At 48.2% G+C, this 72,089-nt stretch overlaps 2 protein-coding genes across 2 annotated transcripts; both read right to left on the bottom strand.

Annotated features, from left to right (window-relative positions):
- Window positions 1–21,142: 21,142 nt before the first annotated feature.
- On the bottom strand, window positions 21,143–42,689 carry LOC8031619 (protein trapped in endoderm-1). Its single transcript, XM_040504389.2, has 2 exons — window positions 41,968–42,689; window positions 21,143–21,579 (listed from the first exon to the last, which is right to left on the bottom strand). The coding sequence occupies exons 1-2, from the start codon at window positions 42,687–42,689 to the stop codon at window positions 21,201–21,203; spliced, it is 1,101 nt and encodes a 366-aa protein (XP_040360323.1). The 3' UTR covers window positions 21,143–21,200.
- A 27,466-nt stretch (window positions 42,690–70,155) lies between these two features.
- Window positions 70,156–71,109, bottom strand: LOC121835384 (the record flags this gene model as incomplete). Its single annotated transcript, XM_042289557.1, has 1 exon — window positions 70,156–71,109. A coding segment is annotated over one exon (888 nt), but the record flags the coding sequence as incomplete, so codon positions are not given.
- Window positions 71,110–72,089: the final 980 nt, after the last annotated feature.

Raw genomic sequence — 72,089 nt, 5'->3', positions numbered from 1 at the left:
CATTCGTGGAAACAAGTTTGATCTCCTTATTGGCTCGTATGGTGACCTTCAGAAGAATGTCGCCATTATTCTTGTAAATACATTATCTGTTATCCTTGAGCAGGGCATAACCTGCAGAAGGTACCTTACATTTGACAAATGATAATGCTGAATATAGCAACTCTACCAAAAGATATATACGTAAGCTCAAGATATTAGTTGCGGATTTAACATGTTTTCCTTATAGCGTCGCACATAGGCTTGGGATTGTCCATTGCGCTCAACGTAACTCCCAAGAGTTATTGTTTTGCTGTAGACTATTGGGTGTCTACATATTTAGATGAAGTGGATCTCCACTTTCCGCACCACGAGCCACTACTTTTGTCATTGTTTACCGATGAACCTGACCCGGCAAAAAATTTAGAAACACAGATCATTGCGTTTTTTATGCTTGGCTTGTTAGACCACACCAGCACAAGGTCGTCTGCGTAGGCAAGGAGCTTGACTTCACAGCTGTGAAGGCGAAAACCTTGAATCTCGTTGTTTATGAAGCTTCTACATTGGGGCTCCAGATAGAGGTCAAAGAGAAGTGGCGACATGGGGCATCCTTGCCTGACCAAGCGTTGAACTTTTGTGGATCTTGTGAGAGATCCGTTTGTTAGTAGATTCGTTATTTTATCAATATAGCAAAGCTTGATTCCCCATTCGACGCTTTCTTCCACTCCTATGTACTTCAGATTATCAAAAAGAAAGGAGTGTTGAACTGTCAAAGGCCTTGGCAAAACCCTTTCCGGAATTCAGTGCCATCTGGAGAATGAAATGGCAGTTTAACTTTAACCGTACTAATGGCGGCACTGGACATGTGGTCTGTAGTATTTTATGGGGCACCGTCGCTTTCGCGAGTCAGCGATAAACGAGAATGCGCGCTCCATTGTACAGTTCTTTTTCAATCTCTCTGTATCGATAGCGAAAAAGATGCTACCAGTCAGAACGAAGCGCCAACCCACATAGACGCCTTGATAAAGTTCTTTACACCAAGGAGCTTTGAAGCCGAGTGTGTGCTACTAAGAGATTGACTGGACTCGAGTTAGAAATGAACGCTTACGCAGCTCTTGCATCCAATTCCTGATTCACGTCGCGCTAACGTCTAGGGTGCTTCTACAGCAAACTCGGGTCCAGTGCGGTGTACCTCAAGGGAGCACTTTGGGCCCGTTGCTGTTTAACATTTACATAAATGAGTTAAGTATTTTACCGCTGCAGTCAAGAATCTTAAATGCAGACGATACAGTTCTACTATTACCATATAACATATACGAAAACGCAATTCCAATCTTTTTTTTTTTAGAAGGACGTCGAGTTCGTCCTTTTTAGAAGGACGAAGTGTCGAGTTCAGAATCTGCCGGAGAGGTGGTTTTTCGGTCTTTAAATTTGAGCTTCGGCCGCGACTCTGAGTTCCAGTCAAATGTGCGGCTCCGTTGAGTCCACTGGAGTTTCAGCGAATTCCTGTTCCTTGGTCAAGTTCTCGCTGTCGTAAACTTCGACTCACTTGTGGTGCTGTCGTTTCTTGGTGCCTGAATTGCTTTTAATTCCTTTTCCTTCGTTCAAAGAAGTCTTTTCTAATTCTGGTCGTGGTGTTAATGTGATGTTCATGTCAGATCCGTGCTCTTCCATCGAACTTTCGTCTGGGCTGCAAGAAGGCTCTTCGTTCTGGCGTTCTTTGATAGCGGTGCCATTCGTCCTTGAAGGTCTATGACGCATTCCTTGCTTAGCAGTTTTTGTCAGCATGATCAAGCGTGTAAGATTTTTTTTTTAACATGAAATGTTTTTTTTATTATCGCCGCCTCAACGTTTGGCATAAAAAAAGGTGAAAAAAAAGGTAGTAGGTGATGCTACACAGCCGCTAAGTTTTAGGCGTGACAACGTCTATGTGCCGAGTCTAGGAAAATGATACGCATGTATCGACCGTAGCAGATTTATTCCTAAGGGACGGAATTAATGAAATGAAACACAAGTATCAAATGAAAGGTATTTGTGTTTCCTGGATGGCCGCACCGCGGCGGCCGCACTGGATATGCGAGGCGTGTCACAAGATGGTGGTTCGCGTGACGTCACGTTAGCGTCGTACGCGATATGACAATTGCATAACATTGTTGCGTGCGTATTTTTTAAGCGCATGAATATATCTCGATCATTCTTTTTTTACCATTGTGCTTAGATTGGTGAGTTTTATGTATGTTGGATATTTCAGCGATATAGTATATGCAATAAAAACGGAGACAGAGTTTCTTGGCGGTCAATTTTAGGCTCAAGCTTCAACTTTCACGCCGAATCAGTAACGCAGTATTGACACAAGTCATATGTTAGTTACTATTGTGACGTCTATATGTCTATTCAACCTTGAAATGGTATCAGAAACAAACGAATGGAACGACACGTCTACCAGCGTTGTCTACCAGTGTCGTCCTGCCGTTCGCTGCACCCTCCTTGGCTATGTGACCCTTCACTTTGAGTGACACTTGGCCACGATGTAAATCTTTAAAACTTGTTAATGGCCTAGTTAATCCATGATGCAGTCTAGAAGTTTTTTGCGCGACACAAGGGATAATCACAAGCGAGTAGAGAATTTCTATTCGCTTGTGATTGTCCCTTGTGTCGAGCAAAAATCTTCTAGATGTAAATCATGTCTCCGGAACTATAGTCGGTTACAGGTTAAGAAGGTAGCGGCAAATGCGCCTCCTCCACCTCCGTATCCAATAGCGTCCCATCGTTTCCGTGACGTCGCGGCCAACGCGCGAGCAGGGTCTTGCCTTTCTGTACATATTTGCTTTATCTTTCGACTTTGACTTAGCGAGAAGAGTGGTTGTTTGGGAGAGTTGGTTTGACATCGTATACAGTCTTGTGCGCAACAAAGACGACGACAAAAGCAGAGAAGAGGACACAACAAGGCGCATGGCGAGGGAGATTAGAGTTTTCCCCCTCCGATGGACACAAATACGACTTTCGGGGATTAGCTTCCCCCTCCGATGGATACAAAGGCTGCTTTCAGGGGCTCGGTTCCCCCTCCGATGAATACAAAGGTCGCTTTCTTAAAAAGTGGGATCGGAGACAAGTTGGAATCCATTGAAGCGGAACAAGGAGCGTTTTCAGTGAACTCTTCTTTCGACTGCGGAGAGATTTGAAACGGGCGCATCACGCTTGTGGGAGGAGCTTCTCCTACCTTCTTGACTTGTAACCGACCATAGGTCCCCTGACGTCAGTCGACGCGCGACCAGGTAAAGTCGCCGCAGAGGGTGAGACGGGAGGCAGCGGGGAACGCCGGAGAGGATTCTCACAATCGACATACGTGGCTTGCACATGATGTCATTGAAAGAGCGCTCCGATGGCCTCCAGAGAAAAGGGGAAGAAGGATCTCCCCTCTTATCAGGATCCTCCTTTGTCTCCTCCCAGAAGATTATAGAAGATTAACCTGTCACTCAACATTCTTACGAAAGCAGCTTCCCTCTCCTCCTTTTATATGGTGGTCAAAAGTATGTGATGTGACATCAGCGCAAGGAGCCCATACGCGTTTACAAGTACGGCCTTTGAGCGCCACCATCTTGCTGCTGGAGTGAGTAGATCGTCTGATAGCCAAGCATTCCTGAGGCATACCCACGACCTCAGCAACGCTTGAGTGGGAGCTACGCGGCCGCCGGACCAATCAGCCGCCTCCCTCGTATCACCTGACCCGGCTCTCTGCGAGTGGGTATGGGCGGGAAAGTGATGACGTGTGACAGAGAGCCGTATGACTGGTCCGAGGAGGACGTAGCTTCCACCGTAGTCTCACCTTATTCGAGAACGGAGTATAATATCTGAGCCTCATAAATAACAAGAAGATAAGTCTAAAGTAATGGTGTTGTATGTATGCTCAAACAGCCGGATGTTAGTGAGCTTCGATGTGCGTCTTGTGTCTCGGCTGTAAGTGAGCAATTTAGTCAATGCAGTACAACCGATAGCCTGGGTGCCTTTACGTGCACCAAGCAGAAGTAATACGCGAGTGACCGCACGCCGGTACGATGCTCATCCGGACAGAAGCGGCCAAGGTGGGGATCGAGCTCAGGATCCCTGGATCCTGCAGCGCGATCTTTCACTCCACGCGCTCAAGCTGCGGCGCGTTAAAGGGGCTATGCAACGATTTTCGTGCTTTGCGCAAATACCTCTTAGAACGAATCCCTGACGTTAATAGAGAGTTTTAGTAGATCGTATACGCCGCGGAAAGCCGTCTGAGCGGGCCCGTGCTCATTACGTGCTTGGAACTTTGAAGTGACGGCACGAGCTCCCGCTACCAGAGCGAGGCTCTAGCTTACGATATTCTAAAAGTCGCTATTAGCGAGTTTTACAAAAGCGCACGCTAAAGCTTTGCTTACGCAAAGAATAGCGTCGTCGCCACTGGGCATGCGCTGAACGCTAACCAGGTTTTGCACTTTGCGTGCGCTATTTTAGCGCACGCTACTTTTCGGAAATTGCGTCCGTACGCAAGGAGTCTTTGCGCTCCTCCAAGGAGGATTCGTGATGAAAGGTTCGATAAAGTCAAGACGAGCAGGGTTAAAAAATGGCGGCTCCCAGGACCATGTCTGCGGCCACTTTGGTGACGTCGTGAGTGCGATGTCGGCGGTATCCTCGCGACTGCGATTTTCAATAGGGGACGACATTGCGGTCGGTTTGGCAACAATTACCGGCAACTTGATGCTTGCGACGCGCGAGCATTTTCGGCGAAGGTCAGTACACGATACCTCTTGCTCAGGCAACGCAGCCGGACACGACCGGTCGACCGTTCGCGTCGCATTCTCATGTTTAAACAAATATAAAATGTTACTTAAAAAAAAAAAAAAAGTTTTTTTTTCTCAAGTTACAGCATTTTGTGTGTGAAATAAAATTTTTTAGTGTATCTTGATGGCATTGCAAGCGCGAGATGCTTGGACTTTTGCGTCGTGGCGGAAAAACGCTATTCTTAAACTTTCGCGCGTGGTGTGCGCTAAAATTGCGTGCGCTAAAATAAACGAAAACGCGCGGCGTTAATTCGACCCTCTCAACTTGAAGTCAGAACAAGCGGCCACGTGATCTGGGGCCACTTATACGCAGCCAATGTCGACCATAGCCACGCGGGGAAGTTGGCAAGGCACAGGACACGCGCTGAGTTCCAGACATTGTTATGTCTCGGCTAGAGCCACTCTATATGGCAGCGTAGCTGCCAGAGTAGCGACACGACGCAAAATTATCTAGATGCACGACGTCAGATGCGCTGATAGTGATCTCCATTTTGGGCCTGAGAGGTTGCCATGGTAACCGTGCTTCTAGCGACGCCGGGCGGCAACCTTTGTAGTCTAGTTGATATCTCCATTCGTTCATTGAAAAGTGGTATAAGACGCTTGGCATCGCGGTACGGCAAGAACCTCTGGAGGAACGGTGCCTGTTTTTCCTGAAAAGTGAGACGATTTGCAGCCTGGGGACTGTCGGGCGACGAGAGCTGCTATATGGTATTGTACGTGCACGGACAAGGCGAGAGGTTTTCGGCGCCGCCGGGATGGCGGCCGCTTCGTAAGACGAGCGTACCGTCCTAGTACTTTCGGACTTCAATCCGATGGAACAAAATTACGCCGGCCACGACAGGACGATTAGCTCGGGACATGACTGCTGCTCGACTGCCCCATAGTGAGCGAGTATATGTTTAGCACCATACTTCTTCGAGACCGGTTCATCCCTTCAAGATAAGATTTTCTCACCGACTGGTGAGGAGCGACGTCGACGGGGTTCAACCAAGAAGGGCGGCATGGTGGTCTTTAGGGAATTGTTGACGCCATCAAAAGAGACGGACGCCGGATATGAGGTGTTATTGCAGACAGGCCAAATGGTCGTTCGGAAGTTTACCGGCATTCAAAAAGTCAATATTTTTATCTGGTGTAGCACAAATATCCGTGTTAAAGGGGCCACGAAATTATTTTTAAATACTCGTGGAAATGGAGCGTGCTGGTTAAGTTACCTTGTTTGTGGAGAATAACATAGAGAAACGTATCGCCCTGTTTTCGTCCTCTATGTTATTCTCCACAAACACCGTTATTTTTAGACTTCTTCTTCCTTACCTGTAATCCTCAACTCGAAAGAAAACTGTGAAATCACGCAGTCGTGACATGCTAGGGCATCGGTGCGATGACCCCAAGCTTTCACCGTGCTTTTTAAGCGCACCGTAGAACTTGGCATTCGCAAGTGATGATAAGTTTTTCAGGACACTCATTGGCCAGGAACTCGAATTCAAATATCCATGGACGAATTGATTGCTGACGAGCGCATACATCCGAGCGACGCAATTTTCGTGTCCAATGCGTGAGTTGGGGTCGGCTGACGTCATTTCGGCCTTTGTAGGCATTGCAAAGAAAATATTTAGAACCATACACACATGATGATAACATCATAGCACACTGATATTAAGTAGCACAAAACGGGACCAGCTACAGAAAATAAATATTACACTCGTAAGGAATAAATACGTCTGTAACTTGTTAATTACAAAGACGAGCACACCTCCGAGCATCTAAGTTTAATAGTATGTGTTGATGCATTGTTATATAGCAGGACATTTCATATACGTCACTTGAGCAAACGCCAGTTTTTCACTTGAAAAACAAAACCAAAAAACACTGCGATCAAATGCAAGCCATTGCAACGAAAGAAAAGTTATATTAAAATCTTCAGAACTGCCAATTCGTAAAATTAGCGATTAGTAAAAAAGGTTAAAGATCGCAGGAGCTTCCTCGCTAAAAAATGCTGCGATTATTCGGTTACCTAGGGCTGAAACAATTTCCCCAAGGCCCTTCACGCGCAGTATACCTTTCGTTATGATTCTCAAGAATTCAGACTTTCAAAGGAAACTAGAAAAATGCGAAAATTTTATCCTAAAAGCTATGTGGAGCGCAAGTTCGTCTGTTTCTTTTTGCAGGGGTTGTGGTGACGTCAGAACGCCGAGATCTGAGAGGCTCCGATTGAAGGATGGTGGGTAGACCTAAAAGCAAGCTGCCTTGAGGCCTACCCACTATTCTTTATTCAGAACCAATCAGAGCTCGGCGTTCTGACGTTCCACACCCCCTACTAAAAGAAGCAGACAAACTTGCGCTGCGCATATCGTAAAATCATTGATTAGTATACTTGGGAGTTGTGTGAACATTTACACAGCGTGTAGTTGGTCAGCCATTTCAAAGTTGCGACGAGTCACTCGCTGTAGATGAGCAATTTATCCAATGCAGTATAACCGCTAGCCTGCGGTCTATAGGTCTTTAACGTGCACCACGCAGTAGTGATACACAACCCCAAGCCGGTACGATGCGCATCCAGATCGAAACGTGCAGGGGTGGGGATTGAATCCAGGTTCCCTGGTTGATTGGTACAAAACGTAAACATCGCAGAAGCTTCCTCGCTAAAAGTTTGTGATCATGCGGTTACCTGGGGCAAAAACAAACTCCCCAAGGCCCAACATGCGACGCATAGATTTCGCATCGATTCTCAGACACTCCAACGTTCAAATAAAGCTAAGAGAATGCGGAAATTGCATGCTAAATGTCTTATCGATCCTCAAACACATCCGGAAACCCGAGCACCGCTAAGGCGATATTACTGATGCTGTCGCACAGGTGCTAATATCCAGAGCGATCTTGCACAGAAAGGGTATAAAGTATCAGTCTTTCAGATCTTCACGTTATACCTACGTCAGAAAGCACGAAGAAGCCCTAAATCGTCGGCAAGCTGCGGCACATCACGACTCCTGCGCACCGAACGAACTCGCATCCACCAGCTCTGGGCGCTGCCATCTTACCGATGACATCACGGCTGTTGAGAGCTCACGTGACGAGTCGTCACTCGGTTGCTACGGAAACCGAGCCAGCTCAGCTCGTTGCTATCGTAACGCGTGTGACCAATCGCGGTGAGAGGCGGCACAGGGAAAAGCGTGGCGCTACTCTGGCAGCTACGCTGCCATATCGAGTGGCTCTAGTCTCGGCTATTGTCGTCATTGCAGCGATTACAGCTCGGAGCACGTGGAGCGAAAGCGCGCGCTGCAGAACCCAGAATCATGCAGTTCAATCCTCACCCCTGCCCGTTTCTACCTGGAAGAGCATCGCACTGGCTAGGGTGCCTCAATGACCTTCTGTTTAGAGTGATGCCACCCTTTGTAGTACCCGATGCCGACAGCACGCGCTCACGGGGAAAATACAAAGAAATCGACGAAAACAAAATGTCGCCATCGCACAGTCAGCGCCACAGACGCGTGCAGGGACACGCTCTTTCACGCGCTTCTCAACAAAGAATAAACGTAAAAGTGGGAACAAAATGGCCAGATGTCTCCACCCTAAGCAAAGCGCACATTAAGGCATCCTAGCACCGACGTGCGGTCCTGTATCACTACTGCGTGGTGCACGTTAAAGACCCCAGGCTAGCTAGCGGTTGTACTGCACTGGCTAAATTTCTCATCTACAGCTGGGAACTAGCTAACGTCCGCGTTAACACCGTGAGGGCAAAGTCCTGCTCTTACGTACTCATGAAAGCGTCAAAATATCGATAATGCGCCTTATGAAGGTTATTCCTAAATCAGCTTGCTATATCCAGTTGCCGACATGGTAACCCTGGAGCCAGGGAAAAGAAGGGACGTAGGACAGACACGAAACTCCAAACACAGCTAAAATCTTATTTCTCCGTCACGTCCTTAAATAGCCGTACCATTTGATTTAGTTACATTAACCCAATTCCCATTCCTTAAAACTAGAATTGGGAAATAAATCATTAACAGTGATGAACGAAACTCATCAAGACATCGTGGAGTATCAAATTTAAATTGGGTTGTGTGGTATGTTTATACAGCCTAGAACTTGGTCTGCCTCAACGGGCGACGAGTCTCCCAGCTGTAGACGAGCAATTTAGCCAGTGCAGTACAACCGCTAGCCTGGGGTCTTTAACGTGCATCACGCAGTAGTGGTACACGACCGCACGCCGGTACGATGCTCATCCAGATCGAAACGGGCAGGGGTGGGGATTGAACCCAGGATCCCTGGGTTCTGCAGCGCGAGCTTTCGCTCCACGTGCTCCGAGCTGGCGTGCGCTTGCCCACTCGGCCACCGATCCCCCTCGTGGAGTATCAGTTATATTAGACGCAGTTTTCCTTTGCAAATTTACAGCGAGTTAAAGCATCAGTATTCGCCAAGTTATTTTTTATTATTACCCAACGCACGCGCGATATTGCAGTCAAGAGGTGTTTTCCCCCTAGCCCGCCGCTACGCTGCGGCGAAGCGAGATTAAAAAAGTCGCGATGGCAACTTTACGGGTACCGCTTCTCCGCGGTACACCAGTGAACCGGGAGAAGCACACTCAACGGGGCTTGCTGAACCGTGGACAACTTTCTGCGTCTACGATCTCTCTCCCTCTCTCTCTCTTTGTGTGTGTGCACGCACATCCCTCAGCACGGTCCTTTCTGTCACGAGGTGTTGGGAAGATAACCGTAGCACTTCCAGCAAACGCATGACTTGTACCATATTTCGAAAGCGTGGCCCCTGTTGGAAGCCTGGAATCCCGGCAGAATGACGGACACAAGAGCGAGCCTCTTGCGTTCAGTGGCGCCTCGCAGTGCGGTCTGCGAAATAAGTGTTAAAGGATAAGTGATAAGGACCAGTAGTATAAACAAATAAAAAAATGGTACGCACATTGCGGTGTGCCAGGAAAAGCAGATGTGTAAAATCCCTTACGCGCGTGCGCCTGCTAGCCTGCCGCCCTGTATGTTGGGAGTCATGGCAGAGCCCCAGATTTAGGAGCATTGGAGAGATTTCGTAGATCGTACGCTACGGAAAGCAAGCCCAGCGGGAGCGTGCTCGATCCATGCTTCGAAGTACTGGCACGAACTCCCGCTAACAAGGCCTAGCTTTACAATACGATCTACTAAAACTCTCTATTAAAATGACGGTAGCAGTGATGATGTGGTGGTATTTTTACGTTTAATAACCACCGCTTCACAAGTCTGCGTCGTGGTGCAAACTTGTGAGATCTAGCGTACCTCCCTCGGAGGCACCCAAGCAAGACCTAATTTCGCGGGCGAGCTATGATGTGACAAATGTGCGTCGGCTGGCGATCTGCAACGTCGCTCGCATAGAAGGGGTGGTATTATGCGGTAGGGAGTGATATGACTGCCATGAACTCTATAGCTTGTGTATCTTAAAGCTTCTATGGCTCCGCCATTTTTTTTCCCTTTTTTTCTGATCATCTGAGTGCAAATGCAGGATTTACTAATCGGGCCGTTGGTCGCTCGGTTGTTAGCTCGGAACACGTATGCCCTGGAAAAGCACGCAATGTCTTTTACACGCAGAGGTTTACTTCCAAGCTGTGCATTTTCCTAAATGAATCGTGGCAAGCTTTGTAAAGAGAGGCAATTCCAGAGCGTTTGGCCGTTGAATGGGCCTTCTGCTAGATGGCTGGAATACCAGGAAGCTTGCAGGGCGGTGGTAGTGGAAGCGTCTTTACGGTGAAAGTGGCAAGACTTTCCGCTCTATGTACACGCGCTACACGTACTGGTGTCTGCAACAGTAATGAAAGAAAAATATCGAAAAGAAATCGGATTTTTTGCTCGCGCTCGTCATCGCCTTATTATTGCAGTTTCGCATCTTTTATGTAAAACGCTTTTTCGTTCTGGCTGCCACGCTGAATTTTGACGTAGTTTGGTTGGAGGAAAATATCAAATTACTTTATTTGGTGGCTGGAACGCATTAAAATTCAAGGGGTTCGTGCCGCTTTTTTGTTTTTTTTAGCTACACTTTTTGCATTATATAGTCACTTCATTATTTTTCGCCCATCCCAACTACGTTATATTTGAACACACCGTCACACTGAAACGGTCCATAGACAGGGGGAAGCACGAGCGGCGAGTGCACGTACAAACCCAGCATGCTTCTCGGTGCTTCAATCATTCCGCGAAATGTCTACTGGCAAACAATTATACTGACAGCCCGCTAGCCAGCCAGAGCGCAATCGAGAGCTCCCCCCCCCCCCCCCCCCCCTCTTGGCTAACGAGTTCTTCTGGGCGCGGTACATTGTCTACTTCGGTTGCAACTGAGTATGTAGACAGATTAATACGTGACGAGCGCATCGATTGGCGAGGTCTCTCGTATTACTCCGTGTCCCGCTCCATCGCGGAGAACGTTCACTGACAAAAGGAGCAGAGGAAATTGGTTACGGATCGCTGCAGGAATGGTTAGCGACTTCATATTGTTTCTCTTTCAGTTGTGCGTAATTGCGTCTGTCGATGAGAAATGATGGAGATGAACCAATTGCAAGATGAGGCACGGACTGTAGGCTATACACACCACTCTGCTCGGGACGTCGTGGACGAGAAACTAAGACTAGAACGAAAGAGATAGAAACCAGAGAAAGAGAGTGGAGTGAAGGATAGAGAGAGGGAAAGAGCAGATGATGAAGCCCTCGACTAAAAGAAAGAGAAAGAAAAAAGAGCGAAGGAATAAAGAAGGACGTAAGCGAGACAGGAAGACATAGAGCCGTACACAATAATCACGGCCTCCATCTAAAGAACGACCACTGCCTGACACAGCCGGACCACCCACGTTGCCCGGAGTGCTACGCGTGGATTCAGAACGAGCAGAGATGCGAGGGAAGATAGAGAGGAAGAAGGGGAAAGAACGGCGCGCGCGCGACCGACCGGCAACTCGCACCGTGAGTTTATTTTCTGTCTCGCAGGGAGCCAGTGAAAGCAACAACAACAAAGCACAGACAAGAAACGTCCTAAACTAAAAGGACGACTCTGTCGCACAGTTTCTCCGGCTGCCACTGTATTTTTCTTTTCTTTATTTCGACGCGCCATCTTCAAGACGCTTTATCTTCCTTGCACATTTTCTCTCGGTACGTGTTGGGAATACGGTTCCTGGCCTCCTTGGATTGCCCCAAGCTGACAGGGCGGTGGAAGTCACGTGCTCGTTGTACCAATCTCTCGTCTATCTTCCGTCACGTGATCACACACACTCCCGTCTCCGCACGCCCCTGATCTCCACTAGGGAGCTAAATGGCGCATTGAGCAAACAAGTACGAAACCACCGGAAGTAAGCAGCCTGTCCCGGAAATGGGGAGCTTGAGAGGCTTTTCAACTCTTCCGAGCATCGGCACGAACAGCATCTAAGGTTCTGGCGTTTTTTGCGTTATGTCAAAAGAGCCTGCTTGTTACACAATAACTGTGCTTCCAGACCCGAGGAGACTTTTGGGAAGTCATTTACGGTGTGAGAATTTCGAGATTCTGGTTAATTGAGTGCGTATTCCCCGCGTTCAAATGCCTCAATCTACGGGATTCAATGCTAAAGGTGATTCTTAAGACCCAGATAAAAGCGCAAGGCGTGGACTGTAACAGCCGGCACTCGGCATTTGGGACAAGTATCGATCTTCGGCTGGCTGTTAAGCGGCGTCCAGCCCCGTAAAGTAGATATCAGTGGTATTCACGCGCAGAGAGTGGGGTAGGGCGATGAAAGGAAGGCGGCTGATTTGTTCTGCGAGTGCGTGTGCCTCCCAGCGCACTGTCAGCTTTGGTGGGGACGAACGGAGCAGAGCTTCCCAGGCACGCCGCCCGCTACTTTCGGTCTCTCGGGTTCGGACAAGAAAAGGCGATGAGACGATCGGGAGGCTCGAAAATATGGCGACGCGTCTCGGTGAACTGTCTTCGAGAGTTAACGATCGGGGATATCGGCTCGAACGTTTACGATGGGGAAAGTTTATTAGGATGACCCCGCGTACGTAAAAAGCAGTCGCGGCCATGAACTCGCTTCGTGCAGATGGCATCTCGGCGCCGGCGTTTGAAACTTGCAAATGTGTAATGGGACGGGAGAAGGGCTGGCCCAAACCAACACCACCTATAGAGTAATCGGGGCCTGCGAACGTCCTCCTCTTTCTCCGCGGAACCTTCACCACAGTCGGATGGCGTCAACTCAACGATTAGACCCGAGAGCCGATGCCGGGCGTCCTTCTACTCGTTGATTGGACACGAGGGCCAACCGAATGCTGCTGCACCACTCGGGTCCAATCGGAGCCTTCGCTCCATCTCAGTGTGAAGCTGTTAAGATTCGCAGGTTTTGACTATTCTACCTGGTGTCGCCCGAACACGTTTCCCGCCGTCCAGTCCAACTCTAGAAATTGCTGATAGAAAGTGTCGCACCTTAAATTTAGTCAATTCGTGGGTATATGCCCAATGGTCAGATCTGGCTCGTGAAAGTTCCAAGCACAACTCGGAATTCTCGGCTTTCTATTTCGACATACGCGGCATCACAATCACGGAACTTGCTATGCATTAGGAAGTTGATAGACGATTTATTACTTTGTGAACGTTGCGTGGCGTGAAATATTATATATGGATAGAATTTCACGCGTAATTTGAGGTCACGTCATGCCTTGACGTCCCGTGACAACGTGACGCACGTGACGTCACTTAGCATCATGCCTTTACGTGACATTATGACGTCACGGGACGTCTTGTGGAATCAGGGTGTCACGTGACGTCCCGGTATTGCGGGATGTCACGTGAAATTCTCTACACATTCTACAGAGATTCTGTATTTCTTTTTTCCGCGGTGCGGTGGGGTTACTAGACGTTGAGTTCATAATAAAGCGCGTGCTCAAAGCGAGGCCTCATCTATCGTGTCCCAAGATCAACAGCGGAAATCCGGGTTGCAAAAGCACCATGGAAGATGGCCGTCAGCACGTCATCGTGAGCTCAGCAGCAATGTACTCGCCAGGAGTGCATATCCAGAAGGCAAAACTTTGAGCCTTTCCACTCTGGTGAAGGAAAACCAGCGAAGCTGTACTATGGTGGCAATAAAGTAGTGGCCGGCCGCAAGTCGGCAAGTAAAAGTGGAAAGGCCTGGAAATGTTGCCACCATCTATGAGCGACGGCAGCAACCAGACAACCGGCAAGCCGATTGTCTGGTTTCCGCGGTCGCTCATAGATGGTGGTAGCTATCCGGAGTGTTGTGTCATCACTTGTTTGCTGACGGACACGATCCTGCGGAAGCAACTCCGCTGTAAAAAGAAAAAAAGCCTCCCACCCTTTCATGCGCTCGCCGCTTGGACCCACGATACATGACGGCCAGTGAATCTCTGCAGTGGTTTCCTTGTTGTGGGTACGAACATAGCGGCGGTCGATATCCATCGATTGCGCGGGCCTACGGCAGCTGACAAACCGATCATTTTCTAAGGTGGAGTGGCGACCGACAATCCACGTTGTGGCAACACATGTAACTTCCGTGCGCCTGGGACAATGAACGTTGTAAAACTATGGTAAGAACGGTAAATCTAATCGTCGCAGAAGTGACCGTGGGAAAATAGACCTTCTGTAGCGCTGCGTGGCGTAACTGGCCCGTAATAAAAAAAAAAGTCTGACTTTTTAAAAGCAAATTGTCGTTTCGTATGTTTTTTCTGCGTATCTGTGATATGATGCATACGACCAATCGTAGTTTAATGATGGATCCACAGCTTCTCTTCGAGCGCCTCAAACAACCGCCTAAAATTTTCTGAGATATATAAAAAAATAAAAAAAAAAATAAAAAAAAACTTTCTTGTACAGGTAAAAAACAAGAAAAAATAACTAAAAACAGACCCGCATGGTTATGTCAGGAGTCAGGACACACGAGCACACCAGACCCGCGTCTGAATTTCCGCTCCGCTGTAAACGTCAAAGCATACAAGGCCTCGGACCGGTGGGTTTATAAGATAAACCGCGGACTCGTTAAAAAAAGAAAGAACGAAAAAAAAATTATGCTTTTACTTCGTGTACTACAAAAATCCATGTCTGCTAAACAAAAATCCACAATAAATAAATAAAAAAAACATTTTTTTTTTCACGGGGCGAATTTGGCGGATTTTGAGTTCGCGTGGTCCGAATCCTGATTGCTGGAACAGCCTGCAACTAGAACGCTTGACCAACACCGCCTATAGAGTAGGCAACGCCCGCGCACTAGAATTTCGACATCACAATGAAATGGAGCCCAGACACAAACTGCGCACGAGTGTTGTGTCAGCGCTCGACCGGGCCTCGCGTCCAATCTAAGCGTCGAAGGGCGCTCTGCACGGGGCTCGGGTCCGATAGGAACCCTTTCCGGAATTCTGTCCGGCCACCTCGATACGTGGTCAGACACTGAGGTTGTCTTGCTACGCCGCGTTAATTTTCACGCACCAGCTCGGTTGTGCACAACTCCTTTATTTTGTCCTTGTCTTCTAAAAACAATATCAGCAATAATTCGCATGAAATATTATTTAGCGAGTTAGCGTCACCATATTTAGACATTTCTGGTGAATTATCCCGGACAAAAGCTCACCGGACAAAAGCTCACCAATTTTTACAGACCCGGACAAAAGCTCACCAGGAGAAAATTTCATGTTGGCCTTAACACGAGTGCGGAGAACTTAAGTGCATGCGTGCGACACTAAAATGCAACGATAAATTAAAGCTGGCAGGCGCGTGGTTTGTTAATTAGAGTAGAAACAAGTTTATTTATCGATTGGTTAGAAGCGAATGCAGTCCGTTACTAGCTCCAGCAGTCTCTGTAGATTGGGGTGTACCTGGAACCCCTCGAAAATATTTTTCAGACAATTCTGCAGGCGCAGAGTGATTTTTCGCACCCGCTTATCTGGGCTTTAACCCCTCCGGGATTGTAACAATGTGGTGGCAACGAGCGCCTGATTTTCTTGTAGGCATTCATTCAGCCTCCAGACGCCTGGATAGGCATGGCCGACAAACTTCTGGGACCCGGTATTCGATCTTTCGCAGGTGTTGTTCGTCCGGTCTTTGTTCTGAAGAGTGGCGTCGTACATATTCCACCGTTCCGGGGGAAACTCCGGTCGTCGTCGGCGCACAGTCGGGCAAACAGAAGAATTCGCTCTGTGCGCCGCCGCAGAACGAGCAGAAGCATAACGGAAGGGGCCGCTGACAGACGTGCAATCAAAGTAGTCGAGCAGGTCGGCGATCTCACCGGTAGACTTTTCCCTGATGTAGGTTAGTCCTTCGGGCACAAGTTGTGGAGGAAGGAACGCCAACCTATCCGAAGTCCCGCATAGCTTTCTGAATTGGTCATCTGTTTTGTACTTGTCCAAAAGGCCCAACTCCCGTTCCTTCAAAATATTTAAAAAATCGCAACTCAATGGTTTGTATATTACAATTTTGCTTCAGTTGCCCTTTCATATCACCCTGAGATAATCCTTGATTTCAAATACATTTACGACGCTCAATGACGGAATGAATTTAATTTTCGTAGTTATCCACTTTAAATATTACTCTGAACCCCAAGAAAACCCATGCATTAGCAATGAAGAGAATTGAGCTTAATATTTATGTGCGCGTTTAGCGTGACATGAGCGCAATGAAAAATCGAGGTCGCCGAAGGGTGACCTCGCTTCTTCGGTCACTCTTAGGGTTCAAAAACTTCGGTTCACGAAGTTTCTTGGGCGGGGCACAAGGGTGCTCCGGCATACCCTTGAGTCAAGCAAGCTTGATCTTATCAGCTCCACTCCATTTCAGTGACCTAAATTTTGGTCCCAAATCGTTGCTTCTCTGCCTGATATGGCTTATCTTTCGACACCTTTCCATGTGATGGGATGCCAGTTCTCCTAAAAATGGTGCTATGTCCATCGCCTCCGCACTTTTTCCCAGCCCGTGTTTCACCCTGGTAACAAAAAAAAAAAAAAAAAAAGAGTTGAGCTTTTGTCCGGGTCTGTGAAGAAATGTGTGAGCTTTTGTCCGGTGAGCTTTTGTCCGGTGAGCTGTTGTCCGGTTACCAGCATGAACACCGCGTGAACCCACATGTTGTATACTGTTTAAAACATCATTGTTACGATGCACACCTTTTTTTTCTTCAATGTACGTATGTGCCACCATATCAAGACCGTAAGACTGTTCTGGGGCACAGAGCAAATAAAGGATTATTATTATTATTTTTATTATAGCTACCATCGTCGAAGTGTATATCATTTGTACGTGCTGATGGCTTTTTCTTTTGATGGTTGATAAAGGAAGTACTTGCAGACAAGCACCGGTGTGGGCTTGGAGTGTGAACACTCAAGACGTTAGTCAGGTGTTCAATGTCAGCTTCACGAGACTTACAAGCATCTATGCGCTACGCATTTTAAGGTGTCATGCGAATCATTTGGCTTCGGCACACCCCAGACAGCTCATGACAATAAAATGAGGTGAACATTATCGAGATATTTACTCAAGTAAGTGCCTTGTACAGAGTGACAGTTTCTTGACACCATTGAAACTGAAACGAGCAGAGAAAGACAACCGTACGGCGAATAACGCCGTAACATTAGTACGTTTGCCGTTGACGGAAATATACTAGAATTTAGCAGCCATTGGCGGGGGATCGGTGGCCGAGTGTTTTTTAGCGCACCACAGCTCGGAGCGCGTAGAGCGAAAGCTCGAGCTGCGGAATCCAGGATCTTCGGCTCAATCACCTCCACTGCCCGTTTCGATCTGGTTGATTATCGTATCGGGGTGCAGTCGTGTATCGCTACTGCGTGGCGAGCATTAGAAACCCAATGCTAGCGGTTGTACCACACTGGCTAAATTTTTCATCTACAGCTGAGACACCAGACGTCCACTCGGCTTGACTAATTTCCGACTGCCGTAAGCATACACGCCACACAATTACTTACGGCCGTTAGAATACAAAAATTATTCTGCTATTTGAGCCACTAGGTGGCATTGAATTTTCGAAAGAGTGCGCCGTCTAAGTGCGATGACGCTCCATGGAGAGAGAGGAGGATGCTCCCAGGCCTCGATTATTCTAAGTGGTGTTGACCCGTCTTAGGTATGTTGTCGGTTTGACATCTCCTGGTACTCCAAGCGAGGTACTGTAATATTCCAACAAGACAAGGAAGACAGGTGCACGTACCCTGACCGACACCAAACAGCACCTGGTGACAGGGCCGTACTGCTGGTGTTTCGTGTCGCCTACCGGACGCCATCGTGGTGGAAAGATTATGCACGAGTGCTGCGTCAGTTTGTGACTTCAATCGGTACTTCACCGACTGAGCACGAGCCCAGCCGAACGCTGACGCAGCGTTCGCCTACGTCGGCCAAGCGCTGCGTCAGAAACCCTAACAAATAGTTCGTGTTCTTGTTGTCCCCATGGGTTTAGATACCAACTTAACCGCTATGGGTGCGACGGCTGGAGCTTCTCTCCAATAGAAGGTATTGCACCACCTCGCTCTTCGGTTGATTTGGCCCACACGAGAAAGACGCCACCAGATGTGAAGCCAGGGGAGTCTTTCGGTTTGGAGGGACACGCCCCCAACCATGACCCAAACCAAAAGACGCAATCGGACGAAAGGGAGGGCTGATTTGGAGCCAACGGCTGTTTAACGCCACAGCGTTAGGAAGCTCGTGTCGCGGAAAAGCCGACGTCGGCGTCGGTGGCCTTGTGACCGGAAAATTCAGGACTGGTCGATAGGGTTATGACGTCACAGCAAGGAGCACAGAGTTGGCCGAGTATTGCCCAATGGCTGGCAATGGTCATTTGGCCAGTGGCCAGACAGTAGCCAGAGAGGGGCCGATGACTGGCTTTTCTCTGGCCATTGGCCAATGTCCACTGGCCATAAGGCATCGGCCAAGCATTGGCCAATGAATGACCGCTCTTTGGTCACTGGCCACAAGATCATCCCCAGCCAACGGCCACTGCTTGGCCAAAATCCGTGCTGCTTGGGACATGGCCTCGCGTGGGAATTTCAAACAACCCACAACGCTCACGTGAAACGTGACGTCACACGTGGAATTAAAGTGATTAAAACATGACCTGTAATCCGAATTAAAGGTTGAAGTATTTTAGGCGGAGGCGGGATTCGAACCCACAACCCTTCGATTGCGAGTCAGACAAGCTACCCACTAGGCCTTTATTTTTTTAAGTAGTTAATTTAATACCTTTTCTTTTTTACGGAAGATGAGGCTAACGCAGTTCAAAGTTACGATTCTCAATTGTTTCACAATAGGATATATATATATAGATACGTGTTAACGCGAAGATGCAACAAAAAGGAACCCCGACATACGCACATACAAAAAAAAAAAAAATCACTGGACGCCGTGGTAATGCTTTACAACACTCCTCGCGTAGCGTTAAAAAAAGTATCCTTACTAGGAGGCCTTTTCACGACGATGATCGTCCCCTGGGATTTGAGGTTTTGGCAACCGGAGCCGACTGCGTCTCGCCGCGGCGGCAAGCTTCCGGCGTTGTTGGATCGGTATACCGTCGCGTCGTCCGCTTCCTCGCCGCTGCTCTCTTGATCTAGCGGTCGCTTGCTTGCTGCAGCAGACACTTCCATCTCCTCCCCGTCTTGTCCCGCGTCGTCTGGTACCGCATCTTTTGTCGCCGCTAGAGCTTGTGCCTTGTGTGCCTAGCCATGGGGCTTGGTAGTGGGCGTCACCTGACCGTTTTGGTGGGGTGCCTCCGAGGAAGCGTCCTGAGGGAGCTCGACCTCGGGAGACTGTTACTCGGCTGCGGCCGCTGGCGCTCCGCTAGTCCCTGGTTCCACGAGTTGGGCAGTGGCGTACCAACTTGTTTTTGAGTGTGTGTGTGTGTGGGGGGGGGGGGGGGGATAAACCAGACCCCCCTCCCCCCCCAGGGCGGGGGCGGTGCCCTCGGTATCCCTTGGGCGCCGCCGGACAGTGTTTGCCCTGCCCAGTGGCGGCTGTTTCAGGGGGGGGGGGGGTCGAAACACGTGCCTTGCCCCCCCCCCACACACACACACTGAGAAATGGGGGGGGGGGCAAGCGGCCCCTTGCCCCCCCCCCCCCTCCCCCCCGGTCGGCACGCCCATGGAGTTGGGTGTATCAGGAACATTCACGGACGAATCTTGCTCTGCTTCCCCCTCGTTCATTAGCTGATCGGTGTTTTCCTCGGGAAGTGGGCCGGCGGTGGCAGCTGCGTAGAATTCGACGCAGTCCGTCCTGGTGTGGCCGCATCAGTGGTAGTCCTCGCAGCGGGGGACGCGGCACTATTTTTCTTATGTGTCCGGTGTTCTTGCACTGGAGGCACAAAGGGGCGCGGTCGGGCACGAGGACGAGAACGGTGCTGCCAAAAAACCGGAGCTGGTGAGGGACGCTCTCTTTCCTGGCGCCGCCTCTTAGGGTCACCCAGACCAGCCTTGTAGTTGACTGCACTTTTTGGAAACCCTGGGCCTGCCACGTTTCGAACGTGACTTCATGCACTTTCGCGTAGGCCTCGAGTGCTCTGCGGACCGCGTCGTCTGATACCTGGAACAGGACCTAAGGTTTCAGGCGAATTTTTGCGTTTCTCGGGTTTATGAAGATGCATCGCTTGCCTTTGATGGTGAGTTCTTGGGCTGCGAGGAGCCGGTCCCTCGGTGTTGTTGAGTGGAAGATGGCCAGCCAGAGGTGATCGATTTAATATGCGCCAAATGACTCCACGTCACCCATGCCTTTGTGTCGTTGAAATTCTTCACGAACGTCGTCGATTCGATGCGACCGGCCAGTAACGTCGCGGTTCAAAGACAGAAAATTAAGGGTGACAAATTCAGAGGGCAAGGGGGGTGATTATGCAACAGTCGTCGTCTGCAGAAAAACCGTGGCCAGCGAAGGCCGTTGCAAGCGCTCCTGACGAGAGCTTGCAATGGCCATTCCACGTTCGATTTGGTTGACGTTCTAAAATGGAATTCTACCGACTAGACCACGCAGACACGCTTGCACGACTTGGGAACGAGTGGTAGTTTATTTGTTTAGCTATCGCATTCCACTCTTAAAGGCGAAGCTTAAGCGCCCTCCTGTAATATTGGTCACCCTTGGGGACGTTCCCACCGACCGCGACCTCTACTTCCGGTTTCAATTAGGATTTTCTTGTTTGGCTGGCTTGGGCCGGTATGTCGCCTCCTCTTATTCCTACCTCGATGACGGAAGACAACTCTCTGCCCCCCCCCCCCCCCCCCCCCCCCCCCCTTAGACGTCATCAAACGCGGCCTTTGCGTGACATCATCAGTAGCATCGTCGACCGCGCGTCGAGCAGCGTGTCCCTAGCATGCGGCGATGCAAAGACGGACTACTAACAGTGACGTCACGCGAAGGCCTTGTTTTCGAGGTGCACCAACCCGCTGTTCAGTTCATTAGGCCCACTCATAAAAGTCTCGTTTGTCCACGGCGTGCACTCTGATTTCTGTGGGTCTCAGAAGCCGACGTTATTGTGGTTGAGCTCGCTCTCGGAGCCCCTCCTTGCCGGCTGGACACCGCAGAAGAGCGCCTTGTACGCCCTCCGGTAGTCCCTACTCATGGCCACGTACACGAGCGGATTGAGACAGGGCGCGGCGTAGAAGGCGCCGTGGATGGCGAGCCGCAGCCAGGGCCGTCCGGAGCCCAAGCCGAGGCCGACGGTGAGCAGCAGGGGCAGGTAGCAGACGCCGAAGGAGACCAAGATGGCCGCCAGCATAAGGAGCAGCTGCCGTTCGCGGCACGCTGCCGACGTCAGCGAGTTGGAGCGGACGCCCAGCGAGGACACGTCCAGCATCGAGCTCGGAGGGGCCGCGTTCCAAGGCTGCATCATGACGCTCCTGCAGTGGGGAATAGACAACAAAATATTCATTACTCAAATGGCTGTCCACCTGGGGGACTCAACCAGCGTCAAAAGCGCAAGTCACGAGGCCTTTCATGTAAGTGGTTGGTCCAGCGATGGTAGAACACGCACATCACGAAAACCATGATGGTGTGCTTGTGACACCGTTTGATTGGTCCTATTAGCTCATACCGTCAGGTGCGTCTAGACTTATCAAGACAGAAGATATAAATAGAAGGCCGTAGTGCTCAATTTTCTACCTCACCCTGAAGGCATGTTCACACACTTGCGACTGTATTAGACCGTGTGCGTTAAAACATATTAAACTCTTTTACGACGAGAGAACACACTGACGCGATTTCGCCATCTGTGCCGTGGCTTTGGAACTGAATTACTACTAGAGCGAAGGATTCGCGGTATGTGCGAAACCAACTTTGCGTACTCCCATAGCCTCCTACATACTGGCAAAACCTGGCAGATCGCCAAGAGAAGCGGCCGCTGAAATGGAAAAGGTGGAGCGGCAGACAACGGATGAAAGAAGAGCCACGTGACTGGCGTCCCGCTGCGGCGAGACGCCGAAACACACTTCTCCCGAGCAAACAAGTGTGTTTCGGGTCCTCGCCGCCGCAAAAACTGTGCGCTGACGTCCAGGTTCCCCGAAAACTGGCTCTTTGATGCTCTGTGCTTCCAGATTCTCGCGCTCCAAATCTGCAACCGGGCACTCTATTGCTCCGTCATCGAACTGCCAGGCTTTGTTAGTATAGAGGAGGATATGGTACGTATACCTATGAGAAATGGTCGTTTATAACATTGATAAGAGTTTTATTGAGCCAAAAATAGAACTAATGATGCACGAAAAAAAAAAAGGAAATGATGATGATAAAATACGTTTATTGCTTTCAGAATTAAAGCTCAGCGATTGCTAAGAAAAACCTAAGAAAAAAAAAGTTTTGCGGAGGCCCGTTTTCTCCAGGTAGGAAATGACGGATCTCAGCGGCCGGAGTCTTCTTTTGGAATCCCCTGCTTGTTTTATCCATTCATTAGGTATTTTGGGCTTGTCTTCGGGATCTATTGTTGCATGTGCATCTTCCCTTTCTCTTTTGAAGTGTTTGCAGTTCCACAGGAGGTGATCGATATTTGGTGGGGTCTTTTCTTTACAAAAGTTACTCTCTGGTGGTTTCGGTATGAATTCCGGGTCTTGTCTCCACTCTGTTTGTCTCCCATTTCCTTGGGGGTTGCGGGGTTATAGCACTTCCTGTCGTTACCCTTTTCAAGAGAACTGTTTGGTATCTATCAGGAACATGCTGGCGCCACCTATCGGGTGGTCGTGGAACACTCGGCAGTCCCGAATATATTTCCTTTTTGACCCTATTCCTTCTGGACTCAAAAAGGAAATATATGGGGCTGCCGAGTGTACCACGACCACCGGATAGATGGCGCCAGCATGTTTTTTTGTCGTATGCGATTTTAAGAGGTTTTTCGGCGCACGGTTTTAGGCAGTCTCAAGTGTGTTAACCTTAAAAAAAAAGTCACAAATGTCACAAAGGAACAGAACGTTACAGAGAAAGAAGTAAAGCAATGTAGTGTTCTGTCGCCCTATGGCATTTCCTATTTGAGCACCCTTCAAGTCAAATACGTTTTCAGTTGTGTTTGAGCAGCGGCGTAGACTTTCCATTTTCCCGGGAGGGGGGCAGGCTGAAAAGTTCTTTGGGGGGAGGGAAGGAGGTGCTTTTTCGCTTCCGCGGAAAAGCATCCCCCCCTGGAAGCACCCCCCTCCCCCCCGGAAGCACGCTGGCATGGGCGTACCGACCGGGGGGGGGGGGGGGAAGGGGGGCAAGGGGGGCACTTTCCCCCCCCCCCCAGTTCTCAGAGTGGGGGGCAAGGCATGTGTTTTGCCCCCCCCCCCCTCCCCCCTGAAACAGCCGCCACTGAGCAGAGCAAACACTGGCTGGTGGCGCCCAAGAGATACAAAGGGCACCGCCCCCGGCCTTGGGGGGGGGGGGGGGGGGTTGTCCCCCCACGTTCAAAAATAAGTTGGTACGCCATTGCACGCTGGGATTCCATTTCCATGTATTCTGTCAATAAAGGCAACGTGGGCATTATTTTGTTTACATGCCACTACTAGAAACTCGTTACATGGCACGTAAACATCGTCTCGGTAAGGATCATGGCCCGGGCCCGGAAGAGGCTCTGCCCCCCCCCCCCCCCCCCCCCCCACACTCACCGCCCCCCCCGAATCTCACCAGGGAAGGTACGAGCTTCGATGCCCCCCCCCCCCCCCCCCGTAGTCTACGCCGATGGGTTTCAGAGTATGTTTTCGTGTCGTTTTGACTTCCTGCAGTCTCGGGCTTGAGTTACGTCTAGTATTCACCAGCTCGTTCGCGCACTGACTTTCTGTTGATGTGTACTAAACTCTCAGTGCAATGAGACAATACCAGTTTGTTTGAAAACTTTGCGTGTTTAACTTTTGCCAGTAAATTTTTGGGTGCTTGGAAAACTATTTAGGATCAATTAAAGGCCCGCAAATGCGCTGCAGCGCAAAGATACGTCCCTAATAACCGGAGTCAGCACATGATTTCGGCGCTGTTCGGACCGGTACGTACTGTGGGGCATCAAAATTTGCAACTTAGTACCCAAGCTGAGCTCTTTTTACCACTTAGTAGTTTTGATGAGAGCCCTTCAATAGTAAAAGCAAAAAAAGAAAAAAGAAAAAAAACAACAGCAAAAAAACACGACGATGGCTTGTTTGTGCTAACAGTGTCGCGGAGTGTACGTGCCTATTCCTGTCAAAGATTGCTGCCTTTGTGTTAGCAGTAAGCAAAGGAAGTGCGCGATAAGCACATCTTGCTTGGAAGACGGAACAGAATTGCAAGAAATTGTTAAGCACATCCATCTGCGCCAAAGGACATAAAATGGAGGCCGACTGACACGTTGGATAGAGCGCGTTCAATGATAATAATCGAGATGCCCTATTATACTCTACTGCAGGTTAAGAAAAGAAGGACAAGATCCTCTCGCAGAACTCCCCCCCCCCCCCCCCCCCCCTTTTTTTTCCGCTTTAGCAGAGCGACAGCGGGAGAGGAGGTGAGTAGACTCGCCTTCTCTTCAGCCATCGCTCTGCCATAGGCCGTATTTAATTCTGGAACTTCCGGTATGCGTGAAAGCATCGCTTTATTCTCGCCTCGACAGTAGAACGCATGAACATTTTAATTGCAACCCTCAGTCGTTCTTGTTATGACCATTCTATACTTCTTTTACTTGTTCAGGGTTGTAATCTCTTGCTTTTTTTCGGAACGCATACCGGAGAGGGGTACAACGTGGCTGGGTGCGAGGCTAAACGAAACAGGTGTATATACTGACAAAGCCTGGCAGATCACCACAAGAAGTGGCCGTCGAAATGGAAGAGGTGGAGCAGCAGAGAACGGAGGAGGGGAGAGCATAGAGTTCCTCGATATGCTCCCCCGAAGCATATCGAGGAACTCTAGGCTCTCCCCTCCTTCGTTTCTCCTCTCCTGAATTCATTATCTTTCTTAAGCCTTAGCCTCCTATATACTGAAAAAGCCTGGGTGATCGCCACGAGAAGTGGCCGCCGAAATGGAAAAGGTGGAGCGGCAGAGAACGGATGAGAGGAGAGCCACGTGACTGGCACCCGCTGCGGCGAGACACCGAAACACACTTCTTCCGAGCCAACAAGTGTGTTTCCGGGTCCTCGCCGCTGCAAAAGCTGTGCGCTGACGTCCAGGTTCCCCGAGAAATGGCTCTTTGAAGCCCTGTGCTACCAGATCCTCGCGCTCCAGATCCGCGACCGGGCACTCTATGGCTCCGTCGTCCAACTGCCAGGCTTTGTGAGTATAGAGGGGGCTATGGCTCTGCTAAAGTGGAAAGGTTGTGGGAGGAGCTCGATCGGATTTTTGTTCTTATAAGGTTGCCGCTACGGATTACTATCAGTGACCAATTTCCTCAGAAGGATTGAAACCCCGTATGTATTAAAATAAATATTGGTGCTCTGCACTCTAAATTTCGTCACGTACGAAAAATGTCGATGCATAACTGGGAAAACTAAATGTTTCAGAGGCGAACGTGTGCCGAAACAAGAGTACAATACCTGGCGTCGCGGGCGGCATGTCGGTGTAGCAGCATGATCGATCGCTGGCGACAGACCGACCCAACACAGCGCGCTATTGCTGATTTTACATTGGCTATGTGTTGGGGAACGCTCTTATTCCGAACACTCAATAAACAAAGAGAATGGGCTGGAACCTTCCAGTGGCGAAACGGAAAGAAAAACCAATGTGGCGGGATACGGTCTTGAGTGTTCTGCACAGGAGCCGCATGCGCTGCTACATCAACCACACACTTTTTTTTTTCTTTAGTTACGCACGCGGCAATATTACTGTGTCAGAGGGGGAGGAAAAAAACACTTCGAACTAGGCGCATCTAAAACCGTCGCTATCTTAATTTCACTCCGAACACGTTCAGACTACGATTTTTCGTTTAGTTTACTGTGGTACGCAGCAGATATACCGTGATCGGAACCAATTAGAATTGCCTACTAAATGTCTGGCCAGCAGGCTGGTAATAGTTTTCCTGGCGACATGTACAGGGTGTCACAAAAGAAAATTTACACGGTCTTTTTTACCGCAAAAATAAACTAGGCATCGCCGAACGCTCATTCTCAGCCCAAAGGTAGAGCTAGAGGTCACAATGAGATGCCAAAGTTTCAGCCCGATCCAATAACTTAATCAAAAGTAATAACTGATTTTCTGAAACTTTCAATGGGAAAATGGAGCCCATTTTTGCCCGTTTTCGGTTTCTGATGCCATAGAGCCCCATGTGTTTGAAAACTCCGTCGGCCGCCATTTTCACATTGAAAATTTCAGAAAATCACTTATAACTTTTGATTAAGTTTTCGGATCGTGCTGAAAATCTGGCATCTGGTTGTGGCCTCTAGCGCTACCTTTGTGCGGAGAATGAGCGTTCGGCGATGCCTAGTTTGTTTTTGCGGTTAAAAAGACCGTGTGAATTTTCTTTTGTGACACCCTGTATATGGGCACGCTCCGTCCGCTATGAGCCGCTACCGATAACCCCGATATCCCAGCGAACAGCGCCGCGCGCGGCCACTTTTGAGTCAGCGTAAAGAGAGCGGTAGAGCTCCGCCACTGCTCCCGCGCTTCCGCCAATGTGGCAGGCCAAGCAGGTATGTCGACCTTGCAACACCCACCGGTGTACCACTGCAGTCGAGCTGAGACTGCCGAGATCGCTTACTGGTGAGTATGCGCGACGGCGCCGCGAGAGGCGCGCGTATCGGCACTGTGTTACATCTGCAGGGTGCCCATTGTAGTTTGCGGTAAGCTAGTGTCAGAATATCGTTACAAAGTCATGCTTCATTAAGGTAAACAACAGGAAGTGTAGCTGCAATCTTGTTGGGCAAAAACCCAAATCTTTCACATTTCGAAAAAAAAGAAAAAAAAAAAAAAAAAGAAAGAGGTTTTGCAACCATTTTTGCATGCATGAATACCCGTACTGTCGAGCGGCCCTAAAAACAGATGGAAGGCACTTCCGTTCAAGCATCAAATGTCATGCCACCCAGTTTCTTGAGTGCGCCATGGAGGTCACCTATGAAATTCTCCTGTCATGCGGTAGGGTTTACGTGGACCAGACGGGCAGGTGCACCAATGACAGAATTAGAGAGCACTAGTCAGCTGCTTCCAGGCAATCTCCGTCTGGCCATTCGGATGTACACTGCGATTGATGTGAATGCCAACCGGAGTTCCAAAGAAAAATCTTGCGGAAAGATTCAAAACGCAACTAGAGCGTGAAATACACGACGCCTTCATAATAAAGGCCCGTGGTTCGAATGTTTGTATGCGCACTCCCTCCATCGCCCTCTCTGGTGAGGAGCAGGCCTTTATCAGTCAGCTTCAGACAACCACCAATGACATCTGGCTTCTTTTTTTTTTTTAAATTAAATGTATCCGGTTATACGTATGTTTTATGTTTTACTAATTGTGTCCGGTTCTAAATTCGGTTTTATTCTTTTTATGAGTGTGTCCATTAAAATTCAGTGCAAGTTACGCTCTGTGCTGTGTGACTCTCTTCTCTGTCTTCGGTTCTTTTTCTTTGCGTATTTTCACTATGTATTAGAACCAACTAGCCCAACTCGCAGTCTTCATACCGTTCAAACCAATTTTTTTCAACCCTAAAGTACAGGAAGCAAGAGAAAGAAGCATGGTACGGGAAGTCTGTTTTTTGTATTTTGTTCCTACCTCACTTGTGATTCCGATCATTTTATTAGTTACAGTGTTTCGCTTATTCGCATAAAATTATTAGCAATTCCTGAAAATGTCAATAGGCATGACATCAATTCCGAAATCACGCCTATTTTGAAGGCAAAATTATTATAATAGCCGGTTTGCCTCAAAATTTGTTCAACATATTGTATTCATAGGCACATCTCAATATCCCAAATCACAATAAGTTACAATTTCTTTTCGCGAACTTATTGAATTCGTATAGGATAAGAGGCTCAACTGACAACACTGAAGACGTGGAGGCAAATGAATATGGGGGCTGTAGAACTTCCTTTCTCGGTGACAAGAGGTATGTTGGTGTGAAATACATGCTGGCGAGCTCACGCCATATCATGTTTTAGATATTGTGTTTTAGACTGCCTAATCTAGTTGCAAGTTATAGTACATGTGACGTCACCCGAACGGAGAGCGCGAAAAAGTTTGAGCGTTTGTTTTTGGCGGAGCCTTCATTTATCACTTTTTGAATAGCTATTTTGATTTCAGGAATAATAAATAGCATGCTGCGAGAAAGAAAGCCTGCGTCTTTTGAATATCCGTTAAATTTGGGAAAATACAAAAAAAAAGTGTAATAACGGGTGTTAAGTTGGCCAGCATGCAGCTACCAGTTCCGACAAATCGTACCTATGCTCAGCACCGTCACAATTTAAATTAATGTTTTGTGAATGTTTTTTCTAAAATATATCAGCAGAACATTTCAATATACAGCACAATAGAACTGCCGCGAGAAGAGAAGAGTTATCGCATATCTTAAGCCTTCACTGGTATGTATTTGAAGCAGAGAATAATAATAATAATCTTTATTGGGCTCAGGAGAGCCGTGCACAGGGTTTGCATCTTCTCATTCGAGTTGCCCGCTATAGGATGAACAGACATGATATACCAGTCTTGCATATCCTATTTTGCATGCATATGCATTCAAGGATACTTTGTCAGATAATGTTTCTTCTTCTTAGTTATTTATTTTTCAAAAGAAGCGTGGTAAAATAGCGTATAATGTCAAGTTCGTTGATAATGCAGGGGGTGGACTGATTTTATGATACGTGTTAGATTTGGTTAAAAGAAAAATATCGTACGAAAAGTGACATCACCTCAGGATGACAAACAAATGAAGGAGTGTTTCAAAAACCTTTATGGCAAGAATAGAAATTCAAGGCAGTTTTTGTCTCAAGCGCTTTTTTTTCTAATTTTTGCAAAAAAGAAAATAAAGATTGTCAGCCTTTTCATTGTATTTTTGTTTTTGTTTTATTGCCGTTCCCAAAGGAAAAAAGTACCACCTCGCTTTTGCATCTGTGATGCGAGTTCTCAAAAACGTGTGAGTTCGAGAAAAGAAAGGCGTGGGGTGTTGTACGGAATTTGCCAGATTCGTTTTTATATATCTTACTCAACTAGGACTTGTGAAATTCTACGTATATATTAACGTTAGGGGTGTGCGAACATTAATATTTTCGAATACGAATCGAATACGAATTCGATATTCGAATACCTTCGAATATCGAATCGAATATCGAATAGTCGAAGGCAGTTGCATTTATTTACAGCATTTGTATTTTCACATGTCGGAACTGCAGTTATATTTATTTTTTATTTTTTATTTCTTGATTTCTGAACTGCAGAACTGCAGTTGATTTTTCTGCATGACAGCTTATTATCTTTACTACAAGTAGAATTTTCGTTTCTGTGTTTTTATTCGCGTTAACACCACTGAGGCACTGGTGTTAACGAGAATAAAAACACAAAAACAAAAATTATACATAAAATTGAAAGAATAAAACACAGAGGACAAGCACAGGACAACCACTTTCTCTTGAAAGAAAGTGGTTGTCCTGTGCTTGTCCTCTGTGTTTTATTCTTTCAATTTTATGTATTCATGTTCAACCCGCTCGCTTTCACCAGTCCAAAAATTATAGTTGTAGGGAAGATCACAAGTTGTCATGAAGAAAAATCAACTGCTGCACATGGTCAGGTAGGAGGCGCTCCCTTCGAGCGAATCTACACCCCCAGCCACAAAAAAAAAAAAAAAAAAAGTCTCTCACTCAGCACCGAAGTAGCAGGTATTGCCAAGTATTTGATGCAAAGCTTCGCCAGACTCGGCTATTCTTAAGCACCTGAAAGTTCGCCACAACTCACACAGATCACCTTCTTTTTTTAGCAGTGCCTCCTCCGCATAAACTACAAAATTTTATTCTGAAGCTGAGACCTCTTTGCTTTCCATTGCACTTTTGGCTAAGTGGTCAAATGCTTGCCAGACATTGCTGAAGGTGTTGAGCCCTGCTCTTCTGCCTGTGCTGCAGCCTCCGGCTGGGTTTCTTCAGTAGAATCACTGAGGCTAGCTTTTGCAGCACCAGAGCTTTTAGCCATAATATTTTTTTCTGTTCAGAAGTTACAAATAGTGGACTTGAAGCGTGGATCCAAGAACATAGCAAGGCGCGCTTCCTTGTCTTCATTATACAAAGTGAACCTTGCCTTGATGAATCTTATCTGTTATGCGGGAAATTCTGATGCCCCAGCACAGTCACCTAGACAGTGGGGCCTACCAAAGTCATAGGAACTTGGGAGGACAAAGACGGATAGTTCTCAGCACTGGCAATAAGAGCGTCATCAAACAACGGCTTCAATGCTTGCACATATTCAGAAACATATTTCCACCATGATGAACCAAGTCCATCGATGTCACAGTCCGAAGTAGCAAGTTCCATAGTGACTGCTTCTTTGAGTTCGAGAAGGCGAGATCACATTAGATACTGGCTATTCCATCTCGTCTCCACGTCTTGCACCAGACGTAGTGCGTCCTTCTTTTGGCACTCCTCAAGCCTTTTCTCAGCTGATAATTAATAAAGCTTGGACTTGGGTTTGGGCTAGTTGGTTGTACATTGATAAACGTGCTGCGCTGCGAAGTTCTACAGAACAAACGTGTGACTAAAAATTGAAATGAAAAGGATGAGTTTACATTGAGATGAGGAGAAAACACAACGAACACAAATGGGCGCAGACTAACAACAGTTGTTAGTCTGCGCCCATTTGTGTTCGTTGTGTTTTCTCCTCATCTCAATGTAAACTCATCCTTTTCATTTCAATTTTTAGTCACACGTTTGTTCTGTAGAACTTCGCAGCGCAGCACGTCTATCTATCAGCTAATGAACTGTGCTTGTATTGTCCCACAATATGCTTCACTTTTTTGCACAGGCGATCAATGGCCGGCGAACGAACGGGATCTCGCGTCATTAATCGCCAGTTGAGGCGTATGCGCGAAGCACGGTTTTTCAGTCCACGGAAGTCTCCTTACTGCAGCAAGGATGTCGCGCCCGTTATAGGTTACGATGAACGTCACAAATTCATCGGGTACCTTCCAGTCACGGCACATTTCGTACAGCATGGTTGCAATGTTCACTGAACTGTTAGTCTGTGACTGGCGGCAATGTGTCGAGTGTTTAATGTGACCCGCTTCGTCATGAATTTTGGAGTGAGAAGATGGCAGGTAAAGCTCACGTAACTTTCGTTAGCGCGCGATGTCAACATGTCCAGTGTTGGACAAAATACTCGATAAAGGTATTTAAGTTAAGTTACTAAATACCTGCGTCATAAAGTATTTAAAATACTACTCAAGTTACTTTCACCGTAAAGTATCTTAAGTATTGTACAAATACTTAGAAATGTATTTCAGCTACTTTTGAAGATACTTCTGCATTGCTTAATTTGTATCGACGTCATTGACAACAATTATGCAGCTACGCAAATGTGGGTTACCAGAATGGTTTATTAGCACGCAACAACACAAAACGAAGAAAAAGGTATCGTAATGCTATTTTATGCAGTCCGACTATAAAGAGCAAAATATTGTCACGAATGATAAATGATGAGGCGGCGAATAACTGAAGAAACTAAACGTTTAATGGGGCGAACTTGTACCCAAAACAAAAGAGAGAAAGTCTAGCGTCGCAGGCGTCGATGTCGACGAAACAGCAGGATCGACCGCTGGGGCGAGACTGACTCCGGACCGCCACTCGGAGCACCTTTTGAACCCGCGTGGGTTTCTGGAACATTCGGCGTAGAAAGTTCGGCGCGTAGAACATTCGTAACTCAATCAGAGGACAAAATTCTCGAACTTACCAGAATGTCAAGTGGAAGGAATAAATAAAAGAGAAGTCCGCTTTCTAGTATCGAACCCGGAGCCTCCGCGCGAGAGCCTCCACGCGAGAGCCAAGCGCGGTTACGATTAGGCCACGCGCTCGCTGGGTAACGCACGTGGCAATATCACTGATAGATGTTACAAAACATTTCTGGAACAACAAGAAAGAGGTCGCTTTAGCTATTGGGGAGGAGATCAGACCGTGGTGACCGTGATACATCCACGGACCCCGCAGCGCGTCACCGGGCACCCGCAGTGCGTCATCGGGCCCAAACGCACGTCACACGGCACGGGACCTCACTTAATCCCTTCACCCCTAAACTGATACTGTGGTGGAAACTACGCGTGTGCCGGACCAATCAGCCACCTCTCTCTCCTCACCTAACCTCATTCTCTGCGCGTCGCTATGCGCGAGAGAGCGTGATCACGCGGCGAAAGTGTGGCTGGCCCAACGAGCACGTAGCTTCCACCGCACTGTCAGCTTCGGAGTGAACGGGGTGGGGAAAGCAACTTTTGGCTGAATTTTGAGCGACCGGATAATCTTCTAGGGGGACATTGGCTGTGTCCGGCTACACAAACGAGATTTCGAGCAAGAGGGACACTCCCCCTTTCTGTCTTCCTGGACTGTTTGGTAGAATGCGCGACTTATGAGTTGAGGAGGAAAGCTAAACAGAAAAAAGTTGGAAAAGTGTTTCATGACTCCTTTAGGTCTGCATTGTCCTCGTACGTCGTTTCCCGGTCAGCTTGTGCATCCGGGTGGCATCTTTACTTCCGTAAAACCACACCTTTGGTTTGAGGATTTTTTTGGGGGAGCTCTATTAGCCCCGAGAAGTTTGCGTGGCGCCCCCTTACGGCGAACCGGGGTGACGTCACGGCGAGGAGAGAATTTTTCCCCGGCTCGCCCCGCTCACCCTGTGGAGGCTGCGACGACGCTAGCTGTCGGTGCGCTTGTTTTTATCGAATTTGTTTTTGGCGTGTTTTTCGTGGGAAGTTTAATATTTTTTTTATGTGCCTTTATTGAGGTATGGCCTGTAGCTTCAGGCGAAACTTCAACCAACATTTTAAGCATGGTTGACAGGGCAGGCAACGCATGAATCGGAGCTGGTATATGAAAATAAAGAAATATGGCCACAATTGCAGGAGCATCACTATAGATTTACATCTCGCACAAAAAGTGCTGCTGATGGTCTGAATGAATTGGCAGGTTATGTATACTATTTTTTGTTTTGTATCTCCGTTTTTAAACAAGTTCGCCGAAGCAGAAAAGCTGCATGCCGCTCGGGTAACACGCTAAATACTGTCCGGGCCATGGGGAGAGAATCAAAAGTAAGACAGCCCAAGTGCAGGGGCAAAGTAAAAAAACAAGGAACATTTATTACATACATTGCTCGCATTTGACCTTTGCTGGATTCGGATAGTATTTCAATGGACTACACGAGTGATATCTGTGGACTTGTTTATATCAACCCTCAAGTAATGTATTACAAACGTAAGCGAAGGTGTCTAGCTCGTATTAGTTCGTTAAACCCTAAAATTGAGATTTTACTTAAATCGAATTTTTCTGAAGCTAAAATACCAGAACCTTTTCTCACGCAGAATGTCGCCCTTCACGGGTTCCACATTTTGTGCTACTAATGCTGCAACTACCACTGGACAGGCGTTCGAATGCTTGCTTTTACTCCTGTTTTCCTCTGCTGTCAGAGAGTACAGCTGTAGGGAGTTTGGAGGCTGAGGAAGCTTTTGGAGACCTGCAGCAGTGTCTCTTTTAATTGGAAATGACAATTCAGACTAAACGGTGTATTTTCCGAATAACCAAAGCTGGAATAAAAGTGTCAGGAAAAATTATAAACATTCCAAATTACGGCACATTTGCTGTGCATATTTTGGGCAGTCCAATACATATCATACAGGCAACTGCGGGTAATTCGGCCGTTTTTGCTGCTACCATACAAACTAAATTCCAATAATTGTGCATCTTCTATGAAATATGCCTGCATACGTGTATAAACTATGTAATTAATTTACGAAGAAGCTACATTTACGTAAAGCAACCCTGTTCTATGAGCACTTCAAAGATGATCAGACACAGGGCCTTTAAAACATCTGCGAACCAGCGTATGCAGAGCGGCAGCGCAAAGTCGGAGTCCCGAGCTAATTTGCCGACCACCCAAAGGCCCTTGATATGAATGCAATTTCAAATGCCTGCAAAGCGGGATGTAATATTCTCCTAAATCATGAACATGCAAGGAACAGAATTCCAGCGTCCGAAACACTTGCGCCAACGCTCCACCGATCCTTCGCAAAATTGCCTTGTGTCGTGTGTACGGGCGGTGAGGTTCATCGGCGGAATTGCCTCCGCCGATAGCTTTCGGGATTTGTAACCCAATTTTCAAGGTAAAAGAGACAAGCAGGCTTATAAAATGTACGGAAGCACGTCAATATCAGCCTAACTCAACGTCCTGTACACCGGGTAAACGAAGTCCAGCGCTTCGAAGAGCTTGCGGCACACAACGCCAAACCAGGAAACCGGTGCTGGGAAGCGAGCCGATGCGAGGTCGCGGAGCGGAGTACTCCCCCTGACGTCACAGTACACCTCACCCAATCAGGGCGCGGCGACCGCAGCGACGCTTGTGTTCGCTCTCGGGGCTAATAGAAACAAAAAGCGCCTTTGGGAAGGCAACGGGAGAACCTTCATTGTACGAACTTTGGGCTGAAATATGAGTCACAGTCGGCAAAAAAGCGATATTTTCACGAGCTCAGTTAAAGACCGACGACCAGTTCGCGCTTTCCACTTTTCGCCCGCTTCCTCCTCTCCCTCCTATCCTTTCCACCCACGCCCGCCCCTCTTGGTCCCTTCTTTCTATCCTTTGCTTCCCTCGCCCGAAGGCGTGGAGAGGAGGGTCTTCTGCCTTGCAGAATCTCGAGTCTGGTCGTCGGCCTTTAAGGCCACCGTAGCTAATCGGAGCTAGCAACAGGATTCGGTTGCTCGGAAGAATGTTCACGTTTGCTCGTGCCACGCCCACCCCACTTCGAACCGAAAAACTTGAAAAATGGCGGAATGTCAAAAATGTATTTAAGATAATGAGTACAAGATACTCGGAATTGTAATTAAGATAGAGTATTAAATACTCTCCATCAAAGGTATTTGCAAGATACCAAGATACTCCAAAAAGTATTTAAAGGAGCTGTGCAACAATTTTTGTACTGTGCACAAATACCGCTTAAAACGGATCCCTAAAGTTAATGACCTATGAAACACGCGTTCGTTTTTCACCCCACGCAATAAAAGTCCCAGAAAAAAATTAAGAAAAACGAGCAGCGTTCACCCCCTCAACTCGCAGCCAGAACAAGCGGCCACGTGATCTGGAGCCGATTATATGCCGCCAGTGTTGATCATAGCCACGCGCTGGGGTTGGCAAAGCGCAGGACACGCGCTGAGTTCCAGACATTGTTAGGGCTCGGCTGTTGTCGTCGTTGCAGCGATTGGACACTGGTCACAACCCGAATGCTTCTCGAGCTAGCAATTATCACGAGTCCAAGTCGAGTGCCCACGCAATGCTCGGGTCCAATCTATGAACCGCATTCAAATATCGTCACTTGGGTGTACTGCGATCCCCGAGTTACGTCATCAAATTTTGCAAAGGAGAGATTGAATGAAAATGATCGTTTTTGTCCTTGAAATTACACCGCAACTAAGGAGTTTCTTGGCCAATGACGTTGCGTGTGAGTATCCTTGAGTCCCAGGTGTGCCAGTGAGCTCGTGCAGAGAGAAAAACATTCCAATTGAATATCGTTGCACAGCACCTTTAAGATACAGTATCTTGAGTAGAGTATTTGAGATAGGCACAAGTCTGCACATGTCGCTTGTGAAGGCAACAGCGGCAGTGCCGTCTTCAAAGGCGTGGTTGAGCTCTGCTTTCGCCTTGTTTCGGGTGTCGTCATACATCCGTAGCACAAGCACGCGCGAGGGTCTAGATCGGAATGGTAAGGCGGTGGTTGGGAACGGCTTTTGTCAGTTCTTTGAAGCCTCTGTAAGTCAAGCGCCACCATGGCGGCCACCTTGTTATTTAGCGCTCGCACCCTCTTTTCCGGCAGGGGCTCCATGCGGTGCACGAAGTCCGTCAGCGTCGGTTGATCTTTTCCTGGCGTACCAGTGGTAATCCTATGACACCCTTTCAACAACGGAGGATGTACTATGAGATGGTTGACAAGGGGCGTTGTCGTCCCTGTGCGCATGCCATACATTTCGCCATCGAGGCCGTCACCCTCGCAAAATAATTCCAAATAGCGCTCTTCTCTCTTCGTTTTGGAGCCGTTTCCCGCTCGTTTCTCCGCTTCGCAGACGGTTCCCCTCAAACACTTCCATCCGTCAAAACACGGGTGGGCGAACGCGAAAGTGAGCAGTTTAAAAAGTCAGGAGTCTCAAGGGTACAGAAACTTACAGATTACCGCTACCGACACCGGCGCCACCAGTTTAGGTTGAAGCCACCATGCAACTACATCGTTGTTAATGGGCCTTACTTACCGAAACCGAAGCCGAAAGCAAAACTTAATAAATCTTCAACTTAGAAACTCTAACCAAGCTTTATTAAAAAGCAAAAATCCCGACGTTTCGGAACCAACTCGGTCCCTTGATCACGGGTGACTGTTTTTGTCCCGCGGAACGGCCTGCCCACGAACCCGAACACCCCCGGGTGTTTTCCGGATTATCCCTCTTAACCCCGAAACGTAGCTGCTGGAAAGGGTCCCCGTCGACCGGTTTATGTTGCCACGTGTGCATTGAATGTGCCACGACTCCAGCAGGAGGCGCCTCCGCCAGTTTTTCTCCGTTCCGAGGATGGAGCTGTTGTCAAGGTCGATGGAGTGGTTCGTCTTCTCGACGTGTTCGGCCAGCGCGCTTCCCTCCACATTTTTCTTCGCGATGTCGTAGCGGTGGCGCCGCAGGCGCTCTGGATAGTTTTTCGTTTCCCCAACGTACGACGCGGGGCAGTCACCGCAGAGAATTTTATAAACCAGTCCCTGTGCCCTCTCCCTCGGGGGGCGATCCTTTGGCAGGGGGAGAAGACCCCCCTGCCAAAGGATCGCCCCCCGAGGGAGAGGGCACAGGGACTGGTTTATAAAATTCCCTGCGGTGACTGCCCCGCGTCGTATGTTGGGGAAACGAAAAACTATCCAGAGCGCCTGCGGCGCCACCGCTACGACATCGCGAAGAAAAATGTGGAGGGAAGCGCGCTGGCCGAACACGTCGAGAAGACGAACCACTCCATCGACCTTGACAACAGCTCCATCCTCGGAACGGAGAAAAACTGGCGGAGGCGCCTCCTGTTGGAGTCGTGGCACATTCAATGCACACGTGGCAACATAAACCGGTCGACGGGGACCCTTCCCTGCAGCTACGTTTCGGGGTTAAGAGGGATAATCCGGAAAACACCCGGGGGTGTTCGGGTTCGTGGGCAGGCCGTTCCGCGGGACAAAAACAGTCACCCGTGATCAAGGGACCGAGTTGGTTCCGAAACGTCGGGATTTTTGCTTTTTAATAAAGCTTGGTTAGAGTTTCTAAGTTGAAGATTTATTAATCATTCCTAACCAGACGGATGTCCGTCGAAAATGTTTACATTTAAAGCAAAACTTACGCTTGCGAATACGTTCTCAAATATTCGATTAATTTCGAATATTTGTGTTACGACGAATATTCGAAAAATACCGGAGACTTAGTTTTCGAATCGAATACGAATATTAAATGTATAATATTCGATTCGTATTCGACATTTCGAATATTCGCCCACCCCTAATTAACTTGTAATCCATCCCGGGTCATTTGCATCATTTTGCATGGTATCTATAAAGGAAATAGTCGAAATATACGAATGAGCGAGCCGTACTGATTGAATAGGATAGTTGTTACAAATCCGTCGATGGACAAAAACCCGGCTCCGCCAAAGATTTTCTTGGGAGGCTTCGTAATAATTACTCCATTCGTTCAGTACGGTTCACGCATGCGCATATTTCAGCCATAAATGGGTTAGGTATTGTCTGTAAATACCGATAAACCTTGAAAATTAACTTCCGAGCTGGTTTGATCAAAATCGCGAAAAAAAAAGAAGAAAGGGAATTAAAGCTTTCTTTTACAAATAAATACCCAATCTTCCGGCGGAAAAAAAAAATCTTCAACTACATTTTTATTTAGTGTTTACCTTGAACACAGCCACACAGAATTGTCCGTGAGGCTACTTGTTTAATGGGAAACCAGACCCCTTATCTCGTTTCTTTCTTTTATTGGTACCGCGACGCTTCCCAAGTATTACGGACACGAGCATGTTCTCTGAAGATTGAGGAATTTTGTGGCTACTGATTCTTCAACATAAGGCCAGATAAACACCAATTTCTCGTCCGACACCGAAAATAGGCATCGAAAAACACCGAATCCGTTGGAAAAATAAACCCCGAAAAATACCAGTTTCTGAGCCTTTTGTGACGGCTTCCGACCGGCTCCGCAACAAAAGTACTAAAGTTTTTGCGCTCGTTACGTCGAGGGAGCCTTCATGTAGACAAACGTCCTTCTTATTTTATATATGATCTCCCGTTATTAATTAAACCTTTCGTGAGCGTATGTACGAAACCGCACCCCGAATTTCGCTAGTGTCAATGGCTGACATCCGTAGCTGCTGCGTGACGTCACAAAACGCAAAGGTTTGTCAGGTAGTCGAGATAAAAAGCGCTGGTCGACGGATTCCTTGCATTTTGTTTCGAATTATATAGTCTCCTAGGCTGTACCCTACTAAAATACGGTTCTTTTAATGCAGTTCCCAAGCGTGCGCAAAAAAAGTCACGCCTTTTAGCAGGATATTACTCGAAAACAGCCATAAGCTTCGAGCGAACGTATACCGTTTCGTTCAAACACAACTGCGACGGCCACAGGTCGAAGTAGGAGCGCTTGACAAAGCAAAGGATGCAGATTTAGCCTCTGAAGCGGCAACTAGGTACACGAAGCGGCATCTGGGTAGACATTTCGGCGGACCCACTGGACGGTGATGAGGCTGCGGGTCGTTAATTCCCTCAGAGGCGATGTCCGCGAATCGAAGGCAAACGGCGAATCGTTCAAATGCATGTCGTCACTTGACTTGGACGAGCTTGGTGAATCGTAGCCACTCTCAATTTTCACCTGCGGGTTAAACAGAATTTGGCTGCACGCGTGCTAAATACAACTCCTGGGCCGGCTTGCTAGAAGATGTGTCTCAGTTGAGACTGCTCAAAGAAAGCGCTGCCAAGGCTCGGGCGCGCGAGCGTCTGAGACTCGGCTTAAGCTCGAGTGCTAGCTTTGACAGCGCTTTCTTTGAGCAGTCTCAACTGAGACTCTGCTTCGAGCAAGCCGGCCCTGGTATCGTTTACAGGTGGCCTAGCTGTTGGTTTCGGTTTCGCTGCATAATCAAATTGATTGATCCGATTTGGGCGAGGAGTGGATGGACGTAGTTTAATATCGTCAACACAGCATCACACCTCAGCTTACGAGCCTTCTGTCCGCTTGCGGCTCAGCTCGTAGCTCTCTTCTGTTAGATGATTGCCGCCATGGGCGTAGACTATGGGGGGACGTCGGGGCTTGTGCCCCCCCTGGTGAAATCCAGGGGTGGCAGAGCCCCCCCCCCCCCCTCCCCCTGGGCCCAGGCCATGATCCTTACCAAGACGCTGTTTACGTGACATGTGACGAGCTTCTAGTAGCGGCATGTAGACAAAATAACGCCCACGTTGCCTTTATTGACAAAATACATGGGAAATGGAATCCCAGCGTGTTTTCATTAGCTTCAATCTCCGGTTCTCGCCAGAAGATAACTCGCAGCAGTTTAACGGAAGAGTGTGAATGGGCCTTTATGCGGAGAGCATGTCGTCTGCTTCTTGTGCAGACGCCAGAACGGTGACGAAAGAGTGACTCCGAGTTCTGATTAGCTTCCATTAGAAGTATAGTCGGAAGACGATGGTAGACCTCAGTGCTAGATGCCTTGAGGTCTGCTCACGGTGTAAGATACACTCAAGGAGGTTATAATGGGCAGGAGGTGGCGTCCCTATCCCCAATGCATGGAGCGAAGTGTAACGGAAGTAGGCGTGGCCACGAGCCGCAACGAGCATTTCTTGACAATGGGAAGCCTAGTGAGTGGGCGCCGCCATTAATTTCGGTGCAAACAACCGCGTTGCGATGACATTTCCGTGGCAACGCGATTGTGTGCACCGAAAGTAATGGCGGCACCCACTGTTACTTGAAACAGCGCTTAACGGGAGGAATCGTAGGTCCGAGCGGTCCGAGCAGAGCCGGAGCTTCGAGCACGAGCATACAGCTTTGGACAGTGCACAGATCGCACGGGCGCGCATGCAAGCCAGGAGCGCACAGAACAACGGGCTCGCGCTTCCAGTTCTGACTTGGCTCGCACATAATGTGGAACTAAGTATAAACACTCACGCTGCAAAGCATTTGCATTCTGGACGCCCACGGCGGACGCCGACCGCATCGAAAGAAAGCTAGCCTCGTGAAGCACACGCCGGAGCAGATAAGAAAGCAGACGAACCGCCGGTGCGCTACCCCACGGCCTCGGAACGGGTGCGCAAGGCAGTCTGGGATTAAACGCGTCTTCCGGCTTCACTCAGGCTGACGTCATGCCGGGTCCTGTCTGTTTAAACGTCCTTGGATACACTCCTTAGATGAAAACACGACGGGGCTGAACGCGCGGCGCGAGGAAACAGATAGCGTTCATTCGACGGGCATCCGAAAGGCTACATCATTCGGCGGCCACCGTGCTCACGGCTGACAGTGCAGCCGGCGGCCAAACGGCGAAACTGTGGGAGAGCGAAAAAAATTGCCATGACACCCCGGTACACCGTGGTCTTTCTGCACGTGCGACAACCTCGCTGGAGCTCTGCGCGTGTGGAGCATGAGGCAGCACGCGCCGTCTTGTGCACTGCTGCCTGCCTCCTGCGTCTTACACCGTGCCCGTGCCCACTGGTGGACGAGTCATTTGCCGGTGCCGCTTGAAACCATAGTGAGAGCGAGAAAGAGAGAGAGAGTGAAAAGCGGACTTTATCGGCACGTCGCGAGGAGCGCGCTGTCCTCACCTGAAGAGGTGAGGACAGTGCGCCGTGGGTGTACCCACTATGCTTTTTTTTTTTCATTCAGCCAATAAGAGCTTGGCGTTCTGATATCTCTCGCAACCCCTGTGCAAGAAGAAGACCTTGCGCTCCGCATAGGGAAGGCTATATGGAGAGCAAGTTCACCTGCTGCTTGTAAACGGGTCGCTGTAATGTCATAATGCCCAGCTTTAATTGGCTGACTGAAAAAAAAAAGAGTGGGTAGACCTTAAGGCATTTACTTCGAAGCCTGCCCACTATCCTTTTAATGAAAGCCAATTAGAGCTCGGTGTCTTTTTGACGTCACCGTAACTTATACGTAAGAACCAGACAACTTGCGCTCCGCGCATAGAAAAATACCATGCAAAAAAGCGACATGAACAGAATAATACGGAAGTGATGTCATCAACGGTACGGTAGTCACATGACCTGGCGTACATTTTGCGAAACTGTTAGCGCAAAAAGCTATCGCCGGTTTTCTCTGCTTTTTTTTCTCAGTAATGATCAGGACTGTCATCAAAACTACTATAGGGGGGAAAGTACTCAGCTAGGGCACTAACTTTCAATGCCCATCAATATTCTTTGGAAGTAAATTAAAAAAAGCGCCGAAGCACCGTGTTCGCGCTAACAGTGTCACGCAGTCTACGTAATGAATTTTTGTGTGTTATGTGTACTATACTTTTGTCAGCTATCGCCAAAACAGTCTACAAGATTTTTTTTTCGAATTAAAGTTTGAGAAACATTTTGCCTTTTTACTCTTGGTAACGAGAAAGATATTTGGTGGGTCTATCAATTGATTATAATCTCTATGCTGAATAAAAAGCAAGAGCCTCACCTGGATAGGTAGTGAGAGGTGAGCCGCCGACGCGAATGCCTGAGCGCCATGAAGAGCCGCGGGTAGCAGACAGCGAACAGCAGCACGGGCATCAGCCCAGCGCCCACGTACAAGACAGTTCTGTACAGCACGGGCTCGGCGTCGGCACAGCCCGTACCACACACGGTACAACTCCAATCAAGAGCATCGTAACCCATTCGACCCCAAAGTCCCGAGGTGGCCGGCAGGAGCAGCACTGCCGGCAGCAGCCAGCATCCAGAGACGAGCAGCAGGCAGCTGCCCTGACTGAAGATTCGGCCGTACGCACGAGGCCTAACCACGCTCACGTAACGGTTCAGCGTGATCAGCTGGATGCTGGCCAGCGAGCACCCAACAGCCACGTGACGAGTGGTGGCGGTCAAGACACACAAGGCGCGGCCGTACGCCCAACCGCCGTTGTAGAAGACCGCAGAGTCCAAGGGCCCGTTGAAGAGACTAAAGAGCAGATCTGCTAGGGACAAGTTGAGGACGAAGGCGGTGGTGGCTCGAGACCGAAGTCGAGGGCTCTGCAAGAGTGCTGCGACCGTGATGAGGTTCACCACTATGCCGGCGATGGACAAAGATGACAAGAGCACAAAGTGGATGTCCAGAACGCCCTGTGGATTCGTGCCCATGGTCTGAAGCATCCTCGAGCTGTTGTCGTAGACTACGGTCATCTTGAGCGTGGTTTCGTTGGCTGACATAGCAGACGGTGGGTCTCCGTTGCCCTTGAGAGTTTCCGTATCGCAAACCTGGCGTTCTTGCGGAAGTGTCTCTGCTCGCGCGGGTGAATGGCCTCTTCGAAGGGGCGTTCTCGGTGTGGGAAAGTTTAGCGCCGTCGGATGGTGGGACTCCCAAAAACATACACTGACCTGTTGATTTCGGCGCTTAAAACTCCTACAGGAGATACAAATTATGACAGATTTATAGAAGTATTTTTCATGTTGGCTTGATTATATGCGGCGGACGGGCTTGCTTCTTCGACGTTCTCGGTGTTGGAAACTTTCGCTCCGTCAGAGGGCGTGTCTTCTAAGAAAAAGCGCTGAACTGTTGATTTCGGCACTTTCTGTAAGACCCGTAGAGAATGCACACGCTGTAGCAGCTTTCTATAAGAACCTTTCGCACTATGTTGGCTTGGTTAGATGCGGTGGACGGGCCCGTTGGAACCGCTGATGCTGAAAGTGAAGCAGCCAAAGACGGTGGGTGCGGAAAGCATGATTGCACCATCGATGGGTGACAGCGTTTGAGCCGTCGTGGAAGAGCTGACAAAAGATTCCAAGGCTGCATTCGAGGAGCCGTCGCGTCGAAGAAACAGGTCCGTGTTATTTCCGCCTCTGGCGTCACCGGATGGGCTTCCGCCATCAACCACCGCTTCCGGTTCGAGATGAGAGCCCGCTCGATTTTCCAGAAAGGCCGAGGGGCGATAAGCAGCGACGATTACTTCCAGCCAGAAAGAAGAAAAAAAAAAATAAAAAAATAACTTGTGCAATGTGGCAGTGTTATTTTGTGAAATTAAAGCGAGAGAGGGCTGCGCTCAACACATTTTGCTACAAACAATGGACCCTTCTCCAAAGAGCGTGCCGTCCAGTAGCTGTGACGAGGCCGCCATATTTTGGGCTGGAGGATGAGCCTGCATTGGACGCAACTAGTGGGTCAGCCTTCGGCGCGCATTCGAAACCATTAACATGCTTCGAGCAGGAATCGATTCCCGAAAATATGGAGGCGGCTAACGTTGCTTGATGTACTTACGAAAAGAGTCTATCGCAAGCATGGTGTCCCGGCTTGTGCCCCATGCGTGAAAGCACGCTCAGCACGTCCATGAATGTACTTTTTCCAGGCTTGCCATTGCACATGCTTCCTCGACCGAGCATGGACATGACGGCGGCCAGGTGACCTGCTCACCGTCGGAATAAACTCTGCTCACTCCTCAAGCCTGAAGCACAATGTGAGCAGAAATCGAGTCGTATCGCGCCGCCGAGCGGCGTAACCATAGTAACCGTCGCTGATGCTATGACGGGACGGCGCGGCATTGGGCCATGTCATAGCGTCGCCGCGACGCAACGCGACTCTTGCTCACATGTGTTGTGGTCGTTGGGCCTGTCATACGTCTATTTTTCGCCACCTGACGCTCTCGTCCGTAACCACACGCGGAGTCTGTTACGTCACGCCGCGGTGGTAGCGCGTCGGGCGCCCTTCCGGTCTGGGGCCGTGGGCGGAAGGCGCCCGGCAGAACGGGCATCTCTGCGTTGTTTTCAAAGAAACTAGACTAAAACCCGTCTTCTCGCCAAAACGCCGCGACTGGGGCTGTACCAAAAGAGCCGGGAAAGGTTTGAAGTAGGGCCGTCGATTAAAAGTTTGAACCCGAATAATTGCCACCCTTTAATCGATTAATTGAACGAGTGATCGATTCCGTTCACTTTCATGCAAATTATTTTCTTAAAAAAATCTATTTTTTTTTTGGTGCTGATTTGCTAATAAACGGCGCAATATGAAATTTTGATTATCAGTCAATCTTGTTGTGTAGTTAAGAACAGTGCAAAGACACTCACACTCGCAGATTGTTACTTCAGCTGCATGATGCGAAATTTCGTTGATATTCTGCGGCAAGAGCGGCTTTCTTTCATTGTTCCCAATAGTTTCTGCTGCGCTAAACGCACAGTCGAACGCGTTGAAGTGGTTCGGTACACTTGTAACATTTTGCACCGTGTCAGAAATGACAAATTTTGTCCCTACAGTTTAGGCTAAATTTTGACCTAAGTCTTGCCGTCCATACATGTGTACTCACTCGTCCACGTTTGTGTGGTGAAAGCGTGTAATTTTTTACTGTCTTTCTGGCTGGTCAAAATTTTTACGGATTAACCGGTTAAATTTAATCGCGATTAAAGAATTAATTGATTAATCGGTAGCTTATTCGATAATTTCCCCAGACCCAGTCTGAAGAGCAGTTTTAATATGTTTTCTGCCTGCTCGGTTCGTCCGAGAACGGGAACAGGTGCTGTGAGAAAGGAAGTCAGACACCGTCAGACCACGATTGCTTGTGCGGGAAGCACTTTGGGTTGAATTCACGGATACTTGTCGTCATTAAATTTATTTGTTTTGTTTCAATATAAACGCGGGAAAACCGTCAAGTTTTTCGGATCATCCGCGTACCAGGTTCAGTGCGTTTTCACACCCAAACCGCCGTCAGACCGTTCAAACTGCTGTCGTCTGCACTTTCAAACTCGTTCAGACTGCCATATGTTCGTTCTAAAGGCAGCGGTCAGTAGATCAAACGTTGCGAAAATAATTGCAGGCCTAAAAATCTTTTGAAGTTTGAAGGTTGTTCGGGGTAAGTAGGCTCACTGTAAACTTCAGATACAAGAGGTTGATCATTGTTATCAGTGCGGCCATCACCGACTTGTTATGCCTGATTCGCTCGGTCTGCTTCTGCTTCCAATTATCAGTATCGAAGCGAGCATCGCACATACCATCCACGCTTTTACAGCCCCAGCGACGTCGCGACTGAAGATAACGAACAGAATCCCATCATGTGAATGAGACCTCAGGGTCCATTCTGCGGCGTTCACGCGGAACGAATCGCCGCACGCCGCATTAGTTACACACAGTTTCGCAGTGTAACGAGCCTAGTTAATTTCGCTCAAGCCACTAGAGTAGTCGGACATTTTTATGTAGACGTAGAATGAGTTGGTGTTGGTGTATAGCCCCCAAGTTCCGCTCCCAGCAGGGGCTCGCTGCCTCCACACCGCTTTGACTTGTGCCCTCATAAGACCCTAAAGACTTACCAAAGATAAGAAATTCTGGCTGGGGCTGAAACTTGTGTCGAATTCTTAACTTGTACCTCACTTTACATCGTTTCAATGCACATAGAATCATAGCCATGCACTACGATGTTTGTCGCTTCGGAAAGCGGGCAAAGCGCGTGCCATACGCTTGAACACTGAAAATGGCCTCTGCCAGAAACCCTCCTCTCGAAGGGTCTATAATCGGCGAAATGTTTCGGTGGCGCCCTCTTACGGTTTGTATCAGTGACGTCATGGCCAACATTTGCTTCCCCTTTATGTCACGAGTGGCAGTTACGTCTCGTTATCATCAGTTGTGAACAACAAGTTCACTGATCCGTGTAAAGGGCATAATGGAAGCATAGAATCATTGCATCCTTATATCAACACCGCGTAGAAGTTGGCAGTGTGTCATTTCTCAATTCCGTTCATGAAAGAAAGATTAATCGATCTAATGACGTCACAAAGAGCGTCTGACCAAGAAGCGTAATATGTGTGAAGTAGACATGCTGCCAACGTATGTAAGACGTGTTTTACATAACATTTTGTCATCATGTCCACGGCGAACACCCTGTCTCTTGTATGGTGTATGAGTAGTATTTCTTCGACTTAACAGAAATGTGCGAGTCCAAGAAAGGCCACGGGTGGTGAAAAGATGTCTTGTCGAGATCAAACTTTCTTCCGAGAAAAGTTTGATCTCAACGTCTAGGACGACGTCTAGGGTGACTTCTAGGACGACCTATAAAACGACCTTAAGGACGACGACGAGAACGACGCCTAGAGGACGACGTCGAGAACGACGTCTAGCACTGCTCCTAAAACAGCCTCTAGGACGACCTTAAAGACGACATCTAGGACGACGTGAGAACGATGCCTAGAGGACGACGTCTGGGACGACGTCGAGAACGACACCTAGGGGAGGACACTTAGAAAGGCTGTGGCGTATTTGCGTGAACGGTCACGTTTGCCTGCGGAAGCCGCCGTAGATGTAGACGCTGCTGCCAATGTCGAGGCCGTAGATGTAGACGCAGTCACCTCATAGTCCATCGCAAGAAGCACACAACGAACACAGACGAAGTCGGAAGCGCACCTTTTGCACACGGCTCTCCGGTGGTGACATCACGCTGATGACGTATGATGACGCTTGATGACGTATTTTTATGGCCATCTTTCGAGCACAACGACGACGCTTGTTTTTCACGTAATGTGACAAGTGAGGTCGTCCTAGAGGTCTAGCACGACTTCTAGGACGACCGCAAGGACGAGTGTCGTCCTTGATCATGCGATTGAGTGGCGCGTGCCGCACAGTCGTACTTTTATTGACATTTTTGGGTACTTTTTCGCTCAATAAGACAAGTAAGGCTTTCGCCTTAAAGGGATACTTCAACGAAATTTGAAATATTCCCGTCGTGTTCAAAAATAGGTTGAATATGATCCACAATATCCGTAAATGACAATCGCACGTTTGTGTTTTGATCCTGGTGGCTGTATTTTTCGTTATAAACGGCCCACTCTGGCAAGCGCTCGGAGAAGGCCCGGCTTAGAGCACGTGACATCCAACGCAATCGTGACGTAGGTCGTCTCAAAGCGAGCAAAGCTACGGCGAGGCTGACGTCGAGAGGATGGCCTAGTCGTTTCAGCCACCGAAGCGGCTGCTTTTGTACGAATTTTGAGTGACGGGTTAATCTTCCATAATCTTGTAGGGGGACAATAGCGACTCCTGCGACACACAAAAGGGATTCTCGGGAAGAGGGGAGTTCCTCCTTCCCCCTTTCTCTCGTCATGGCCGAAGACGAGACAACCTCCGTCACTAGCTGTCAAGGTTCCTAGACGGGCATTACAAACGAGGCGTTAGCGACATCCACCAGGTGCTCTTTGCTAATCGTTTCATTCGTTTTAAAATTCCCTTTTTGAGACTTTTTTTAACAAGATATTGGTATGTTCCATATGATACTGGTCTTTTGAACACATATAGACCAAAAAAATGAGCACCGAAATTTCGTTGTAGTATCCCTTTAAAAGGGATTCCACCGCTCGTCAATCAATGGGCATATTTCGCTACACAAACCTGAGTTTCAGGAATGCACGAGAGTATTCATTCTTTTCGAGATTAATTATGAAGACGTAATGAAGGTCGTGCGGCCCTGTGTTTTTTCCTTGAGAGCGCTGAAGATTTTTAATAAAATCCAGAAATATGACCGTTTTGACTGTTTCGAGCGCGTTTTGAGGCATTTCTGAAAAGAAAAAAACAACAACAAATATTTAGAGGACAAACGTGACAAAACGCTTGGCCGTACGTACTAGGGTTGCCTCTAATCTTAATTTTAAGACCACGACGAGAAAATTAAATATTGTTGTATTTGCGTATTTGTGTAAATAAAAACACTCTGGGAAGTTTATTTCTAACGTGTTAAACGAGATGGCGACACTAGTACTAAATGCCTCAAACCGGAGATTTTCTTGTTGTTGCTGTTTTTCTCTCGAGCTCAAATTCGACCGCGATGTCTGGTTTCTCGAGGATGGGCAGCACGTGTAGATAATGCTCGCGCTGTAAAGCCCACTGATCGTGGATTCAATCCCCTGCCCCTGTTCGTTTCAATCTGGATGAACATCGTACCGGCGTGCTGTCATGTATCACTATTGCGCGGCGCTCGTTTAAAGCGTGTTTCACATGCAGCGGTTTTGGCCCTAGAGCGGCGCGATTTCAGCCGTCGCGGCGCTCTGGCCAGCACCAGCGGTTGAGCGACACGAGCGCCGCGACGGCAGAAATCGCGCCGCTCTAGGTCCAAAACCGCTGCATGTGAAACCCGCTTAAAGGGGCACTGACACCCCAAAGGTCGTATTTATTTTTATTGTCTAAAACGATGCAAGTTGCAGCCATAGACACGCAAAAAAAACCGCATCGCGAAAAAAAATTTTCCCGCGCGCACGCGCGCCTTTTTATTTTTGGCGTTTGATTTTCCCGCCTCTCGCCTCCTCGCTTCTTTTCATCGGTGACGTCAAAAATCAGGAAATTTAGAAGCTTTGTAGGCGGCATCTTTATAACATTTAATGACGGCAATCCTAAAACATGTTTTTTAACGCAATTGCGAACGCACTACGGCCCTTCTTTTTGAAATACCAAAAATCGGGAGTTCGTTGTGGTGCCGTCTCCTGGATTTGTATCCTCCAACGGAAAACAGGCGACACCGCTCAAAACCGGTCCGCCGCAACGCCGGCGCTAGCCGGCGCTCGCTCCTTTCCTCCTCGCTTTGGGTCGCCATGGCAACAGCAGGGAGTGGTGACAGGAAAGGGGACTCTCAGGTCTCCGCAATTTTTGACGTCAAGGCACCGGAGCCGATCGCGCGGGAACTTCGAATTCGGCATTTGGAAATTGTTTTTTTACTTCACGAATACTGAATTCCCAAATTTCAAATTTTGAGGGTAATGTCCCGGCATCGTTTTCGACCGTTTCGGATAATAAAAAAAAATATGATTTTGATGTGTCAGTGCCCCTTTAAGACGTCAGACAAGCAGAGGTATACTGCACTGGCTTTCATCTCCAACGAAGACACCAGACGCCCTCGGGCTGACTAAGTTCCCGCTGTCTAAACATACACACAATAAAACTACAATTGATGGCTCCGTTGGTCGGCACTTTCTGAACGCTGCAAAAAAGAATACCTATCGTGTCCATTAGTGGCCGACCAGAGCTTCACATGCTTTGTCGCGAAGCTGCCCCACACCTGCGATCAACTTAGACCCCTCCTTCGTCATGCTTCATTGTAAATTATCAGTGCTCTACATTATATCACACTCTATTATCATTATCACTTCCTATAAGGAGTATTCACTGGCGGCCATATCCGTGTGCGCTGCTGCTGAGCGCGTGCTGACGGCGAGATTCCACAGTCCTTTTGTAGCGTGCATTTAGCACCATCAAGGTTGCCGGTCTTAGCAGGCTATTAATGTGAGCTCGTTCTGAGCACGCGCTCTAAGTGGTACCCACATATATGGCGTCCTGTGAATATATGTACGGGCTGCATGCCTTTCCGTGGCGCTTGCGCTTACGAGCACAAATAAATAATACCTACAAACAAATATTTTGGTTCTATGCGTTACATCAGTGAGAGCGGTCGTGTTCCTTGATAACACGGGGAAAATATCGATGCTTGCAAGTGCTGCCGAAACCAGGTTCTCACGAACAGTAAGAATTAATGCCAAGCATAATGGGGTGTTTTAATGCCCATACACACAGTTGCTTTTTAGTGCGTTTGACTGCGCTACGCCAAGAAACGGAAGCGAGTAAATTTCACGCTTCGTATGAAGCGTGAAATTTAATTAAAAGAAAAGCTTGGGGGGGGGGGTACATTAAATGCCAAGCAAGGATGTCCTGCAGGACATCCCTGCTTGGTATTTCGCGTGCCAAGCTTTTCGCAGCCGCAACGCAGTCAAACACACCCAAACGCCCTCAAACGCAACTGCTTATGGGTTTTTAGAATAGCGTTACCGCTGCCTACCGCGGCCACATTGTACTGTTCCTGGTACAGGTTGTGCCAACGTGTACCTATCCAACTGGGTATGCCCCCAGCTCCCCATTGAGGCTATCACGTGATACCCTCACCGGGGGGCTGGGGGCATACCCAGATGGATTGCTTGCTGTTGCTTACTGTCTCTCGGTGCTTTTGAAGTAAGCACGAATGATTGTAAGCCTCCCAAAAGATACATTCGCGTGCGTGATTCATTCGCTTGACGTCGGTGTTGGTTGTTTTTATTAGTCACTCTCGTTGGACTTGGGCATGAGTATAGCGATCCCGCCACTGCCCAGAGCGGCAGTACAACAGGGAGCTCGCGCTATTACTTCGAAGCATGCTGTATCATCATCATTATCGTAAACTTTAATATTCAAAAAATGAAAGGACCTTGCTATGGTAATCTTGCGGTCCCTGGTCGGTGCCCTTAATCCAGGGCTCCGTTTTCCGCCCAGATTCGGCGGGCTCGCTCAACCAGTCGCTGCTGGTTAGCGAGCTCTGTGCCAAATAGGGCCGACTCCCTGGAGGAACAGATGGGGAAAGTAAAGGGGGTAAAGATACATTTGCGTGCGTGCCTCATTTGTGTTTGTGTGTGTGTGTGTTCATACTGAATGGAGTTAGTCTGCCTCAACTGATGACTTGTCTCTCAGCTGTAGACGAGTAATATATATAGTTTGTGCAGTGCAACCGCTATCTTGGTCTTTTACGTGCACCACGGAGTAGAAATACACGACCGCACGCCGGCAAGACGCTTATCCAGATCGGAACGGGCAGGGGCGGAGATCGATTGTGCCCATTGCTCGAGGCTTATTGGTGTTGGTTGTTTCTTTTTGTCACTCAATTAAACCAGAGCATAATAAACAACAACCATTTGTGTCTTTTTTCCCTCTTCCACTAGGAGTAATCTTTGGGTTTCTCCTTATTTGATCATGTCATCTTATTTGGTAGCGGAAGTATACGTCCGGAGGAAATATTCCTTCAGTGAACGAGAGTGCAAAACATAAAACCGGAGTCACATGTAACATCTACAAGCACTGTTCGTGGCTTGCATGCTACGAACAGTGATTGTAGCAATTGCTCAATGGATTCATTCGAAAGTTTGACCTCAGTTGCAAGCTGTGGAACCCCCGCACAATTACGGTTACAAGCATCAGCTCTTTGTGTTCGATTGCACGTCAGCTGCAACAGTACTCGTGCAGCGGTAGCTTAAGTCAAAGGTACAAACAAGTTTGCCCGCTCGCAGCATTTTTGATTATCACACACATTTTCAGAATCCCGCGTTTTGCAATGTCGATTGTTTCGCCATTGTGCAGTGGTTCAGACGACGTCCACCTAAGTCTAACATTGTCAAAACAAATAGAAGTAAAGTTGTGGACGTATGTGACATATATAAGTAAAATACACTTGGCAGAAGAAAAAAAAGACTTGATTATTTTTTTGCTGACAAGTTTTTTTTTTCAATTAAATAAATCCTAAAAGTGTCCACACCGTAAGTTTTTGTTTTGACAATATTAGGTTCCGGTGGCCACCTGAACCTAATACTGGATTGAAAGATAAAAACGGGGGAAGATATTTCTCTATGAACGACTTCCGAACTTTATTCATAGAAAATATCTTCCCTTGTTTTTATCTTTCGCTCCAGTTGATGCTCTCTTCTCAAATTATCGCTCTCTATTCCAACTTCTGGCGTCCCATTCTCAAAGTTCCATCTTCCCGCGATGCCTAATTTATTCACATCAGCCAAAAAACAAGATTTTCTAAAAAAAACATAAAAAAAACATTATTAAGTGCATGCACTGCAGCCGCTCAACTCTTCTAAATAATTGAAGAAGTAAAAGTAGAGCAAGTAGAAGTAAATAATCAACGTAAGATAAAACTTTTTGAAAGCCAAATAGATTTTTGCTTTCAAGCAGTTATATGACTGCCGACGACAGCACGTGTTGCACGTGTAAATATACCTCAGCAGACTCCTAGCAAAAGGCCTGATAAAGCCTCTGAAGGCGATACTTTTGTTTATTTTATTTTTTGTATGCTATGTTAGCACGCGTAGTCAAACACGCTACAAGCGTGGCTCGTAAGCACCCTAAGATCGTGCTGGGTTGAACCGAAAAGGGGGATCGGTGGCCGAGTGGGATAGCGCACTCTAGTGCCACTAAACAAGCTACGCTTCAGAGTAACGACATTTGGCCATATTGTGGCTTAAAATCATGGTTGCCAGTAACCTGAGGCTTTATCTGAAATCACAGGAAACGCTTTTCCGTCCTCTACAAATGTATAAACAGTTCGCGACAAAGCAAAGCAATATTATATGAGCTTCCTAACACCGAATCTAATGCTGAGGAAGTTGCACTTTTGAATCATGACGATCGGCAGTTGTGTCTGTTCCGCAGAAGCACCAAAATGGCGACGCCCACAACACTGTCGGGGAACGGAGTGCCGATACTCTAAGCGCAGATCACTTAATGGCTCTCGTTTAGTGGCTCTATAGTCGGATGCAACCTAAGAACAATCTTTTAGCTCCACCTAGAGCCACTAAATAAGCTGCGCTTAGAGTATCGGCACCCCGTTCCCCGACATTGTTGTGGGCGCCGCCATTTTGGCTCGTATGCAGAACAGACGCAACGGCCGATCGTCATGATTCAAAAGTGCGACTTCCTCAGCATTAGATTCGGTGTTAGGAAGGTCATGTAATATTGCTTTGCTCTGTCGCGAACGGTTTAAACATTTGTGGAGGGCGGAAAAGCATTTCCTGTGATTTCAGATAAAGCTTCAGATAACTGGCAACCATGATTTTAAGACACAATATGGCCAAGTGTCGTTACTCTGAAGCGTAGCTTATTTAGTGGCACTAGCTCCACCCACAAGCGCATTGCGCCCATCTGAAGTGCCTCCGCCGTCGAGAAAGTAGTTCGCTAGCAACATTGCTTTTTCTTCCTCCAGGAAACCTGTCTTAAACTACTACAATATTTATTTAATTCATTCAGGACATTTAAATAAGTTAGAATACGTTTTTGTCAACGAAATAGCTGTTTAGTAAAGAAAGAAAGAAAGTCATGTCCAATGTACCGCCTTCCCAATTAATTTTCTGTCCAAGATACTGTCTAACATACCGTCTAACATACCTCTCAGCAGTGCTAAGCCTCGCGCCCGCTTCGAAATTTTCGTTGGCGATAGCGTCGCTGGATTCTCACGTTGTCGCGCAAAAACTGCTGCAAACGCAAGCCGATAGCATCAAGATTTCGTGGCGTAACCTCGGGCACGTAAAACACGGTGCAAAAAAGCAGAATAATTGTCATGAGAAACTAGCGTCGCGTTGCTAAGGCCAGCAGCCATGTTGAGCTTTTTTTTTTTTTCAAAAGGATCGCGATTGGTTTACAGAATCGTGACGTCATGAAAACAATTGGCTGGCGTTTCTCGGCGTAGGATTACATTTTCCTCTGAGAGGCATTTCCGGTTTTTTCTTAGCTTGCAACCGGCTATAGCACACACTAGAGCCACTCTATATGGCAGCGTAGCTGCCAGAGTAGCGACACGACGCAAAATTATCTAGATGCATGACGTCAGAAGCGCTGATAGTGATCTCCATTTTGGGCCTGGGAGGTTGCCATGGTAATCGTGCTTCTAGCGACGCCGGGCGGCAACCTTCGTAGTCTAGTTGATATCTCCATTTGTTCATTGAAAAGTGGTATAAGACGCTTGGCATCGCGGTACGGCAAGAACCTCTGGAGGAACGGTGCCTGTTTTTTTCTGAAAAGTGAGACGATTTGCAGCCCGGGGACTGTCAGCCGACGAGAGCTGCTATGGTATCGTACGTGCACGGACAAGGCGAGTGGCTTTCGGCGCCGCCGGGATGGCGGCCGCTTCGTGGGACGAACGTACCGTCCTAGTACTTTCGGACTTCGCTCCGATGGAACAAAATCCGATTACGCCGGCCACGACAGGACGATGACTGCTGCTCCACTGCCCCATAGTGAGCGAGTATATGTTTAGCATCATACTTCTTCAAGACCCGATCATCCCTTCAAGATGAGATTTTCTCACCGACTGGTAAGGAGCGACGTCGACGGGGTTCAACCAAGAAGGACGGCATGGTGGTCTCTAGGGAATCGTTGACGCCATCAAAAGAGACGGACGCCCGATATGAGGCGTTCTTGCCGACAGGCCAAATGGTCGTTCGGAAGTTTTCCGGCATTCAAAAAGTCAATATTTTTTATCTGGTGTAGCACATATATCCGTGTTAAAGGGGCCACAAACTTATTTTTAAACTTCTTCTTCCTTACCTGTAATCCTCAACTCAAAAGAGAACTGTGAAATCACACAGTCGTGAAATGCTAGGGCATCGTGCTTTTTAAGCACACCGTAGAACTTGGCATTCGCAAGTGATGATAAGTTTTGTCAGGACACTCATTGGCCAGGAAAGTGAATTCAAATATCCATGGACGAATTGATTGCTGACGAGCGCATACATCCGAGCGACGCAGTTTTCGTGTCCAATGCATGAGTTGGGGTCGGCTGACGTCATTTTGGCCTTTGTAGGCATTGTAAAGAGGATATTTGGAACCAAGCACACTGACATTAAGAAGCACAAAACGGGCCCAGCTACAGAAAATAAATATTACACTCGTAAGAAATAAATACGTCTGTAACTTGTTAATTACAAAGACGAACACACCTCTGAGCATCTAAGTTTAATGGTATGTGTTGATGCATTGTTATATAGCAGGACATTTCATATACGTCACTTGAGCAAACGCCAGTTTTTCACTTAAAAAACAAACCAAAAAACACTGCGATCAAATGCAAGCTATTGCAACGAAAGCAAGTTATATCAAAATCTTCAGAACTGCCAATTCGTAAAATTGGCGATTAGTAAAAAAAGTTACAGATCCTTCCTCGCTAAAAAATGCTGTGATTATTCGGTGACCCAGGGCTGAAACAATTTCCCATAGGCCCTACACGCGCCGCATACCTTTCGTTATGATTCTCAGAAATTAAAACTTTCAAAGAAAGCTCGAAAAACGCGAATATTTTATCCTAAAAGCTATGTACTGGAGCGCAAGTTCGTCTGCTTTTTTTTTGCAGGGGTTGTGGTGACGTCAAAACGCCAAGATCTGAGTGGCTCCGATTGAAGGATAATGGGTAGACCCAGAGCCTTTTATACTGGGAGAGTTCGGCGGGTGGGAGGGGCTTACGGCCCGCTAGGTCTAGCGGACTCAGCGGGCGCCGCTTCCGCCATGATGTGCCTCCCGGCGAGTGGGTCTCCATTGACATGCGATGTATACGCGCGTAGGTTTTGCCGTTTGCGCTTTTGTTGGCGTAAGGAGAAAGTCGAAAAATCAAGCATTTTGTTACGTTAATCATACGTTAATCATAAACTTACCTCGCACAATCGAGAACTCGGCTTCCAGTCAGCCCTTCTTGGTTTGGTTTCCCAGATCTTGCGCCTTGCGCGGTTTTCTTTTCCTTGCGGGAACCGGTACATCCTGAACCCCTTTTTCGCGTTGTTCGAGCACCCAACGGCACTGCAGCCCCCCATTTCTTTTTCATCTAACGTCTGGCAGAGCGCAGAACGATAATTTTCATCGTCGTCTCTCGCTTCATGGACTCTAGCGAGCCGACTGCCGGCTCGAGTCAGTAGGGCAAACGGGTTTTATCAACCGCCACCAGCCTTACACCAAACAAGGGTGAGGCTTGCAATTTAAAGGAGCTGTGCAACGATATTCAATTGGAATGTTTTTCTCTCTACCCGAGCTCACTGGCACACCTGGGACTCAAGGATACTCACACGCAACGCCACTGGCCAAGAAACGCCTTTGTTGCGGTGTAATTTCAAGGACAAAAGCGATCATTTTCATTCAATCTCTCCTTTGCAAAATTTGATGACGTAACTCGGGGATCGCAGTACACCCAAGTGACGATATTTGAATGCGGCTCATAGATTGGACCCAAGCATTGCGTGGGCACTCGACTTGGGCTCGTGACAATTGCTATCTCGAGAAGCATTCGGGTTGTAACCCGTGTCCAATCGCTGCAACGACGACAATAGCCGAACCATAACAATGTCTGGAACTCAGCGCGTGTCCTGCGCTTTGCCAACCCCAGCGCGTGGCTATGATCAACATTGGCGGCATATAATCGGCTCCAGATCACGTGGCCGCTTGTTCTGGCTGCGAGTTGAGGGGGTGAATGCTGCTCGTTGTTCTTAAATTTTTTTCTGGGACTTCTATTGCGTGGGGTGAAAAACGAACGCGTGTTTCATAGGTCATTAACGTTAGGGATCCGTTTTACGCGGTATTTGTACAAAGTACAAAAATTGTTGCATTGCTCCTTTAAGGTTATAATTATAATGCAATTAAATGCAAAGTTGCAATCAAGCTAGACGGCAAGGCACATCATGGCGGATGCGCACAGTTGCCAGACTGTTTGATCAGTGCTGCCAGACTGGCGGCTGGATCAAAGAACCGCCGAACTCTCTGTTGTGTCGGCAACATTGTCATTTTGTATATAGAGCATCCACATCGCGATAAAGATCAGATTTTGGGTTCGAAGCTCGCGGCGTACGCATCTCTTCTTCGCGGTCGCTATGCCGGCGACCAGGGCTGCAACATAATATTGGCGACGAGGAGAAAACCATAAAAAGCCACCATGAACTTCGGGCTCACGCCGCCGCTGCCGTTTCTGCAAACGCCAGGCCAGCCTCCCGTTCCATGGCCGCAATGGGAACAAACGTTCCTTAGGTTTCTTGAGGCTTCTGGCGCGGACGAGTTCAAGGCGTCGCGGCGTGCAGCCATCCTGCTCCACTGTCTAGGAGTGGAGGGACAACGGCAGTACAACGTCGTGGCCATGTCGACACCACCTCAGCAGCAGCCGACCACAGAGGCGGGAGGCAAGTATGCTACTGCTGGTGCGACGGAAGAAGGCAAGCCTGCCAGTGGGGATACCTCGGACGAGTTCACTACTACGCTGAAGCTCGTAAGGAGAATTTTTGCAGCCACAACTAACGTACTCGTTGAGCGACATCGATTCAAGCAGAGATTACAGCAGCCAGGCGAGCCGATGGAAGGATACATCACGAGCTTGCGCGAGATAGCCGCCAAATGCGAGTACGATAGCACCACCGACGTGATGATTCGGGACCAGCTCGTATCAGGCATTTCATCTGGCAGACTTCGGGAACGTCTGCTGTTTGAAGGAGCACCGCTGACACTAGAAAAGGCCGTTTCAATGGCAACGCATTACGAGGACACCCAGCGCAACCTGAAAGAATTTGCAGCTGAGGGGGCGATGCATCGCGTTACTGACAAGTATAAAAAATATGAAGAGGAGGTGACGGAGCGTCGTTGTTACCGTTGTGGCTCGGCAAGTCATGTGGCAAGTTCAGTGAGCTGCAAAGCGCGACGAGCTATGTGCCGGAAATGCAAAAAGACCGGGCACTTCGAGAAGGTTTGTAAAAGCACCACGACGCAGGACCTGGACGTGAAAGAAATCAGCGAGACTACGAATTGTGACGTCGTGCTTCTTCAGGTGAAAACGGACAGCGGACAACGTGGCATCTACGCAGATCTGGAAGTAGAGACAGTGAGTCTGCGCTTTCTGGTAGACACAGGCTCTTCAGTGTCAATCATCACCGATGACATTTATCGGCAATGGTTCCGCGAGCGACTGGCTTTGGCACCGCCATCTGTCAACCTGCTGGACTATTCGGGATGCAAGATCGAAGTGAAGGGACGATTCCTCGCCAACGTTCGCTACAAGGAGCGTTCGACTTGCGTACTATTTTACGTGGTGGCCAAGGGGACGACCCTCATCGGATTAGATGCAATCTGCAATTTACAACTTCAGATTGAAGGAGGAACCTTGCAATGTCTGCACACGCGAACCGATGAGAACCCGCTACCTGCTGACATGAAGAAACAATTCTCACACTTATTCACCGACAAGCTGGGTCTGGTGAAGGGCTTCGCTCACCAGGTCAAGAGGCGGGAAACAGTTAAGCCCGTGGCGGCAAAATTGCGGCGGCTGCCTTTAGCATTGCGGGACGCCGTGTCCGTGGAACTGCGCCGATTGGAGCAAGTTGGAATCATTGAACGGGTCGAAGCCTCTGAATGGATATCTCCAATTGTGGTCGTAAAGAAAAAGGACGGCACTATCAGGCTGTGCGTAGATTTGCGCGAGCCGAACAAGGCCATTTTAGTGGATGGATTTCCACTCCCACATACAGAGGAGCTTCTTCACCAACTTGCAGGGTCGACTCACTTCTCGAAGCTAGATTTGGCCTCGGCCTATCACCAAGTTGAACTGACAGCAGACAGCCGGGAGCTGACGACATTTGTCACTCATGACGGACTTTTTCGTTTTCGAAGAGTATGCTTTGGGTTGGCGTCAGCTCCGGCGGCGTTTCAGAGAATGATGACCTCGATCCTGGATGGCTGTAAGGGGGTGCTATGTTACATTGACGACGTGATCATATTCGGCAAGTCCGAAGCAGAGCACAGGGGAAATTTGCAGGAAGTTCTAAATCGCATTTCTGCTGCTGGACTTCAGCTTAACCAGAAATGCGAGTTCAACGTGCAAGCACTCGACTTCCTGGGACACACCGTGAGTGCAGGAGGACTAACCCCTCTTCACTCTAAAGTAGAAGCGGTGGCAAAAGCTCCCGTACCAAAAGATGCAGCTGCTTTGCGGTCGTTCTTGGGACTTGTCGGATACTACGCAAGATTTTTGCCAAATTATGCAGAAGTAGTAGAGCCTCTGAGGAAGCTGTTGCGTCAAGAGGTCCCATTTATATGGAACAAAGAAGCAGAACAGAGTTTCGAGCAAGTCAAGACATCGCTCTCAACATGCGGGGCTATTAAGATGTTTGATCCTGCACTACCGGTAGTTGTCACTGCAGATGCATCCATGCATGGGCTCGGTGCTGTGCTTCAGCAGGGTGTTGGCGATGACTTGAGAACAGTGGCGTTTGCCTCACGAACACTCTCGCCGGCTGAACGGAAGTACTCCGTGGGAGAGAAGGAGGCCCTTGCCTGCGTGTGGGCGTGCGAGCATTGGCACGTGTTTCTCTGGGGACGGCGGTTCAAGCTACGCACGGATCATCAAGCGCTAGTAACTCTCCTATCCTCTCAAGGGAATGGCCGAAGGCCACTGAGGATCTCAAGGTGGTCATCTCGCCTTCTTTATTACAACTTCGAAGTTGCATATCACCGAGGAAGCGACAACAAAGTAGCAGACGCTCTGTCAAGGTTGCCATTACCTACCGGTGATGAAGAAGAGGAAGAAATTGTATCATTCGTGTCATCTTGCATCACAAAGCATGAACTACAAGAGGCTGTACAGACGGATGAGACATTACAACTTGTCATGAAGTACATTTCAACCAAGTGGCCAGACAAGAAAAGCTTGACTTCCAAGTTACTCGCATTCTTCCGAGTGAGAGACGAGTTGGCAGTGGTGGACAATTTGCTGCTGCGAGGAGAACGACTGGTCATCCCAGCGTCGCTGATGGCCACCATGATTGGGCTGGCGCACGAGACCCATCCTGGCATTGTCAGGACCAAGCAAAGGTTGCGCGAGCGATATTGGTGGCCGGGTCTCGACCAACAGGTGGAGCAAGTCATCAGGAACTGCTGTGAATGCCAGTCTGCAGACAAGTCTGCCAAACCCGTCACAGCACCACTTCAGCCAATTCCGCTTCCAGAACGGGCCTGGCAGAAACTGGCTGTGGATATTGTTGGGCCATTCAGCAGAACTGGAAGTGGACACGAGTATGCCATTACCTTGGTAGACTTTTACTCAAAGTGGCCAGAGGTATGCTTCGCATCAGTTGTGACAACGCAGACGGTGATTAAATTTTTATCTGCTACGTTTAGCAGAGAAGGCTACCCAGATGAAATTCTGACGGACCATGGGTCGCAGTTCAAGTCGGCAGCCTTTGAAGACTTCCTGAAAGAACGAGGAATTTGTCACCGCTGCTCCTCGGTTTATTACCCACAGTGCAACGGGCAGGTGGAGCGGTTTAACAAGGTCTTCAAGGGGTTCATCCAGACGGCAGCTCTGGAGCACAGGCCTCTTGAAGTGGCCGTCCTGGAGTACCTGGGCGTTTACAGGTGCACACCTCATGCCACAACGGGGGTGCCGCCTGCTCTGCTCCTGCATGGTCGAGTTCCTCGGTCGAGGCTGGACATTGTGGGGTTCCCGTCATCAAAGTTCTTTGTGAACCCTAGCTCTGAATTGGCTGACCTCAGAGCGCGAGTACAGCAGCGGCAGGCTTACAGCAAGCGCTACACAGACTCCAAGAGGGGAGCAAGGGCGCCCACCTTTAAGCCGGGCGATTTCGTCAGGGTTTGCAAGCCAAACATACCGAAGAAAGAGACATCGCACTATACGCGCCCAATGCTTATTACTGGTACACATGGACCAAGTTCTTACATCCTCAGCGACAACCGGACATGGAATGCGTCGAAGCTTTCCGGTTGTGGAGAAGCGGGGAAGCGCCTGTCGACAGCATCGCAGCAAGCGGCGTCAACGCTAGGGTCGGCTGATGCAGCTGTAGCCGAGATCCCAGAGACTGGTCCCGTGGCTTCTTCGGCGACAACCGAGACCGCGGAGATGGATTCCGTTTCGGCTTCAACGCTGCCGGCGATACCCGAGACCTCAGTGGCTTGTTCGGAGTCAGAGGCAGCTTCGGCCCAGGTCAATACAAGGACAACGAGAGCACCTCTGCTGAGGAGAAAGCCTGCCTGGCAGAGAGACTTTGTAATGAACTAACTATGTTACTACTGTTATTTTTTTGCTATCAGTTACACTGTTCCTTTTTTATTTCTTTGTATTTAGTTTCTTGGGTTGTTGTTTTTAGGGAGGGAATATGTTGTGTCGGCAACATTGTCATTTTGTATATAGAGCATCCACATCGCGATAAAGATCAGATTTTGGGTTCGAAGCTCGCGGCGTACGCATCTCTTCTTCGCGGTCGCTATGCCGGCGACCAGGGCTGCAACATAATACTCTCCCAGTATAAAAGGCTCTGGGTAGACCTAAAAGCAAGCTGCTTCTTCTTCTTCTTCTTTTTGTGAGGTCCAGAGAAGAAAAGGGAAAGCCGGGAGAGATGTTGGCCTCCTGTACGGGGCGAGTCGCTACCCGGCTTGGGGAAGGGGGAGGAGCCGTAGGTGGCTAAAAGAGATAGTGTGGAAATTCGGAAACCAGTCCAATAACGTGGTGGGGCTTTGGCACCAGTGTGGGTTTCAATTTAACAACCTTGCTGTTTGCGGTGTGTGGTATTAGGTCATAGACGGTCTGCCAAACCAGTCTCACTCAAGAAATCCAAGAGGTCTTTGTAAGCCCTCTGGACTAGCCGACGTGGGGCTTCTGGGATGAGGAGTTCCCGAGTGGTGGAGGAAGGAAGTCCATTGAAAGTGTAGCGTTGAAACAAGGTTTTACGCTCTTCTTCGTACTCTGTGCACACTAGTAGCACGTGTTCAATGTCCTCTAGGGCTCCACAGTGTAGACAATCAGGACTATTGACTCGTTGAAGTTTGTGCAGAGTTGATCTTGTGTTTTCGCAGTTTGCCCTCAGCCGATGTAACATTGACGCTTGTTCTCTTGACAGCTTGTGGGGGATTGCTGGAGGGGGCCGTCCTTCAGCCGTCTCTCGGTGTGGGTGGCGCTTTTGGTAGAAATTTCGTATAAATCGCCATGCTTCGTTGTACCGGCGAAGGGAAATGGTTGGGGTCTCAAGTCCATGGGCTTCAGTAGCGAGAGCATCCGCTTTCTCATTTCCCGCAATTCCAGTATGTGCAGGACACCACTGAAAAGCAAGTTGCCAACCCTTTCTTTCAGCTGACCTGGCAGATGCTACAGTTGTTGCAGTCAATGGAGTGCCAGTCTCGGGGTTCCGGAGAAGTTGAAGAGCAGATTTCGAATCTGTGAGAATGACCGCTCTCCCTGGTGTTCCACTTCGCACTAGCAGCTCCAAAGCCCGCCAAATGGCCACCAGCTCCGCAGTAGTGGATGTTGTGGCGATGTTCAGTCTGTCTGCAATGCAGACGTTGTGAGTTGGGATGAAGACTGCTGTCGTAGTAGTTCCTGTCGCCGGACTAGTGGAGCCGTCGGTGTATACTTGCAGCCATTCAATATACTCTGTGTAGAGTAGTTCCTGAGTCAAAAGGCGAGAAATTGTCCCAGAAACACTCGCCTTGCTATGCATGTAAGGGAGGGTTTCACTTATCGTCAGTGGTACTTCTAGATGAGGCTGCGGGGGTGGAGGGATATGTCCGGGTGGTCCTATAAGATCTTCGAACTGTCTCGCCAAGTAGCCAAAGCGGGAGTTCGGGCGATCAAGGACGTGTGACAGTAGTGAACTCCCAGAGGACACACCATGAATTCGTGCAAGGTGACGGCAGGCGCGCTCATCAGCCTGGAGGAAAACAGGCCATTCTTCAGCAGAAATGAGTGTGGCAACGTTTCCCGCGTATCGCGGCAGCCCAACGCACATCCTTAGTGCTACACGGTGAAATGTTTCAACGTCACGTTGTTGTGCTGGTCCGATGTTGAGTAGTGGCAGAGTATAACGTAGGCGGGAAAGGATTAAACCTTTATATAACTGAAGGAGGGCGTGCTGTGGTGTTCCCCAGGTATGGCCGCAGAGGCACCGCAGAACTCCGAGAAGGCTGCGGCACCTGGAGAGAACTTTGCGGACTTCTGGTCTCCAGGTTACCCGATCATCTAACAACAATCCAAGATATCTGTGTGTCCTCACCCTCTTGACTGGCATCCCAGCCATCTTGAGTTGCAGCGCTCGTTCGGAGGGACGTCCTCTCGGACGGTAAAGCAGCGCTGCTGTTTTCTCATGGGAAAGTGTCAGTCCGAGTTTTTCGATGGCATTGCAGATTGTATCGAGTGCCTCTTGGAGTTGACAACGAATCTTCCTTGCCCTTCGAGTTGGGCCAGCGCACCAAAGAGCCACGTCATCTGCATAGATGGATATCTGCACATGGAACGGTCCCTGCTGGCGAAGTGAGCTTGGAAGCGTTGCCATGGCCACATTGAAAAGTAAAGGACTAAGGACACTTCCCTGAGGAACGCCCTGAGTCGCAGTACGTGGACTGCTAAGTGCTCCCGGGACCCTGACCCGAATCGTTCTACCAGAGAGAAATGCCTTAATATATTCGACCATTTTCCCTTTTACTCCGAGCTGTCTGAGGCGCTGGAGGATAACATTATGCGGAGGTGTATCAAATGCTCGTTTTATGTCTAAAAACACACAGTGAAGCATGTTGCGGCGTGCTTTTGCCTCTTCGAGTGCAGATGCCAAGTCGCCCATTGCGTCTGCTGTACACCTCTTCGCACGAAATCCTGACAGCTGGTGTGGCATCGCATCTGATTGCTCTAGGTGCCATGTCAGGCGTCTCAAGACCAGGCGCTCAAGTAGTTTTCCCAGGCAGCTTGTCAGGGACACAGGTCTATAGGATGAGGGTTGAGTGGCTTGGCTTACCGCCTTTCAAAACTGGAATTACGATAGATTCTAGCCAGGTCATAGGCAGAATGCCTGTTCTCCATATTGAGTTGAGTGTCTCTAAAAGTCGTGGAGGATGAGCTTGGTCTATGTTTTTCAATGCTTGATACGTGATTCCGTCTGGCCCGGGTGCACTTCGGCGTTTGCAATGTCGGAGCGCATACTGCAGTTCAAAGATGGTGAAGTCGTCATCTGCTGTGAATGCTTCAGAAATGGAAGTGCCTATCAGCTCTTGGGGTAAAACCACGGCTGGTGTAGGAAGGGGGCACGCAAATTCATCAGCTAGCAGTTCTGCCGTTTCAGTCATGGTTTTGTCGTTCCTAATGGCGAGTGCTGCAATTGGGTGACGAGGGACCTTCGCAGCTGCCAACGCGCCAACTAACCGCCAAGCTTGCGCGGCTCCCCCCGGATTCCCGAAGGAAATACATATTTGAGCCCACTGATAGCGCTGCAATTTTTTCGTGTGCCCCCTGAACGCCGCATCTATTTTTTTGTAACGTGCCCAGTCGTATTCTGTATCTGTGTGCATAGCCCGTCGTTGGGCTTGTCTCCGTGCCGCTCGGAGGTTCAGAAACTCTAGGTCCGGGATGGGAACGCGACAGAACAGCACACGACAAAACAGCACGCGACAAAACAGCACGGTCAAAACAGCACGCGTCAAAACAGCACAGCGTCAAAACAGCACGGCGACAAAACAGCACGCGTCAAAATAGCACGCGACAAAACAGCACGGCGTCAAAACGGCACAGCGACAGAAGAGCACGTGCCAAAACAGCACGGCGTCAAAACAGCACAACGACAAACAGCACGCATGTAAAAAGGCTGTAATAGGTAGCGTTTTATGAAAACAAAACAGAACGTAAAGAGAAAGGGTTGGACATTGCATGGCATTATTTAACAGCTAGTGGAGAAACAATAAAAAAAAAGTACGCTGGCGACGACGGGATCGCACTCAAGTCAGTGTCCCGATTGCTGCTGCTGTGTGATTGCTAAAAACAAATAAAGTTAGCAGTAGTTACTACTACTGAACTTCGCTAATCTCTGAAGAGATTGGGTAGTTAGAGGGGATACCTTCGCGTCGATGTTGGCTGCGTTGTCTGGTCTTTTTTGAAGTATCAGGGAAAGAGGAGAAGTTATTGGGAAAAAGATATCCATAAGTTCAAGTTATGAACTTCCTGGTTTGTGGCGGTCCGGTGAGGTTCCGTAGTACTCCTCGTTTCGTCATTACCACCTAAGCGTAGAACGTTTCCTCCCCCCCCTCTTCCCCCCCCCCCCCCCCCCCCCAAAAACAAAAGCGGGAGATGCGTCGATTACAAAAGCATTCATAGAAACGGTAAGATAAGGTGACTTTAATGTGGAGCGTATTCAAGGTGTGCAATGGGCACCGATTCTGCGGGGTACATTCGCCGTGAATAAGATCTCCTAGAAACACGCGGCTGTAGCTTGCAGGCGAGAGGTTGTACGCTTTGAGTTAAATTCACAAATTATTGCCGACGAAGGCCTTGATCGAGTGGAAACCGGTGAAGCAGTAACATGCCGCAGCCTCAATGCTGTGGCCTTACACTGCAGCATGGGCTGAACACACCGTTGCCGCACACGCTCTCTGTTTTTTTCTTTTAACAACAAACGACAGCACATTGCCGTGCGATTGGATTATTTATTGTAGACGATATCACCAGCAAACTTACGCGTAAAAATGAGCAAAACTGCTCGAAAAAATTGCGGTGGCTTAGCTCGGCTATGCCAGGATATATGTAGTGTGAGCTTATGCGCACAAAATGAGAGGCGCTATCAAGCGGCTCCGGTGCAGCGTCAGACTTGGCTACTGCGCAACGGAGGCGCACAGCTGGGCACGCGGAGGCGCCAGTGCGTCTGCCGCGGCTATGACGCCTCTCCTCTGGAATGCGCAGACCGCCGAGGCGGACGCGGCGGCGGCGGCTCCGGCGCGCCAGCTGTGTGCCGTGTGACGTCACTGCTCCTCGCGCATGCGCAGCACGGAGCACAGCTCATTATGCGAGTCACGCGAAACTGCTCAACCTCGGCCAGTGTAGCTCACGCTACAAACTAGCCAGAATAAGCACCAGCGGGGGCTTCGGTACTGCCCAGGGAACCCTCATGCGCGCATCGAGTATACTCCCCACTGCGAACTTGCTTCCAAAAGAACAGATTAAAAAAATTGGCCGTCGACGAGTTGGCTTTCGACGAATTGGCCTAGAACCTCAATTCCTTTACAGTGCCTTATTTGAGACGTGCATTTTTTAACTTCAAACGCTATGTTTAGGGTTCAGTGTTTTCGGGTTAAACCGAATATAACCGGTAAAAGTACGCCGAATTAATGTTTTCCGAATTCGGTCTTAGCTGAAAAAGTTCAGTGTTTTCTAGGGCGTTTGGAGTGGTGTGTTTGTGTGTCTGGGGGGGGGGGGGGGTGAATGTGACTCATTAGGGTTTCGTGTCAGCCGCCGGTAAAAGTTTCGTATATTCGGATTTATCTGATAAACTCTGAATTTCGATGTGCAATTCCCTCCCCCCCCCCCCCCCCCCCCCCCCACACACACACACACATATTTTACAATTAATGGTTTAATCAGCGCGTGCAGTAAATGGTCCTGGGAAAATGCCACCACACATATCTTTCAAATTTCGGTCAGGACAACAGGTCATTGTACTATCAGGTCAAGACAAAAGTCACTGTTATTGTTTCCGGTTTGGTCATACTATTTGTGCCTGAGAGGAAGGAGAGGTTGTGTTTTTGTAACCGTGAAACCTTTGGACGATAGAAATTACACAAAGTGGGAAAGAGGACAGTTGAAACTTCTCTATTTCATCCTTTTCCACTCTGCCTCTTGCAGCCGCGCGGTAGGATGATGGAATAGCACGGAATAAATACAGGCTTCCCAGCGACTACCTCCAGTAGGATATTGATTTTAAGGTATAGACATTTATCGAAATAACACTTGTGTGCCACTTTTATATTAGGACAAATTAGTATTGCCAGTAGTAATGGCACCAACGCCAAATCCAACTGAAAAAAATATTAATTGATACAATCGCGTTTTTTTTTCGTTTTTTTTTTTTGTAAAGCATACGTTTACATTTGGATATTATTTGTTTATTTTTAATAAGAAACACTGCGAAATTGAGCTCCGAATTTCGGAGAATTCGTAATCAAACAAAAATAAACACCGATAAACTCAGAATTTCTGGCAAAAAATAAACTCAGAAAAACACCCTCCGAATTTGACGGAAACTAAACTCCGAAAACACGGAACCCTACTCATTACTGACCTTATGACCACTTCCTTTCGGAGTTCTCAGCTTGTCTGCGAGATCGCTTCAACTTTCAACAAAAGCTCCGGGGGCGCAGGGGTCTTCAGGACGAAATCTGGGTTTTTCACCTGATAGGGATTTGTACCGAATTTTTTGTTAAAAGAAGAGAGTTTAATCGTGAAATCAAAGAACGGAAATCAAGAGCGTCCGTAAATGCCGCGCATTTTTTAAGACCCCTAGCTTCCGTCTACTAGAGGAGGGCGTGTTTTACGAGTGTTTCATATTCATTTCTGCAGTCGGCGCGAATTTATCACCTGTCGCAGTCGTGATAATGGGGGAAAACGCACCGCGTACAACGCTTGCTAATTTCTCCATTTTGATATTTACCTCTCCGGCCGAAGTGGTGCTGAAGCTCATGCTCGTCCTGTGTGCAAATACGAGCACACGACGATAATGTCAGATCACGATAAGGCCCCAGTGCGTCTTACAGAACAGATCGCATCGGCTGCCAAAGACGGAAACAAATAAAAAGACCAGTACCTGGTATTCAATATACATTTTACACAAACGCTTTTATTATTGCATTTTCGTTACTATGCTGGTTTTCGTTAATAAACCTAATATAACTGAGAAGTTTATGAGTCTACAAATATTCACCGCAATAAACCAAAAAAAATTGAATAAAAACTTTAAAATTTTCGCGGAATTTGAAATAATACAAACCGAAAACGCCGAACTCTAGCTATATTGTCAAATGTCATGTTTTGACGCTGTGCTATTCTGTCGCTGTGCTGTTTTGACGTCGTGCTGTTTTGACGTCGTGCTGTTTTGGCCCGTGCTCTTCTGTCGCTGTGCCGTTTTGACGCTGTGCTGTTTTGTCGCGTGCTATTTTGACGCGTGCTGTTTAGTCGCCGTGCTGTTTTGACGCTGTGCTGTTTTGACGCGTGCTGTTTTGACCGTGCTGTTTTGTCGCGTGCTGTTATGTCGTGTGCTGTTCTGTCATGGTGCCATCCGTCCCGGACGGCACCATGACAGAACAGCAGTCGGGTCGCTCGTCGAATGCAGTTTTCAATGATGGCAGTTAGGTCTGTAGCGTTAGCGTCAGCCGCAGTTACCGATGCTGCCATGTATTCACGGTAAAGGTCCCAGTTGACTACTTTGCATGTTCTGGTGGCAACTGCACTTGCGTTCGACGAGGCTATAATGATAGGAACATGGTCGCTACCCATGTGTCTGGTTGTATTGCCCACGACACTTTGATCGCAGGCGATGCAAATGTGAGATCAAGGACGCTTTTTCTGACCCCTTTACGGATAAATGTGGGTGCTCCGCTGTTTAGAGTTGTGAGGTTCAGGGCCGCAATGGTATCTTCCAGGCATCTTCCCCTTCTGTTGGTTCGGCTATCACCCCAGTTGATGTTGTGTGCGTTGAAATCTCCAGCTAATAAAAGTTCACCTTTAGCTCTCTGTTGAATTTGGTGCAACACATCAGGGTCCCATGTGCCCCCAGGGGCTACGTAAATGGAAACTATTGTGGTGTCTTGCGTGCCGAGCCTTACTGTCACTCCCGCATACTCTGCCGTTAATGAGCAGGGATCTGAAAGGTCCAGGACGCTTTGATGGAGGCTTGATCTCACCAAAAGTGAAACTCTAGACCTAGTGTTTGAGTCAATTGTGGTGGAATTGTAGAAAACATATGGAGAGAGTCGTACCTCACCTTGCAGGATGTTGGTTTCTTGAAGTGCAACTACATCTATGGTTCTCTGCTGCAGAATTTGCCGAAGTTCAGGAATGCGTGTACGAAGGCCGTTCACGTTCCATTGGAGAATTGATGGGAATTTGGGGTTCCGGATTCGTTAACACGGCCTGTTGGTTTTCCCTCCCTTTACTATGACTCCATAAATGGAAGAATCATGTTAAGGAATGAGAGGAGAAGTCGTGCCCACTGCGAATCCACAGTAGATAGAAAAGCGCAAGCCATGCGGGTTGCCTTCTGAAGAGGTGGAATCCAGCATTCCCAAGCAGATTTAGCTGTGGGTTCAGCACTCGGGCTGGAAGGAGGCTGCGGCTTCAGTGCAGGCGTCACATTCAATGCTGGACTGACAGTGTCGGCTTTTGATTCCACAGTGCAGGTGTGGTCGTTGTTCAACTGAGATTCTCCCTTCGTCGTTTTGCCTTTTCGCTGAAGTGCTGCAGCGAAATTCACAGCACTGACATTAGGCTCCTTCATAGGATCATTCCTTCTTTTCGGTGGGCTTGGAGGGGGCTGACCATGTTGATTTGCGTTGGCTGTCTTAGACTGTTGGACAGCTGTCCTTGCAGCACGAAAATCAACGGCATTTTGACGTGCGTAATTGCGAGTCTCGCTTTCTTTCTTCCATTTAGGGCAGGATGAAGAAGTGGCAGCGTGAGGTTGACCACAGTTGACACACTTTTCTTGCGCCAAACACTCGGTGTTGCTCTGATGTTAGTCTCCGCAGCGGCTACAAATAGAAGGTCGCTTGCAAGTCGCTTCTCGATGTCCATACGCGCAACACTTTCGGCACTGTGTGGGGCGTTCCTTGAATAGAGAGACTGGGTGACGGACATGGCCTAGGTAAACATAACTTGGCAGTGTTGTTGTAGAGAAGGACAGCTTCACTGCTGTGCTCTTGCCAAGTCGTCGCAATCTTGCCACTCGACCTTCCGGAGATTCAATCATGAATTCACCCGGCTTTTGGAGATTTCACGTTCTGTTCGATCTCTACTTCAGAAAGCGCAGGATCAACGTCTGTGATCACTCCGACGGCGTAGTGTCGCGGAACTGGCTCATATGCTCTGACCTTCATTCCGCAAAGCTCGGGGCAGGCAAGGAGCGTTCGAGTCGTCTGGCCATTGCGTGTGTCTACTGCAATAAGGTTGAGTCTTTTGTTGGGGCGGACTTCAAGAATGCACTCCGGGCACATTTGTTCCAAAGCAATTGACATTTTAAGGCTGCTGGGTGTTCATCATCATCATCAATGTTTATTCACGTAAAGATGTACAAAGAAATGTCTGATTAGTCATCTGGATCCATAGCCTACATGGCTAGTAATGGATCCATTAAAACAACATTCACATTTAAAACAATCCTATAGGCATTCACACAATCTATACATAGCTGCACAAATAATATAACTACTAGTACGGAGTTAACAGGGTGAGTTGTACACTTCAGATGAAATAAATCGTTTTAATGAGAGTACAAAATTTGTTGCTAGTTTTATATTACATGAAATGTTATTCCATATCTTCGCACCAATGAACGATATTAAGCGGCGCCCGTAAGCATTGTAAGTTATCGGCAAATTAAGGTTATTATAATGTAGTTCTCGGGTTTCACGTTTTGGAAAATTGAATATAGAAGAGTGATATGGAGTATTCTGGGTTAAAATTCTTTGGACTAAAGTGGCAGTCTTATGGTCGCGAGCTAAATTGATGGGGAGTATGTTTAATTCACTAAAAAGATGCTTAGCTGATGCATGTATAGGTGCTGCTGCTATTATCCTGATTGCCCTTCTTTGCAGAATGGTAACTCTCGCTAGATATGACGCGTAAGTGAAACCCCATGATTCAACACAATAGGTTAAATGAGTATGAAACACACCGAAGTAAATCATGCGTAACGTTTGTTTGCTAAAATGTTTCCGTGCTTTCACTAATGAAAAGCATCCGAAGGTTAATTTTTTACATAGCTCGTCAATGTGGGGAGCCCAGTGTAGTGTTGAATCTAGGGTAATTCCTAGGTATTTATAAGTGATAACTTGATCGATGTTTAAACCTCCTAGATGCAGGTTACATGTAAATGATTGTTGTTTCCGATCAGACGCGAAAACAATGAACTTAGTTTTTTTTTTAATATTTAGCACCAGCTTGTTGCAATTAAACCAAGTTATCGTATTTTTCAAGTCGTTATTTGCTAGTAATTCGGCCTCTTCAAGAGAATGATGTGATACTAGTAAGGCTGTATCATCGGCGTATAAAACTGCTTCGGAATGTCTGAGGCAAGCTGCGTAATCATTGATGAAAAGAGAGAAAAGTATCGGTCCTAACACCAACCCCTGTGGTACACCAGTCTTCACTATCGCGGTTGTAGATTGATTATGGGAAATTTGTACAAATTGGGTGCGGTTTGTTAAGTAGCTACGAAAAAATTTGCCAGCTGGCCCTCGAAAACCGTAACGCTCAAGTTGTTGTAAAAGAATGTCGTGATTAACAGAATCGAAAGCTTTTTTTATATCGAGGAATATGCCTATAGTAGTTCTATTTTTGTTGAGGGAGGAATTGACTATTTCTGATACGGAGTGTACTGCTGTGCCTGTAGAGAAGTTTTTCCGAAAACCATGTTGATTAGCAACCAAAATGTTGTATTTCTCGACAAAGTTCATTATTCTCGCGGCAATTAGTTTTTCAAATAGTGTATTAATGCAGGACAGAATTGTAATCGGGCGATAATTAGCCGGGTCATTAGGGTCACCACTTTTGTAAATTGGTACTACTCGCCCAATCTTAAGTTTTTCTGCGTAAATTCCCGATAAAAATGCCTGGTTAAACAGTTTTTGTAGTGGGTAGCACAGGATGTCAATGTTGTCTTTCAATAGGTTTACCGAGATTTCGTCGTGGCCCATAGCTTTGTTTGATAACATTTGTCTGGCAACGCCAACAATTCCGGCAGCTGTTATTTCTACGTAAACAAATGTATTAATGCATGGGCTAGGTAGGATAATTTTTGACGTTTCATCTGATACTGCAGCTGAGGATGTACCTATGCTAATGAAAAAGTCATTGAACATTGACACAAGGTGCGCTTGATCACAATTAAGAATGTTCAAATCTGGTAAAATGTTACATTGTTGAGAGGACTTCATTACAAGGTTAATTGTGCGCCATATTTTTTTGGAGCTACCAATAGCTTTTGCAATACGGCTGCTAAAATATTGCTTTTTACGCTTCCGCATGGTGGATAGCGGTAGGTTCCGTGCAACTCTAAACTTTTCCCTGTAATAGTCGTTGTCCTTGT

The sequence above is a fragment of the Ixodes scapularis genome, unplaced genomic scaffold, assembly GCF_016920785.2.
Source record: "Ixodes scapularis isolate PalLabHiFi unplaced genomic scaffold, ASM1692078v2 PGA_scaffold12__126_contigs__length_90152505, whole genome shotgun sequence".
NCBI lineage: Eukaryota > Metazoa > Arthropoda > Arachnida > Ixodida > Ixodidae > Ixodes > Ixodes scapularis.
Note: the sequence above shows the minus strand (reverse complement) of the source record. Positions and strands in the feature narration are given on the sequence as shown.

Coding starts and splice junctions, on each gene's coding strand:
- LOC8031619 (XM_040504389.2), bottom strand. CDS start 42,689: ATGTCAGCCAACGAAACCACGCTCAAGATGACCGTAGTCTACGACAAC. Junction 21,580..41,967: donor ACCTCTCACTACCTATCCAG/GTGAGGCTCTTG, acceptor CCACTGCAGGAG/CGTCATGATGCAGCCTTGGA.